The sequence below is a fragment of the Melanostigma gelatinosum genome (assembly GCF_949748355.1).
Source record: "Melanostigma gelatinosum genome assembly, chromosome: 11".
NCBI lineage: Eukaryota > Metazoa > Chordata > Actinopteri > Perciformes > Zoarcidae > Melanostigma > Melanostigma gelatinosum.
This window is the reverse complement of record NC_136644.1, coordinates 6,919,149-6,991,237: the sequence shown is the minus strand read 5'-3', so window position 1 is coordinate 6,991,237 and position 72,089 is coordinate 6,919,149. Positions and strand designations below refer to the sequence as shown.

Below are 72,089 nucleotides of genomic sequence, written 5' to 3'. Positions count from 1 at the left end.
TAAGTCGAGGGATGCACCACGTGACGAGCACTCAAATGGGATGCGCTCGTGCGGCGGGGTGTGCACAAACTACATCCGCCGCACCTAGCAGATGCACACATCCACCTAGAACGGGCTAAATATGTACACACACACACAACTGTGTGACACATGTGCATCACGCAGGATATGCATGCATGATTAACTGCACTGGATGCAGAGGCACACACACACACACACGCATACAGACACACTTATCTTGGACTCCAAAGCCCATGATGGACCGAACTCTGTCCCATAATCTACACTGGCCACATGCTTAGGAGATCAATGCCGTGATTACACCAGAATGGCTCCAGCTCCGTGCAGCGCTCAGCTCTGCTCTGCTCTCCTGTGCGACCTTATCTCCCAGGCTTAATCAAATTGCCAGTTAGAGGTAGAGGCCGGTGCTGAAGGTTGTGGATGGGAGATAGCCCAGAAGAGAGAGTGTGTGTGTGTGTGTGTGTGTGTGTGTGTGTGTGTGTGTGTGTGTGTGTGTGTGTGTGTGTGTGTGTGTGTGTGTGTGTGTGTGTGTGTGTGTGTGTGTGTGTGAGAGACAGAGCGAGAGAAAGAGAGGAATAATGAACACCAGCGCGCTGCTCCGCTCCGCCTCAGAAAGGGAAAGGTGTTATAATAGATGTGGACAGACATTCTGTCTGCAGCCGGTGCTCAATTCAGCCTCTCATCTCCTGCATTAACACCCTCGTGCCATCCCTTCCCTTGCCCCCCCCCCCCCCCCTCACCGCTCCGACAGTCCTCTGTAACCTCTTGCGGTATTCGGCCGTGAACCTCCCTCCCTCCCTCCCTCTTCCCCATCTCTTCCCTGCTGCAGTCTGACACCCCATCTCTTTTTATTTGGTCCCCCCCCCCCGCTTCAATCCCTCTTCCTCTTTTCCCTCTTCTCCTCATCCTCTTCCCCTGCTCCCTCCCTCTCTCTATCTGCAGTCTCTCACTCAGATCTACATATCTTCAGCAGTAATTGACATTTTCCATTTGCCAGCCTCTTTCCCTATCGGCTGCCAGCCAGCGTCACCAAGGCAACTGCGATAGGCCCCTGTGCTTGGCAAGAGTGAAACACTGGGAGGAGGAGGAGGAGGGGGGGGGGGGTATAGGTCTGCCTCTGCACTGGCTTCTCCTCTCCCCTGGCACACACACACGCACCCCCACACACGCACACACTCCTTTGACCTGACAGGACCCTCGGCAGCCCGCAAATGGGATAATTATTAAGCAAAAGAAAAATCATGAAGGTGGCGTCCAATAAAGGCATTTAAGCTAATTTAAGGAATTAATGAGCATTTTATGATACCCCAGGGCAGAAAGGGTTGGCGAGAATGGCCATGTGCTCTATGTACACATATATAATCCCCCAGTATGTTTTGTCCATATGGATTATGATATAAAGAGCTGTTAAATATAATCGGCATTTCATGTCTTTGTTGGAAACATAAGAGCAGTGTAGCTGGTTGATGTGTGCATGTGTGCGTTCGGATGGACAGATGGTCCGATCTTTTGATTGGTCTGTGCCTCCGTTTTTTTTCCAATCTCCTCTTCGTCTTTTTTCTCTCAGTTCTCACTTTATCTCACTTTTTCTCCCAGATATGTAAAGTGTCTGATTGAGTTCATTTGTGACTTTAATTACCCGAGTGAGTCTGAAAGGCAACTTTGTTTGCCAAATAACGAGGCAACGCTTCAGTCTGCTTCCCTCCAGCCACATTCCAGCTTCAGTCATTTTGAACCAAAGCACATGATACATGGGCATCATTCTAAAGACATTAAGATGAACAACTCTCACTTACCAGGATTTCTTCTGTACTCACTTTATTCATGAGATTCGGCTGTAGTGTCTGCTTGCCTTTTTCTGTCGCCAATTGCATGCTACTGGAAATGGAAATGCTTAATATTACCGTTTGCCTGGGTGGATGTTGGCAAATGAGATAAAAGAAAAGAAAATGAAACTATAACATGGTTGACAAAGGAACAAAAGTAGAGTCAAAGGTTTGCCTTAATTGATGACAAAAATGTCCCTTTATAACACAACCAAAAACCCTGCCCTTCCTGTCTCTTATTCTAATGATCTGCCAGCCATTAATGCCAGACAGTTTTCCAAAATCTGCACTGAATGTGCAGACAACCCAGAAGAAAGATGAAGCTCAATGTCAGCAGTGCGGGATAAAAACGTGCTATTGTACATTTGTGTTTTTGTGTGAAAGAATGTGCTGTCATCTCACCGCGTGTCCTGGGGCCGAGTAATGAGAGAGTATCGTCGAGAGATCTGTCACCGTTCTCTGTCGTTCAATACTTTTCCTTTTCTTTTACTCATTGTTTTATTTTTCTTTCTCCGGTTATTCTCGGTTCATGTGGCGTCTTTCAAGATGGGTTTTGTTTTTTTAAGTGTAATAATCTTTCTTTAAATTGTGCACAGGTTTAAGTTCACTCGAGATCAATCTTAAGGTTACAAATAAATGTTCACATTTCATCGAAATAAAAAGAAGAAGCTCGTAATCGTGGACATATTATGAGAACTGTGTTTACTGTGTTTCAATATGGCGCCCACCCATGGAAGTTGCAGTGTGAACGCCAAAACGCATGAAAAAGCTTTCATCTCTTCCTGGTTTGATTCCGCATTGTCTGGCCCACCATTACTGGCGTTTCAGCACTATTTAGTACATATTGTCTCTGTAAAGGTAACCCATGGAAAAAATGCTTTTGCACTGCATAGCTTCTTGTAGTACCACTACTGAGCTATCGCTATCGCTCCAACAGACTTGTTAAGTTGCGAGACATTTCAGTTGTCGATTGACGGGATGGTACAACCACCTATTGAATCCAAATTCATTGTAGTTACATAACAAGATGTAAGCAAGAACTGTTGATTGAAAGCTGATCCAAATCACTGCAATGGCAGGTGTTACGTATATGCATTGCAATACAAATGCAATACAAAAATAACAAGCTGGTCTCAGCACCCGTGTTTGTAGGATGCTGTGAAAGGAGGCTTATTGCGTGCTCCATTTATTAATAAATTCAATAAATGGCTGAAATGGCTTTAGTTTCAGGGTCCTGGTTTAATGGTATAGTGCATGTGCATGCTTGTCTGTGCACAGACGAGCATTGTTTAGGCGCGCGCACACACACACCAGGAAAAGACATAATTACGGCTGGCTCGTGGGCCGTAAGTGGTCATGGCGCTTGGTTGTACGCCTCTGGATTTATGTAACTCGGCGCGCAATTACGTGACTAACACGAATAGTTCACTTATAAAAGCACGAGTCACATGTCGAGGGATTATACAAAGAAGGACAATTTGATTTTAGATTCTTTAGAAACAGGAGGTCTTAAAAATCTTCAGTTGAGCATATTTATTATATATCAGCCAAATCAAATTGTTTACAGGATATTCAAATGTTTGTATTACTTCATTTCTTCCTTTACAGGGCTTGTACAAAGGCTATAAAGTAGTCCATGAATATGATATATGACTTTACAGACAATTAAGATCCCTCCTCAGCATTGTGGAGGTTGGTTTATGGCTTTTGGCCGGTTACCCCTACAGTCTATGGGTTACACTCATTGTCTTTTTGATTCTTCACAGTTCATTTTGTTTGTACGCTCTATGGCGCTTTGGACAAACAATGCAACATTGAGCATAAACACCTCGTACATGCTCGAAGCTTGCGCGCCATCTGCGGAGGCTATAGCGCTATACTGTGCCAAGCGTGAGCATCAACAAAGCTTCAGGAGGTCAGCAAAAGGCTGAGCTTGGCTATTAGCAGCATTTTCTCTCCATCGCTGAAATGTTTTGCCGATATTTGTAGCTCGCTAGTGCGTCTTTTATCATCTCAAATAAATGCAATGTTGATTCTGGCACCCAACAACACAGCAAGATGTCTTTCCTTTGTTTTGAATCAAGCTAACGCTGTGACATAATCATGACGTCGGCTGAAAGGGTCAACGTTGTTGTTGATTGCAAAATAAGATGATTCATGTGCAGAGACATAAAAAACAGCCCTCATGTCTGAATCATAGAAATGTTCCATTGCAACCTCTGTAGCAGGCTAACTTCAGCATAAACTGAGTTCTTGCAGTTTTGCAGTGACGACCAAACGAGCAGTGGAGTTGCTGAGAGGCGTGTTTTGTGCATTATTGCCTTGCTGCTGGAGAGGATTTTGAGGATGATGAGACAAGGGACAGACAAAAGGTAAATGCCGGGTTAATGTGGTCCGTAGGCTAGACAACAATCTGCATTTCCTTTTGACCTGTAGTCAAATAACCGTGTCAAACAGATCAACGTTCACTCTCCTCTATCTCTATGGTCTGAACAACGATAGTGTCCGGACCATTACGGGGACTTGGATTCTAAGACTTAACTTTGACTTTTAAACATCTCTGACACACACACACACACACACGAGTCTTGATTGTCCATATCCATTGTAGTGAGAAGCTGCTATGGGTTCTCCTGCCTCTCACACACGCAGTCCTTATCAGACTCATCTCACACAGTGTGCCTTGCCATTAAAAATGCATCAATTTGCTCACTGTGGAATGCAATCCCACAAATAGGCCGTTGGCATGGCGAGGGCAAAGCTCCGAATTACTTTCTCTTCTCCCATTCTGTGTAATAAGAAGCTCTGTCAGTTTTTACTTGCATCTGTGGGGCACTGAGAAAAAGGCTCCTTCCAGGTAAATTGCTCCATTACTCTCTTTGTCTGTGTGCCTGTTTTCACGCACTCCCTTTCTCATCTCTCTCCTGCTCCCCCACGTCAAGGCCTAGTCTTTCTTCCTTAATGAGCCACAGAATATTTCAATTAAAGTGTCACCTGTCAGTCAGACAGCTCCAGGTGATGTTTTGTACTGTTGAGCCAACATCAGAGAACTCAAACTGCCAGCGGAATTGATTTCAATCATCCTCGCCCGTGCGCGGCTGAACCCGGGGACTGAGACAATCCCCCAGCCTCCACGGATACACGCATCTCCCACAGCCTCCTGTCTTACCTCCTCCACCACCACCACCACCACCCATCTCACTTGTCTCCTCACTTTAATTAGCGCCGGATTAAATTAAAAGCTATATGTTGGCGTTAATTGATTTATCATGAGACAGGGTCTATAATTACCGGTTCTCAATGGAGAGATCTACTCTGTGACGCTAGAGGCTTCCCTCATTTCATTGTCTGGCACTGTGCGTGTGTGTGTGTGTGTGTGTGTGAGTGTGTGAGTGAGTCCTCATTTACATGTTTGCGGTGTTTGTGTGTGATCACCGCCATAAGCATTGTTTGAGCCAGTCAGAGGTTAGCGTGCAGGCACCACTGGATGAGCGAGGGAATAAAAGATGATGCAAATGGATGTCGTCTCGCCATAATGAAACACAATTACAGCTTTATTAGAAGATGTAATTGCTTTGTTAGAGCATCCCAATTTGTCGTTGTTGTGCGCCGTTTACTTCTGCCATTACACAATGCACACGCTCATCCACACTTGACCTGCCTGTGTAATACGTGACACCACCCCCTTCAGTTATTATTCCGCAAGCACGGCGAGTTGTCTTTATTGTTTTTATAGAGAGAAGTGGGCTTTCACCGGTGACGGGTGGTTTGTTGTGAAGTACAAAGAGGGAGCCTGAAGGCTTCGGCTGTATCGCTGGCAATTGGTATTCTGTGGCGCAACACGCGCATCGCACACACTGAAATGTGCAAGACACCTCCTGTAGCACACTGCTATCAGCGTGGATACACGCAATTTAAATGCACTTTAAACGCATACAAGCACGCAGGCCGCCACAAAACTATAATGCACACTTTTTTTATTTCTTTTTTTCTCCATCTCTCTCTTCCCAAACTCGTCTCACCGTGGCTCATCTAAACGGGGGGAGACAATGAACCTGCCTCGCTTCAGCGTTTTCTTTCGCCTCCCATTCTTACTTCCAGTCCACCGTATGCATCCTAATCAGGGACCAGCAGAAGGCCGAGTGCTGCATGTCTGTCAGTTGTAACACCACGCGTCGGCAGACTGGCTGGCATCGGGCCTGGAGGTGTGAAATGAGCCCACTGGGGGCTGTAGTCTGGCTTGAGCACGAGTCAAACAGCTCTGGACATCATGAGTGAGGGAGAGAGTTGGGTAGGGGGGGGGCGAAAAAAAGAAACGGACGATATAAAAGATTGTGAGTGAGAGGAGAGAGAACAAAGGAAGGAGAAAGTAAAAAAAGAAAGAAAAAAATAGATAGAGGCCAACTCATCTGGAGAATGAGGGAGGGAGGAAGATGGATAGAGAGAGGGGATGAGGGGTGGAGAGACATGGCTCATCTGCTGCTGCTTTCTGGCCGCTGCAAGATTGCAGGATTTCCTAGATCAGCCAACTGTAGAAGTGAATTTTTCCACCACTTGTCTCCCCGCACTCCCCCCCCCCCGTCTTCCGCCACCTCTCTCTCGTGCACTTCCTCCCTCTCCCTCATCTTCTCTGTCCCTCACGTCTCCTCCCTGTGACTGAGCAACGGATTATATTCCTATTTCCTTTCCAATGCTGTTGTGACGTCAGATAATACTCTCTTATCCTCCGTCTGTGGTACCTGTCTGTCTTCTTAGGGTCTCCATCAATCTATTCCCTGTTTTTACAGTTCAAGCCTTTTGTAAATTGAAGGCTTGTTAATAGATATGTTGTAAAATACATGTAACGTGGGGGTGAGTTAGATGGTCTGTTCTGTGGTTGGTTGATCCTTCTGCCCATCAAATACTTTGGGACAGATGACAATAACCAGAATGACTGGAAGTTTGATCGCGGACAAGTATTTAGTTTACCTCCACTTTTTCACAAATGTATTTCTTTGGCAAACACATTTCTGACTTTTTTGTGCGTTTTTTTTTCCAGGTTTAATGTGTTTATTGTTTTGTCGTAATATGTTTGTGTTTTTCATACGAATGGACAACATCAGGTGTTACAAAACAAACTGCAAACTTGGATATGCAGGTCTGTAAGATACTGGCATTAAAACAAGGATCTCTCCAAAAATACCGAGAATTCAGCAGCTTTAATTTCATCCAGTGTCCATACATAAATACATACATACAACTCTATCATAAGCTGGCATACTGATCACAACCCTATTGGTTCCAAACACATGAAATATGGATGTGTCTGGGACGAGGGCCTCTCGGCGGTTACATGTTTCTGCATCCATATTGAGCTGCCATCCTGCGTGAAATCCATCAGCTCAGCTCCATTAGAGGGCACCGCCTGGGTAATAAAAGTCCCTCCAAAACTCTCTCCCCCCTTTTTCCTCTGAGAGCATGTGCTTCAGACAAGAATGACAATAATCGGGTCTCTCTCTCTCTCTCTCTCTCTCTGGATGTTGAAGTCGCCTGTACAAAGAACTGTCTGTAAATTCCTGCAGGTTGTACCGTGCGTTTTTGGGGAAAGTATCGTCTTCTGCTTTTGACACGTTTGATTTAGGAACAGCAGATCACGGCTCAGCATCAAGGGGCCTTTAACCCTAAAGCCAATGGCAGGAGCATTGCTAATACCCAACATGTTTTGAAACCAGAGGGCCCATGAGCAAAGTATGCAAACTCCACAAGCAAAGGCCCCATTCACATTTGATCCTCGGACCTTCCTTCTGCGAGGTGATAATGCTGCTTCTCTCCCTATGACACCCAATAGAACTGTATATGTTGGTAATGACATAAAAAAAACAACAATCTCGCTTTAAATTTCATGACAAATGCTATTATTATCTGTCCCCATAATGGGATGTTCTCCAAGGGCCTGCTGGGTAAAGCTGTAAGCTAGCGATAAGTGGTTAGCCTCAGCCATTCCATATCTGGGGAACTGTCAGAAACCAAAGCCAGCTCCCCATCTAGATTACAGTTTGCCAGCCAGCCTCCATCCATCTCTCTCTCTCGTCCTCCTGACGGATTGACAGACGATTAGGCCTGCTTCCACTGCCCCATACTGCGCTAAGTGACCGATGATTAATTGCACATTATTAACTTAACAGAGATTGTTCTCCAGATACGTAGGCGTCGATAATGTCTGATTCCTCTTTAATGGGCCACTTCTGACAGTGTTCATAATGTGCCATTTTCCCCTGATCCCTCCCTAATGTATTCCCGCTTTGTGAAAATTTCACTCATTTAGGGGGGGAGGGAATGGGCCAAAGGGAGCGGCGGATCGGGAGTGGGATGATTCTCCCATCGGCTAGTTAGCTCACGGGCACACGGGGGGGGGGACGCCTTTGGGGGATGAGGAGCAAAAGAAGCAAAGTTTGTTCACGTGTGAAGTCCCCATCCTGGGCTTTTTTCGCAGGAAGAAGATAAACAGAGTTCAGTTACCCTTTAGGTATACAGCATACAATCTCACCAGATATTTGAGAGGTATTTGTAGGTAATTAATGCATCACATTGCCCATTTTTGTTCTCTTGTTTATTGCTATACCTGGATGGGGGCTTTTATGCTGTTCATGACTCGGAGTGAAGCAGAACAGGAGAGAACTGCGTCTGTCATTTAAATGTCCAGCACACTCTTAATTAAAATCAAATTGAAACCATGTCCCTTTTAATATAATGCATACTAATGGTATCTGTTGAGCAGTTGCTGTGTGCTGGTACTTGCATTTTTGAAGAAAAAAAACCTGCTGGCACTTGTGTGTATTTCACAACTTGTCGGATTCTTTCTCACCTTCTCAGTGACCAACCTTCCTCTCTCACATCTCCAATCTCAGCCCAACCACCTGTGTCTCCAAATTGATGTGCTCGCTGCTGTCACACACACACACACACACACACACACACACACACACACACACACACACACACACACACACACACACACACACACACACACACACACACACATTTGAGTTCCCATCTGTCCACCACTAGCTCTCTAATCCTACTTCTCTCTCTGTCAGGTGTGTTTGTGTGTCTCTGTGGGTCTGCCTGCGGATTTTGGTGTGTCTGTGTGTGACGTGAAAGGCAGCAGGGCTTATCAAAGGTGACGTCCACACGGCCCCAGCCCGCACTGCAGCGGGACTTTAAACAATCTGTTACTAAAAAGGGAAAACCCTCACTGCCTGCCCACCTGTGTAAATCCCACTGCTTTCCCCAATTAACACCAGGCAGGAAACTCACCGTTCTGTGTGCAGTCTGCTGCTGTTTACAGTAGAGAAGAGTGGGAGAGCCGGGAAACATATTGCTCAGTTGTATAGCAACTGTGGTACAATATGCTGGAGCTGACGTTTATGGTGTTTAGATAGCCATAGCCACAGCAGGCGGTGATGGTAATAAGGCTGTGTTGACATGAGCCCAGGTGGGAACATGTCGGCGTTGCGTCGCACTTCTATTGTTGGGTAATTAATGCTTAATTAGGAAGCTTGCTTCAATCAGCGGCAGGGTCGTTAAGAGAGGTGTCGCACGCGCCATAAACAAATGTTACCTTTACGAATGCAAATCGAGCTGCTGTTTTTTTTTTCTCCCTCTGCCCTCCTTTTGTCCTTGCGCCGCCAAGCGTAAGGAGCGAGGCATCCATCTTGAGCTGGATGTGGGTGCTAAAGGATTGAACGGGGACACAAGGTTTCTTCTCTCTGTCGCGGCTGCTGCTGGGTTACTTATTTTGTCTCTTTGTCTCTCTTCTTTTCGTTTTTTTTCTTCACAACGCAGCTCCGATCTGGTTTACTATGTGCTCTGGGTTGTTATTTGGAGATGGATCTCCCATGCCTCTGTGCTGTCACACTCCAACCTATGGATGGAGAGGCTGGGAGGGGCGAGGAGTGAGGGATGGGGGTGGAGGTGTGGGGGGGGGTACAGTCATTGGAGAAAGGGTTGTGTGTGTGCGTGTGTGTCTGTGTAGAGGGGGGGGGGGTAAAGCTTAGTTGGGGGAGGAGAGCCAGGGAGAAGAGGAGAGCGTGCAGCGTGCAGCTGGAAGAGGCAGAGATGAGCGGAGGCGTGAAATTGGCAATGCACCGTCCATAAACCCACAGCCCCCTCTCAATCTCAGCCTAGTGCCTGCTTGCCCCCTCCGGTCCGTTCCACCGAGGAAGGGACCACGCTCCATGTGTACGTGAGTGTGTGTGTGTGTGTGTGTGTGTGTGTCTGTACCCCAGTAAGCCAGATATGACACATCTGCTTTCTATGCCCAAGTGATACATTCTCTTGCTCCCTCCCATTGCACGTCCGTCTTCATTGACATGCACACACACACACACCCACACACATCACCTCCAACCTGCCTGCCTGCCCCTCCTATAGAGTGGTCATAACTCACCTTAATTGTATTTCGTAGGTGGTGCTCAGACGTAGAGTGCATGGTGAAATGTAGCTGGGACGGTGAGAGAGCAGTAATGGGAGTGAGGGCAGGACGCTGGAAGGAGGGAAACGACCGACCTACTGGCCCCTGAAAATACACATTATGCATTTAGGGTGGACACACACACACACACACTCACATAAACACGCACAGTGTAAGGGTGGCACATGTACAAAAACACAGTATGGGAAAGTCTGCACTCTCGCAAAGTCAAACGCACACACATGGAGCATTTGCCCATTTTACGTATATCTGCATAAATTATTAGTTGTGCGTGAATGAACTTGTGTACCTCTTCTCCTTTATACCTGTGCTATTTCTGTATGCTGGGGACCTTGAGACGTCCCAGTCTTGGCCGCACAATCAAAATACTGCACCTCGCATGTATTCATACTGCGTTTGTCTGCACACGCGGGCACTCCCACCTTTTTCCTCACAGCCAGCCTTGTTAATCAGTGTCATAGTAAATCAGAGGCTTGGGGTGTGAGGTTGGGTGGCATAATACGCTCATCTGGCCAGTGACAAGGATTTCTCTGTTGACTGGTCTCAGGTAATTAAAGCAGCAGCCACAACTGTGCTGGTCCATGTCCCAGTGAGTCCTCCATTGTCACTCCATTAGCAGCTAACCTGGACAACCTGCACTTGGGTTGACGTGCGCCGAAGAAAGTCAGTATGACGCTAATCAACTTCGTTGGGGAGGAACTGTTCTGTGGTATTTAACTGGACATGTCCAAGGGAGGAGGATGAGAAACAAGAAGAAGTCCTCCTCATGAAACACCTCAATGAGAGCAGATTGATGCAAAGGCAGAATACTTGAACTGTCCGTCGTCCCGTTTGTTGAGGTAAACAAATTGTACATGCATAGTGTTGTTTGTTTCGCTTTCATCGAAACAGAGTTAAGCCATTAAGTCCCGCCCACACCGGAGGGGGAAACCATCCATTGACTTTTTATTGTGTGAAGGTGCCTCCTTGTCTAAAAGCTGCTGTGTGGTGGGATGCACACCGACAAGGTAAAGATCCCAGAACTTAGCTCCTTTAAACCAATTCATTCCTTGTTTGTAAATAAAAAAAGTTGAAACATTTGCAAAAAACTATTAAATCTAAAAGAGACACAAAAACTCAGGAACACAATGATATCACAGCTTAAGGCCTGCATACAAATACAACTAATGAATGAACTGACAATAAAGTTGTGCAGGGATGCTGTATTGTTGTAGGCCAACAGGAAGTTAGCGTCACACTGGTTCCTTCCACAAAAATCCAATGCGATTTTTGGAAACAAATTTCCCCTTGCGGGATGAACAAAGTATATATCTATTTATCTATCTGTCTTAATTATAAGTTGGATTATTGCATCACAATACCAACGGCAACAAACTACTTTGTGTTTGTTAAATCATTTGGGGAAATATGCTTATTGCCCCCACAATCGCAGTGGCAGCGCATACCGCTTACGTAACTACTTCCGTTCTTACCTTTCACAATAAAAGCCCGAGACATAAATGATGCATTAATGCTTACCAGGGGAACATTAGTTAATTCAGAGCACTTAGCTAAACAAAATACTTTACAATATGTAATTATTACAAAAAATGATGTCTGTATTTACAATGCATGGTTCACCAACTGACTGTTAATCTGGCATGTTTTAATTGTGTGACAGCAGTGATTTATTTAACTGCATAGTGAGCAGGGAGTGGTGAATGAGTGATTTTCGATGCAACCCAAGTCTTTAGCTACAGTTCAATTGTTTCAGCGAACTTCAAGCAAATACTGAAATCTTCCTGAAATGTTCAATTTGTGCCATGTGTCTCGATCAAAGAAATCTGAGGGCATATCAAAAGTTAGAAAACTTGCATGCAGGCTATGTATATATATGGTTATAAATGTACGTATATGCAGTCTAATATGCATGACTATAATGAAGGCAGTTAAAAGGGCATACTTTAGATTTGTCTTCCCCCTATTTCCCCGTCACTAATGGGGGGGGGGGGGGGGGGGGGGCTTCCATCAGACAAGGTCCAGTAATGAGAAGCCAATTGACTTTCCACTGCAGCCTTCAGCCGCCACAAAGAAAAAGAACAAACCTCTCCACTGTTATCTCTTGTTCCACCCTCTTTCATCCCTCCCTCGATGGTCAAAAGGAGGAATGTAATTTCAGCCAGGTCCTACTTCACACCTTCAATTTGTCTTTTTGCTGCTCACACCCGCGCCCACCCTCCTTGCCTGCCCCTCCCTTCTTCATTGCCTCCCCCTCCTTCCCTTTGCATGTCTCCCTCTCTCCATCCATCTTTCTGGCTGTCACTCTCTCTCTCTCTCTCTCTCTCTCTCCCAGTGCAAGGTGATGGAGGCGGGTGTGTGTGGGTCTCAGAGAGCACACCTCAGGGATTATACAGCCCGCTCGCATGAAAGATTCATGATGCTCGGGATTGTGTGTGTGTGTGTGTGTGTGTACGTGTATCCCTCATGCTCAGGCACTGACTGGAAAAAGGGAACAGAGAGAGACAGAGAGAAAAGGAACGAGGGTGGGGGGGGAGTACAGAGTGTGAGACAATTTGACAAATTGACAAATTGACAGTGCACAGCAGGGCTAACTCTAGGCTGCGATTATACTGGCTTATATTTTTCACTTTCAGACGCCATCTTGGTTTGGCCCAGAAATAACCAATTGCAAACGTTTGGAACACAAGTTTCTGAATGTTTAAAACAAACTGAAGCCTTGGCGTTTTGGAGATAAATGGTCTTGAGGTGATTTGGAAATTTGGAAATCATTCTAAATTGACAGGCGTGTGCCCGCTATTCGCTATCAGCATACTGCCGCGCACCCATTTCTCTAAAGAAAGACGTCGTCCTCAAGGTTTTTCATGGAGAAAGTGGTTAAGTTGTTGTAAAAGACAAACGTGGCCCCTAAAGCAAAAAACAACAAAAAACTGAAGAAATCGAGACAATAGTGTCCGAGGTAGAGGACAGAAAGCACGCTTTTTCCAAAGTGCCTCCACAGGAGCGATGATGAGAAAAAATAAGAGGCTTGTGCTGCAATAACCGAGGCGGTGAATGTTGTGTCCCCTGAGATAAGCACTGTGGCTCAAATAAAAAAGAAAGACTTTGATATTAAAGTTTTGGGGAAAAAAAGGAATGACACACCAAAAGAACAAGAAGGAGACAGGTGGCTGAGAAGGACAAGGACGATCTGATTTGTCAGCCCCGAGATAATTGGACAAAAATTCATAAGTGGGCTATGGCCAAGAAATAAGGGTGAAAGTGATGACATCAAGCAAGGACTTTCACCCAGAAACTAATTCATTTCATAACTGTATTTGGGCTGCACCGAATAAAAACCGGGTTTTTATCCAACGAAATAATCTGCTTCAATCCATATTTGGGGGCGTTAATCCTTTCAAATACATCATTTTTACTGCGGTGAAAAAGCTGGATGAATTCCAAAAAACCTCAATATGTGCTTTGACATTATGCATTTTAATTGACAATAATAGTTTTTTAATATTGTCGACATAAAGACAGTCAGGCGGGCCTATATGTGCACACGCGTGGTTTAAGGCAATTCTAAATTTGTTTGCAGAGTAAGAACAAATTCATGTTCGGAATTATGAATGGCAGATTTGTGTGTTTAAGTTTAAGTGTGTGAATGAGGCTCATTTGAAATTCCAAAAGCTATTTGTTGCAGTTTGGTGGCCATATTCATTTCCTGCACCATGAACAAATCATTCTGTCAACAGCGCTGTTGATCGAACAGAATCATTTTCTTACCAATTTAACATGTGAATTCATAAAAAGTCATTCAAAAGCATAAATCCTTTACATAGCCGAATGATTTCCTTAAATATTTCCCCCCCCCCGCAGTGATCATGACAGGATCAAAGCTGATGCTGGGTACTCACACACACATTTGAATCTGTAAAACTGTGAAACAAGACACGACCCCATTTACACGGTCCAACCAAAGGTCCCATGTCAGTTCCCAGTTCCACAGAATAGAGTGGACTCGTGAAAAACCTCCCTAATATGTATTTTTACAGGACTGCGACAATGCCGTTGCCATGCTGTGCAAACACACAAGTAAACCAACCGGTGTAAATCCAACCTCGAGTTGCTTTCCAAAGAACGAAGTGAACTCAGACCAAAAATAGCACCGGGACCAAAACTGCAAGAGGCTGCGTTGGTGCGTGGGCGTATCGCTGCAGGTGCTGGTGAGATGAGATACCAATTCAGGAGTTCCGTTTGAGTGATGCGGCCGTGAGTTTGAGCGCTAATCAGACACGGGAACGCCACACAGCGGTTTATGATGCTATGAATCGGCACCCCCACTGTGCCAACTCACCGCCGACATCAATGAGGGGGGCTGTGTGTGTGTGCTTTGAAATGCAGTTATGTTTGTCTGGACACGGCTTAGAGATACACAACACAACGACTCTGTTTATCTGTTTGTCTATCCCTCTCTCTCTGTAACTAGCACTCTTGTGCCGTCAGTTACCGTTCATGAACCCGTTCCTGTTCCTGTGCGCTGTGCAGCTCGCCTCGGACAGATGTGAGCCTTTAATTGTTGGCGATGTGCAGGAGATGTCAACACAAAAGCACAGCCGGTGTGATGCTACAGCAAACATAATACCGTCTCAACTAAATGGTTTGTAGTTCGGAAAGGTTGTTGGTCATCAATACACAACTCGATTTAGTGAGGTTGGCACACTTCAACCCCCCCCCCCCCCTCCCTTTCTCTCTCGCTCTCTCTCCCTCTCTGTCTGTATTTAACTCCCTTCTCATCAGATCCATGCCAGGAAAGACCGGCTGGCACAAGACTTTGCTGCGAGCTTGCTCAGCCAGAGGAAGTGTGTCATTGCCAAGTATCTATTGGTGTAGGACAACTCCATTCATGTGCCTTCACCTTGGCTGTCTGTCTGCGAACAAAGGGAGAGGAGTGGGAGGAGGAGGAGGAGGAGGAGGAGGAGCGGTGGCGGTTGTGGTTGTGGTTGTGCGCGTGTTTGTCATGTGTTTATCCAAACCTCGCTGGGTGCTCGAAAAGCCCCTCGCAGGCCTGTTACCCCCCTTTCTCTCTCCAGCATCTTCAAACACATTACATTATTGCCGCTTTTGATTGCATTTCAGATTAGAGAGCGCTGGTGGGAAGAGAGCAGAAGAGTCAGATAGACAGGGATAGAGAGAGAGAGAGAAAGAGAGAGAGAGAAGTGATGGCCGAGGGAGAGGGATGGATGAGGATGAGAGATATAGAACCCTAGGGAAGAGAGGGAAGGGCAGACCAAGGGGAGACATTTGCGGCGGATGAGAGAGAGAGAGACAGAGAGAAGAGGGGAAACGGAAAAGAAAGAAGAAGAAAAAAGCAGAGAGGAAGAGCCTCTGGGGGAGCGTATTATACCCCCCCCCCCTCCGGTGCAGCAGAGAATGGGAGAGGCTGAGTACCCACTATTCCAGTGACCTTGGAGGTCAGTCGGAGGAAAGCAGAATTAATCAAACTGACGCCCAGGCTGAGGCGGATGATAGCAGCAATGCTCACAACAACTCCCCCCCCACCTTCACCCACACCAAACACTCACCCACCCACCCATCAACACCAGCAAACCCTCTGCCACATTTATTTGCATTCTTCGTCTACCCGCTTAAATGTTTCGTCTCTCAGTTGTCTCGCTTTTCACACATCACCCTCTTCCCTTTTTATTTCTCATTCTTTCCGCCTCTCTTTTTTATCCCATCATCCATCTCCCTCCTCCCCTCTTCTTTCGCGTGCCCTGAACCCTCTCCGGATCTCCGGCTACAAACAGTGAATTAACCCATCTCCACCCTGTGTTAATGCACTTCTAAATATCAGCCAGTGCCTGTGGATATGCCACCAACGTTTACATTGGATGTGGGATTGAGTCAGTTGCCTCCCGGCCACTAGCAGACGCGTATAGCTGTCGATTCGGCTCGTTTTGCTCTCTGAGTTTGTGCATATTTTTGCGAAAATGGCTGATGGGGAGGCAGATTGTCATGTTTGTCTGAATGCATGTAATGAATGCGCAGAGACATGTGAAAAAAAAAATGCAGGGCCAGACCTAAGATATTGATGGCATTCATATGGCCTTTATCGTGCCCTTTTTTCTAATGTCAAACACGCATGTAAATGCAGAAGCAATCATTACTTTCACAGCATTGCACAGTTTTGACCTTGAGTCGGATGTAAGTATAGAAGTAACTCATTTTGAAACTTCTTATTAAAACAATTGCTGAAAATAAATCCCATTCATATACAGATGAGGATCCATATATACAGACACGATAGGACTTCCTCGGCCCCAAATATAGAGCTTTAACCCGCCACCCTCCCCACTGTTCAATGCCAGCCAGCCAGCCAGTGAAAAATACAGTCTACAAGCAAGTACATGTGGTACTTCTGTGTGTCAGTCAATACAAACCAATCAATACACCCAGGGCCTCTACTGAATCAGGTGTGTGAGAGGGAGAGAGAGAGAGAGAGAGAGTGTGTGTGTGTGTGTGTGTGGGTTGGGGGGTTGTTAAAAGAGGCCCGGTTAATCTGTGACTGCTCGTCTGCGCTGATGACAGTATTGATCTGGTGAAGAGCATCTGTAGGTCAGGATATGTGGTCTCTGTTTGGACCGCCTTGATCTTAATGCACCTGTCTGTCCTTTCACTGCCGGTATACAGCAGCATATGCGACTTCATTTCGAATAGAAACATCAAGTGTGACAGCGGAGGGCCCGTGAAGAGCAAACGGACAGAAAAATGAATCTCTGGCTTTGGGTTTTAGAGTTCAAAGCTCAGGTGAAACAATGTGTGAGCGATGGGCCAGTAGAAGGATTCATGCGCGGCATTATTATAAGCAGCTGCTTCTGTAGCAAGCAGAGGACCGAGGCCAAACGGTGGTTCCTGCGTTTTTTTTGATTGACACTTCCACTACCTTCACTCTCTGTGGGTCATTATCATCATTTCAGAATGATGAAACAGAAACTAGGCTTGTTAGCACTTAATTATTCATTTGAATCCATAAAGGCAATCAATTAAGCTTAAGTGTGCAATAAATCTGATTAACCAGTCAGTTCCCAAAACACCATAAAATCCACGCAGGTCTTATACCCTGGTAATGAGTTTGCAAGTGGGGAGGGGGAAGGGGGCTAATAAGTGTGGGTGCTCACCCACAAACACACACACACACACATACAAACCACTATTGTGTTTTTCTTTTTTTTCAGGTGATAATTTGACGTATTAGCATTTGGGGATGAAAGATAAGCAGGGCTTAATGTATGCTAATATTAAAGTCTGCAGCCTGCAACAAAATAAAGCAAGGTCATCAGGAAAAAGGCGCAGCTGTAATTAATAGATGAATTCATTACAAAAACAATGACTCAGTTGAAAAAAAAACACTCATTAACAAGATAAGGGGTCTGAAATGAAAACAGGAACGTTAATGTGTTGACAATGAGAGTGACTGCGTTCAACCTTGGGATGCTGTGAATGCAGTGTGTCTGCCGGCCTCTTTTTTTCCCCCAGCCACCGCTGTATCATTCCTCATTGTTCTCTGACACACTCGCTCGCTGACTCTCTGCCTCCCTCCCTCTCTTTCCAGCCTCCTTCTATCCCTCCCTCCCTCCCTCGCTGGCCTTTTACCTGCTCGCTCGCCTCGGGGGAAATTACCACAGCTCTGAAACGCTGTCCTATACTGCACTGCAACGCCCCGCTCGGCCCTGCCTCCCTCCACCGCACACACAAATGGACACACGTACAAACTGTGGACATGTGCTCGCTGTTTCTTCTCACTATTGTCCTCCCCCCCCCCCCCCCCCGCAATATATTATCTACAACGGAGGCCCAGCAGTATGGAGGATTAGAAGCATCTTGTTGCCAAGGTCTGCTCCTCATTTGTATGCAAGACTCTAAAAGTGCGTCCGTGTTTGTATGCACACGCACGCATGTGTGTTTTAGTGCAGTGTGCATTCATTTCCCGAATGGCTTTTATGTGTCAGACCTCTTCTGTTCAGGGTAATTCACTCTTTATTCTTAATGCATGTTAATAAAAAGGATCCCTTCGCCTCTCAAGGACTACCATGCCTTCAGCTACTTGCACTTTGTCCTCATCTCTCGATGCAACGCTACAGACCTTGGAGATGAGCAGCTTGATGTTTAATTCCACACGATTAAACATCAAGCATTTGGATAGGGGCTTTGTATTGGGGAGTAAGGCCAAGAAAGCGCTAAAAATTCATTTGATGATCCCATAAATTCTGCTCGTCTGTCATAAACTATGGAATCTATTTTGACTGCTGAAGCAAAAAAGATAAAAAAAAATACAGCCTGTTGGGATTATTTTTATGTAATTCATCTGATGACTCGTCATCCTTTTATGAATCTGTGTGATTGTTAATGATTCTGGATAGACTTGCTTTCATTAATGCATTTAATATATACATTAAATATGCATGTAGCCACGTAGCACACACGTGTGCGAGTGTGTCTTCGCGACGTGAGACTGAAGCCAGTGTGTATAGCTTTGCACAAAAATCTGCGGTTTCCGTGTGTGCACATGCGTTCTTGTGTGAATGTGTGCACGTGTGAGTGCGTGTCAGTCTGGCAGACTCCGGCGGCAGGCGTTTGAAATGAAAACCTTATGCGTAACGCGGCTCATGATTGGACTGGATTTAAAACAAAAGGCAGAGGAGCGCACTGAAAGGAGCAAAGGAAAAAAAAGGAGAGAGGAGAAAGGGAGGATGGCGAGAGCAAGAAGAGGAGGAGGAGAAGTGTATTGTCTGAGAGGGGAAGGAGTGAGCGATTACCTCTGCTGCAGTCCTACGGCTTGTGTCTGGGCTGCTTCCGATCAGAATGTCAGAGCGGACCTTTCCCATTGGCCCGCTTCTGTCAGCAGGCTGCTTAAATGTGAAAGCAATTGGGGAAATTGGTCAAAGAAACATCTCAGAATAAGCCGTGAAGAGCCGGAGAGTGGATGTGTAGAAGGAAGCGTACACACACACACACACACACCAACATTAACACGCACACAGGCACCTGAGGAGCCTTTTGATGGCTAAGATCATGTCAAACCACGTACCGTTTCAAGTCTCAGCTGTCCTTTTTCCATCTTCATCTTTGATAACTCATGCGAGACCATGAAGGAGAGTTTAAGCTACGAGTAAATGAAGGTACTTTAGCTCGCAAATCACTGGACTGATGCTTCAAGTATATGGCACATTCGCTCGAGACCCACATGGAACACAATTAATTTAGGTGGCATGAATGAACAGCAAATATCTGCATTCAATTTAATAGTCTGTGATCTGCATCAGGCGTTTCTGAAGGCATTCCCCTCTCCTCTCACCTCTTTTAACCCTGAGTATGGAACATCTGCTTTCTCCATTCAGTCGGAGCTTGCTATTTCAATAGCTCTGGGCATCTTGCCTTGAAAAGGAGAGAGAGAGAGAGAGAGAAAAACAAGTTGTGAGCGGGGCCCCTGGCTTTCTCATTAGTAGTCTCTCCCAGTTGATGTATAGTAGCCCAGAGCTTTGCTGAGAGAGTTCTCACTGGTCAGACTTCCCCTTTGTGGACTGCAGCCTTGACCCCACCTCACTGTGTGTGGGTGTGTGTGTGTGAGAGAGAGAGTGTGTGTTTGTCTGTGCACAGAGCCGACATTTCCATAAGAAAAGAGCGCAGAGAATGGACAGGGGCCACACATTTTCTTTCTCCGACACGGCTGCAGACGCGGTTCAGGGGGTGCGAGGGCGACCTCATCCATCATGTTGTGAACAGCCTGGAATGATCGCCACATGTTTCTGGGCATCATGTGATCCAGAGATTCTTGACAAAGGTCATCTTGGGTAGAGAAAACGTGGCGTGGGCCCTTTAAGAGACATTTGAGTCTGCTCAGTAAAGGACACGATGTAAAACTGCTTGTAGACTTTTTAAAAACTATTTCTGTGTCTCTTTTGCACTATATTGGTCGTGAATTATGGTGTCTTATTTCTATACTGGATAGTATTTTGTGTCACTAGGAGAAAGTGTTGAAGTAACTATTTGTAGGTATACTTTCTTTCCCTGAAACATCATCCTCCCAAAATCCATAGCAGGATTATGAATAAATCACGTTTGTTTCTTTTTTGAAGCTCACAGTATTCGCTGCATGCTTTCAGCCACTACATTGGAAATAAGAGCCGCCTGTCTGCTCATCCTCTGTGGACTGCTGTGGAGGTCTGGCAAGCGGAGGAGGGCGGGCCGGAGGGCGGCGGGCGGAGTCAGCGTCCTCCGTTTTGGTTGGTCGTGAGTGACGTATCTGGAGGCACTTCCTGGTCTGCGTGCTCCCTGGGAGGAGGAGAGCGAGACTGCGGTGTTGTTAGTTTGAACAAAATGGCTGCGAGACCACTGTCAACGAGAGCTCACTGAACGCCTACCATGACCGTCCGCTCCGCTGTCTGGATCCACACAGAATGTATTTCCCTGGAGTCGTTTCTCACTTTGCATTCGCGGTGGCCAGCCCGTCGCTAGTCGTCCAGCCGGCGACCTAAACAACAACAACAAAACATTTATTTTGCACTTTAAAACAAGTTGACTGGCTGACGGCCGTCGGCTCGCTCTTTTACGCCGATAACCGCCTGATTTTTCTCCGCTTTTGCAAAACCTCGCAGCGAGTTCCAGCGTCAAGCAGCTGACGCGCTATTTCGCTGCTTTTGAAAGTCATTTTTATTCGTGTTTTGGGTTTTTCGTTGTTGTTGTCAGTGGCGTTTCCTTCGCATCCCCGCCCCCTCCCCCCATTATAGCGTGACGTTTTAACGAACTGTTTTTCGACGATTTTTCTGTGTTGGTTTTGGTCAAAGCGTGAATTACCGTACCTGCTGTGTGTGTGTGTGGCTGAGTAGCCGCTGTTTACCTCGCTATCTTGTCACCAGTCGGCTTATCTTGCCAAGTCCGACTTTAACTGCGACTGAATCTCTGCTCCATCTCTTCACGGGTAACTTGAGAAAGACATTGGAGAATGCTTTTCTGCATATTTTTTTTTTCCTGCCATGAACCAACTCTACACTGAAAGCTGCCAAAACTGTGGTTTAAACGCAAGGTAAGTGTCCAATTCATAGCTTTTCTCTCGTGCGATAACTTGATGAATGCCACTAATCGGTGCTTTTTTTTATTTATTTTTTAAAACGTGTTCATAAGCTAGTTGCAATGTCTCATAAATAACGCTAATCAAACTAATGTCATATCGCGACATTGGTTTGCAGAGCATTGGCTAACCCGCGGCTCTATGATGCAGCCTGTCTCCGTTACAACCACTTACGACGTTAACACTACAGCAATCAATGTCAAGTGTCGCGTAATTAAAACACCCATTAACACCGACCTGGGGTTATTTGTGGTGTCACCGATAAGCGATTTCTTCACAATATTCGGGTTGTATATCCCCCCAGGAAGTAGCATGGGGCTCACTGTGTGTGGATATGAGACAGTCTGATTCAAGGTGTTTTTGAGAGGAGTCCCCTGTCAAAAAAAAGAGAAGAGGAACAGTGCTTTTATGTTTGATCGATGAGAAAAGACTGATTTGATCCGTGGTATTCTCCCATGTGCTGCTTTTGGGACATTCGTTATGGTCCATGACTGAAATGTTTATTTGAACGTTGGTAACTTTTCTGTTATATCACAGCTCTTTCGTGATTGGCCGAGTGGACAGGGAACACACTCGGCACATGTGAGCGTGTGATATGATGGTTTCTCCAACCGACTGAGAGAATTGCATTGCCCCCTCCCATGTCGCTATAGTAATCAGGTTAAAGGTAATGGTGATTGGCTTTAATCACACACGGTTATCTATAGCGTGATCGTTACTGTGTTATGACAGCAGGACATCTCGTAGAGGCTGCAGTGTTTCCTCAGTGTGACACATTTTCACCCGATCGTTCCGATATCACTCCTCTTCAGTCTTTGGTTCATTCTGTAGCGTTATCGCGTCCTGCATCTTGCACACTACATTCCACTATACTAATTCCAAGTAATATTAAACATAACTCTTCTGTCTTCCCCCCCCCCCAACTTGGTGAGAAAGTCGGAGATACTGATTGAACTGTCTCCTTCCATTGCATCCCCCCCCCCCCCTTCCTGCATCATGCCCTCAGGCACTGGAGTATAGCTTTTAATATCTCCTCTGCATGTCTTAATTGAAGTACATAATTTCCTGTTCATTTGCAGTCTGCTCAGCAGACTGTTGGGGCATTTATTTGAGCGTAGGGGTACATTCACATGTGTGGATGCAGTCGTGCCTGCTCGTGTACATGTCTTGGAATGTATAGTCGCAAGTGTTGCGTGTTTGTGTCTGAATCGGCCAACGAATGCGCACGTGGAATGTTCTTTTTGCCATGGGAGCGCACGGCCATTTAGGTCAAGCTCACAGACAACCGCAGTTGGTGAATGCCCTGCAGTTGCTCAGGTTGTGAGCCGCCTCATGCATACCCTAAAGTACCCAGCTGACTCCCAGACACACACACATACAGAGCCCTGTTCTTACCCAGGGTCGGGGGTCCTCCTCCCTGCCATGTACATGCCCATCTGTCCAAAAGTCTGAAGAGCACGCAGTAAGGGGGTGGCCATGAAAAGATGTTGCAGGGGCCCCTCTGCGTAAAATGAGTGAATAGGGAGAAAAGAGAGATTTAAAGCCTGGTAAGAGGAAGGAGGGAGTCTGCTAGTTTTCTGAAATACCACACAGTCAGACTCACCCCTTCCCAGATGTGACTGCTTTAGCACCATAGCTACCACTGCAGCCACAGCAGGTGGCTTATCTGGACGGCACCAGGTCAAATACAGTGTTTGTGTGTGTGTGTGTGTGTGTGTGTGTGTGTATAGGCCTTAGGTCACTGGCACTTGGAGGCACGACATGTTGCGTTTTGCAATGAAGATTTTTGAACCTTCTTTCAAATGTTTTGTCTACAGAGCAGTATGGAAGGTTTTGGTTCTGAGGGGAATGCATAAATTACCCACCGGGAGAACATGGGTAGCGCTGATGGAGGGCATGGAATGTCTATGAACGCACGCCAACATCTGCAAATCCACGCACAGAAATTGCACAGAGCTCTATAAATTATATCCATCTATAATTGGTTCTTTCTCAGTGCATCAAGACTCAAAATGAGAAATGCAGTCTCTCGCTGGGGCCCAGACTCCATGAATTACATTACTACTTGTGCCATTTTGGCAGGGAAAAACCCATAACCCACGGTGGCTCTGGATCCAACCAGGCTGTAGGCTGTTGGCATCCAGACATTGTTTTGATTAGAGTGTATTATTACAAAGCCACGAGGACAAACCCTCCATCCCCAGCTCCTTGTCACAGAGGAGGCGGGGTCGTTTGTTTGAAGGGAAACTGAAAGCCGGCCCGTCTGACCCTTTGCAGACAAAACATGGCCGGTCCAGTCCTCGGGTTGCTATCATTAGCCTGGTTTTCACTACTGGGCTAAATGTAACTGGAGTGAGCCTGCTTGTCTCATGTCACTGTATCCCCCATAAACAGTGTTTCGTCAGTTTAGAATTTTAATTTCTGCACAGTCGTGTATTTCCCCCCCGGGGACTGCAAAATCAAACAAACAAAGTTCTTTCCATTGCTGTCAGACATTTTGTGTTTGCTCTGGTAAATCCCACTTAGTTGTGCTTTGGAAAAGTGGTTTGTGTCGTCGATCCCATCTCGCCGTCATTGACCTTAGCCCAGGTCTGTCCGCGATAGTCACTGGCTTTTCAAACCACTGGCACAGTGCTGATAGATAACTCGCTTAACACTGCCGCAGGGTGCTGCTGCAGTAGGGAGGGGAGGGGATGGGCGGCTGTAGAATCAGCTGGATTCAATGGGAGGCTGCCAAAAGCTGTTGCCTTCTTCCTCTACTCTGTGGATGACTATTTTGAAGTCAAAGGGGGGGGGGGGGGATATAAGGACTTGCCAGCCAGTTGTGTTTGGTGCGGCTGTTGTTATGTACATGTTTCATCTACGCCATTAGTGACCGGGTCTACACGGTTTACGCATCCTGGGTTCTGACGCTAATCAGCTTTGGAATGAGACGGGGATCTCGTGTTATGATAGTCATGAAGTTATCTGCCAAAGTAGACTCTTCCAAGTGTGTCAAGAGTGTGAGCTGCATTCACTTGTTTTTATTAAGATGGTAAAACAATGCATAGTTCTTCAGAGGAAAGGTTTAAAGTATAGCTTCAGTCCCATGTGAAGGGCAGCCACTGGGTATGTTGTGGTGTCCAGTAGTACTCGGGTTCACCTCCTGCTCCAGTACATTAGTATGTCATATACTTTTAGTATGTCATATACATGTAGTAGTTCATATACAGGGCTTTTGCACGGAAAAGGTATCTGAGCGTTATAACCAAAGAGTCCAATGTGAGTTGCGGGGTCTGTGTAGCCCCCCCCCCCCCCCCCCCCCCCCCGCCACCTTCTTGTCCGACTTGTGTGCCACCGGAGGGGGCAGAGCTTAAGGGGGCCCCACTAAGGGGAAGCCAGGCCTGGGGTTGCAGGCAGTAGGGAGGTTGGGGGATGCCAAGCTGGAACTGTCGAGCCGCTGCCTGTGAGTCTTGGCAGGGGTCCAGGGGAATGTTCAATGTGCCCGTCCCAACCCCCTGCTCCGCGTCGGCTAATTGGAGGGACGTGGGGAGAAGGAGAGGGCCCGTCACATGGAGGATAACGGAGAATATGCAGGACTACAGTGTTCCTTTTTTTACCCTCCTCCAAACCGACATTAGACGGCCTAGCTGGTTATGTAAAAGGACTTAGGCCCCACAGCGCTTCCAAAGCCTTCTGTTACGTCTGTGTGAATAGCACCAGCATGCTCTGCTCGCCCCTATGATGATGCCATGGCTAGTAAGCTCAGGTTTTCTTTTTTCTTTTTGCTGTCTTGGGAATGTTTGTTTTATTGCCATAATCAACTCGAGTGCAATCGATGAAGTTCACGTGTTTTCATTCAGTGTGTTTTAAGGACTTAGCTGGAAATGACCAACAAGACACATCTTGTGATGTTGGAGTTGTGACCTCGTTAAATTGCGGGCAGATTAAGTTTTAACGACAGCCAGAGTTTGACATAGGCTATTTTTAGTTGATTAAGACACTGAGTATCTGAGGATACAAAATAATTTGTCAAGTCAGCTTTTTTGCCTGATTCATAGTCTTTTGCTCCCAAAATTGCAGAGGTAGTATTATCTGTTTTGTAAGAACTATGTCATGAGCTATTATTCACATCTACAGGATATAAGATATTGAGAGGGTTGATCTCTGGATGCTCACTCTCAGTAGTACAATAAAGCAAACCTAGATCATTTGTTGCTCAACATGGAAACGTGTCCACGCTAGCTTTCCCTGGTATTTCTACATCTCTACCATCACCTCTGCTGCTTTACAGAGGCGGCCGTTACTTCCATCCGTCTCCCCGCTTTTTCATGTCCTCACCTCTCCTCCTAGGCTATTTCCGAGTCTGTGTTGTTGCTTACGCTGTTGACTGACGTGTAGATAAACCTGTACGGTTAGCTGCAGACTGATATACTGCAGGCTGAATGGTGATCAAACTGCAGTTTGGATCGCAAACAGCCAACCAAAGCTCTTATGTGCCCTCTTCGGGACAGATTTCGAGGAATTTAAGGTTAATCATTGTATTAACGCAAATAGCACGTCATAACTATCCAGACCTTCTTTTTGACAGGGAGTCACCTCACAGCTTCTACGCTGCCTGGCGGCTGCACAGATTGAAACAAATAAGCAAAAGATGCAGCCGTATGCAGTACGAAGTACAGAGAAACGCACGCACCGACGCTCTCGGCTTGACAACTTCTCCTTGAATTCAATAAGCTTTGGCTGCGGTGCTGGCGGGGAGCAGGCCTGCTTGGTCTTGTGCATTGTGCTGTTTTTCCTATTTAATGAGCTGCCATCGTGTTAAAGTTTCATATCGACTTGGCAGAGGAAGCAGGCAAGACACAGAGAGCTAATTTTCTGGAGGCAAACCTCAAAGCTGTTATTTATACCGCAGGTCTGCCTCTCTCGCCGTCTGATTCTTTGACTCTCCTACGGATTCTAACAACCAAGAATATTTATGCCACAGTCCATTGAACCGGTACGGCCTACTAGCAAAGGCGTGCGCTGCATGTATCTCCATGAGGCGCTCTCTCCACCTGCTGAAAGTGTAGCTGGTGTGCACCGACAGCTCGCTAACCAAGCTGTCGGCGTGACCGCGGGATGGAAACGCACACAACAACGTTGTTATAGCTCGCTTATCAACTGTAGAATTTACAGGCCTAACACAAATGCACACCCACACACATTTTGTGGGGAGCGGTTGAGGTCGGTAGCGGGTTTTGAGGGATTATTCCCCAGGTAAGGATGATAATGTTCCAAGTAATAAGGCTCTGGAGAGCCCTGTGGCTTCCCCTAACACCACAGGAATAGGTGGCTGGCTGAATGGTGGTGTTGGTGGAGAGTGGATTTACCACATTCCGTGGCCACGGACCTAACCATATTACTTTTCTTTTCTTTTTTTTTGCTGAGTGAGGAAATTCTCTCCTTCCTCCTCTCCCCCGTGCTCCAGTGAGGATGCTCTCGCTCTCTCTCTCGCTCTCTCGCTCGCTCTCTCGCTCGCTCTCTGTGTGTGTGTGTCCTGTCTGGTTCTCCGGCGGCTGTCGTTCTTAATTGGTGTTGCTCTGCGTCTGCTTTCATCCTCCGCCTGTTTTTTCCCGTCTTCATCCCTCCCCCCCCCCTCCCCCATTCCCATCTCTCCTCCTCCCACCTCCCTCTACATCCTTGGCAGAAAAAGGGACAGGCATCAGACAGACTGCCTCCTGTTTGTGTACATCAAGCTTCCCTGTGTTTTAATGCGACTGGGTTTGTGCGTTTGTGATGTGAGTTTCTAGCCCCCGCGTTCCCGTACAGTGTGTTGCTGTTGTCATGCCTCCTCCTCTATAGCTTAAGCCCTGTAGTCCCGGGGTATGGAGCTGTTTTTGTGCAGAACAGGATGAGAGGATACTGCAGTTTCTTCACAATGTCCCAGCGGCCCCAGTTTTGGGATGTTTTTCCTACTCACGTCTGTATTCTTAAGAAAAACCAGTAAAGCCCGGCTCAGACTACAGGAGTTTTGGAACGACCCTCCATTCACCCCTCCCAACATTCAGTAAAGAACTCTGGTCTGGGACCTTGGGCGTTACCGTGTTCGACCCACATTATCTGATAATGTGAGGGGGTTACAGATCCAACCTTAAACCTCAAGTTTTCGCGGACTCATCAGGTTTAAAGCAACTGCCAGCTTTGCAAACAGTTGCTACTTAAGTCTTGGGACAACACACTGCTGCATCTTGGACATGTCGATGAGCTAGCTAACATGATCCATGTTAAAAAAAACAACAATGCATTTAGCATATCATTCTTACTTTTAATTGAGGCTAGCCTACGGTTTTAGTATTTGTGCTAAGTTAAGCTAGATGTACCACAGAGCTAGCTTTGCATTCATTTGTCTCTCCGTTGGCTGTGTTGATCGAAGCCTCTTTAATATAAGGAAGAGGCTGAACAACACGCTGTTGCTGTGTAGGTCAGTAAGCCTCAAGACGGGACATATTTTTGCCTAACTGCAGTGGCAGACTGCCAGTGAGGGTGAACCTGATGCCGGGCGGCAGCACAGGAGCACCCCGGAGTCATTGCGGAGGACGTGCTGGTGTCGGCAGCACTGAGTGAGGGGGAGGTTCGGTTATATGTGGGGCAAAGGAGGTCAGGGGGGAAGCTAAGTTTGGCACTGGCTACGTCAGCTCAAAAGACAACTGTTGTCTACCAGGCTGCTGCCACCGTGACAGTAAAAAGGCCGAAGGCCTTCAATATTGCATTGACTGGAACGAGATAGATAACAAATATAAAGTTGTGCACATCTGGTTGTATTGTTGTAGTATTTGTACCCCTTGGGGGATAAAAGGTGAGACTATAAACATGCCTCTGTCACTAGCAACTGATGGTGACATTAAAAATAAATCTAGCACACAGTGTTAATGGCAAAAGCCAGTTTCTTCCCGCTTGTACCCCCCCCCCCTCTCTCTCTCTCTCTCTCGCTCTCTCTCTCTCGCTCTCTCTTTCTCTCTTTCTCTGCCTCTCTGCCCCACACATAATTTGAGCTCCTATTTATTACCTGAGGGCGGCCTTCCCCTAGCTGCTGAGATAGCACAATGACACGCACACACAGACGCCTCGGTATGAAAAATAGGACTGTGTGAATGTAAGAGAGAGAGAGGGCGAGAGAAAGAAAGCGTATTAGAGAAGCAATGAAAAGGGGAACAGGGAATGAAGAAGTGCAAATCCAGATTGGGCAAAATAACCAACTTTCTTTCATTTCACCCTGCTGCCATGGCCACTCGTCTGGTCTTCCCCAGGGTTTGGCTCTAAACTCACTGTTGAGAAGTGTTGAATGTCCGTCTTCCTTCGTCTCTGTCTCTCTGCCCATCTGTATAGTCCAGCCCATAGCAAGAGAATAGGAGTATCGCCAGATGAGTGACATCTTTGTTCAGCGCATTTTGTGTAACCAGTGCAGCATTAAAGCATGGCGGAACTAGCCTACAGCTGGTGCGTTAGCGAGCTACGTTGCTAATTCCAATGGAAAACAGCTCGGTGTCCGTTCTCCTCCTATTCTGTCTGTGTGGTCGAACGCTTGTATACGTTCTCTCGTTCTTTCTCTCCCTTACGGCCATAGAGACATAACGCTACCACCGGGGAGTCTCTGCGAGGCTTGTCCTGTCTTCCTGATGGACAGCTCCATCCCCCTGCCAGTGGGCAGCACAGTGGGAGGCGGGCCTTTCATTAATCTTCTGTTATGAATGTAATGGTTCATTCATACATTCAGGATTTGATTCATATCCAGGCCCTGTGTTGGCACATATGAATCAACGTAAGGGCTTCAACTAAGGATTTCCATTATTGATTAATCTCTCAGCTTTTTGCTTTGCTTGTTTTGTCTGATCAGCACTTTAAAATCTTAATGATATCAAACTTGAACCAGTAAATATTTGTCATTTTTACTTGATAAATTGCTGTTAATTGTCAGACCACATTTGGATATCATACTTTAGCTATTACGCTAACAAAGTCCGTTATTAGGTGAGCTGATCAACCAACAACTGTTAAGAGGACACACACATTAGAAGCGGAAATTCAGTCCAAATTTTAAGAGAAAGTCATGTTCTTTCAGTTCACAAGGAAGAAGTATAATGGCTTATTGTACTGTGTGTGTGTATACACACTTAGCAGGATGGCTAACAAATAGGAATTGACCATTATTTCAGACTGGCATGAAGATGATTGATTGTATTTGCACGTTTTGGAGAGTGGTATCATTGATTTGATATGGCACAGTCCGGTTTCATAGATTAGTGTCCATTGCACTTCGTGAAGAGTCAACACACACACATTCAGTCCCTCTGGCCCAGCTCATGCCTCTTAATAGTTTCCTGGAGCTGTCACTAAAGCTGAGCCAAAGGAAAGACGGGCTGAAAAGAAGCACTTAGTTTCCGTGGCCCCCCGGGCTAGCTATCTAGCTTGTTTGACTCGTGCCCACTGGGAACAGATTTTTTTCTTTTTTAAAGACCTTGTTTCCTATTCTGTCAGTCTGTTGGCCTTTACATTGTCGTCCTTTTAATCCCTTCACTTTTTATCTTCTTGCCATTTCCTGCTGTCTGTAAACCAGCTCTTTACACTCTGACTGTTCTCTCTTTCTCTGTATTTATCTCTCTCTCTCTCTAACTCATGTGTGCCTTTTTTCCCTTTTGTCTTTATAACCCCTCCATTCCACATTTTACAGTTTTTGACCATGAGGGAAAGTGTTTCTCAGAAGCACCTGACATGATATTTGTTTGAGGTTGAGGATTGTGACTTGGCTTACACTTAAATCAAAAGGGAAGTGGTTGAAAGTTAACATGCACGCCGTGCGTTTGCGAACACAATTTTTGTGCGGGATATTCCTCACCAATACCAGCCCTTCATGTTTTATTCATTGTTCCCTCTCTTCTTCTCTTTGGGCAGCTGAGAGAAGCTAGCGACAGAAGAAAGAGAACCATTTGATGGAAGAAAAGAAAAAGAAAAAACAAGAAGAAAAGACCAAGACGGACGTCGCTCAGAAAAAGGTGACGATGGACTTTTATTACAATCAACTGACTTCAGCAGCTGAAACGCGATAGGATCACTTTACTCAGCAACACTCGTCCTTTTCCTGTCCAATAAAGTCTAGAATTTGGCACGACTCTCTTGATTTTAGTCACAGATTTGAATGTAGTTCCTAATTCCTTTTCCTCTCTTCTCTCCCTGCAGGCTGCCGATCAGAAACCCAAAGGTGAGTGTCACGGTCACGTAAACTGCCCCTTCTCATTTAAAACTACATTCCAACCACTGATCTGCATTAATCAGCTCTGATTAACAGCACACTGACCCGTAAAGACACACACACACACACACACACATTATGGTGTGTGTGGGACAGAGGAAGAGTGGAATAAAAGAAGGGCACGGCGTTGCGCTGAAAGGCACAGCGAGTGAATCTGAAAGAACGGTGTCCTCGCGTGCCCTCGGTGTCGTCTTAAGATGCCGAAATAGCTCTTAAAGGAACACCGCTGTGAAATGTATCTTTTTAGATGTTTACAAAACACCTGGAGTTGCCGCTGCTGTCCTCAGTTGCTTCAAGAAATATAAATGGTTGTACCTATGATCTTTCTTAAGAAATCTACATCAATGCCCCCGTGCCCACCCTCCAGCAGTGCGAGTAACAGCTTGGCCATCTGGGTGTAGCTGTTGGGCCTTTAACAAAAGGTCACCACGGCTCGCCTCGAACTCTGACCCGTCTATTTAATTGCCCTCCGTGTATGTGTGTGTGTGTGTTTCACTAGCCTAGACTGTGAGCTCGGCCTATTATCCAGGTTTCAAAGCCTCCACTCAAAGCTAGCTGCTTCTGATTTGAATACGCATTTAATGCCACTGTTCTTGTGCTTGAGTGATTTTAGATGGAAGTAAATTCAGACTTCTCCAGGCGTCATTATAATTCAGTTCAAAATGTGTGCGCGCTCTCTCTCTGTATGTACAATACTCTGTCACAAATAGTATTTAAAGAGAACTTAAGGAGAGAACAAGAATGTTTTATTGTGCAGAGCTTCTGTTTTTATTTTATTTTACACAGGGCAGAGTTGCTTTTCCAGGAACACCCTGCTTCATAGTTTACATTCACACCTGGAAGCTGTCTTTTACAACCACATTCCTATCTTTACTTGGAGCAGTTGGGCTTTAAAGGCCTTGCTCAACGGTGTGATGGTGGTGGTGGTTCGTCGAGACTGTTGACTGAGAAATGGCTGGTGATTGATTTGTGGGTGTCAGACGGTGGAGAACCTCGTATTTAAACATTCACTTGTAGCAACAGGGCAGTATTACAGTGTTTAAAAAAATGTTCTATTTGGTTTGGCTCTGTGTTGCAGCACGTTGGAACTGAAATGAAGTGAGCAGACGTTTGGTGTCTTCCCCTGTGGTGCTCGTATTGCTTGGTTCAGGGACTTTAATTTGGGTGGAGGTCAGGTTGCTGGCTTTGGTTCTAGCTTGCCCGTTGAACATCGCGTTGACCGTTTCATTTCAAACCCAATGTGCCTCAGATTAGAGCCGAAGCAATGAAAAGCGTTATCGCAGCCAGATGGAAAGGGACATAGAATAAGAAACTAATTGTGTATGTTAGCGGGCGCTCATGTAGACCGAAAGATAAAGAAAATAGGGGGGAAGCCTGTTTGAAGACTTATCGTTCAGTGAGCCATCAGGACCTCTGAGTTTGCTCACTACCTCCCATCGGCAATATCTTTCACAAGGAAGGTGGCATCAACCGGAGTGAGTTTTCATCCGTGACACTAAATAATAGAGGTGTGTGTGTGTGTGTATGCAGGCAGGGAGAAAATCAGTATGCGGTTGTGATTTGTGTCTCTCCATCCATATCGGAGAATTTTGCCTTCCTTATACGCTCTCTCAGAAATTCATAGACACATGCACATTGCACGGCACCTCCCCCACCTTTCAACGCCTTTCTGTGCTTTCCTCTCCGCGGGCCCTCCTTGGTCCCAGGCATTTCAATTTGTTTGCGGTAATCGATCTCGGCCTGGCGCGCGTTCATATGTATGAAAATGAGATAAAGCTTCGGCGCAGCGGAATTAACTCCTCTGCCCCCCATTAGGCATGGAGCTTCTCCGAACGCAAGGGTTCCAGGAGGCAGGGTCTCGCTGCCTCAGCCCACCTCCCCCATACACACACAAACACACAGACTGGATCTCTGATGCAGGGCCCTCCCTCCCGATCCCATTACCTCAGAGGGATGCTGATTATTCACCCCCAGCACACGCGCAGCTTCATCACAATCTCTGCTGCCACTGCAATCACAATCAGTCAGTTTGACTGCGACACATACCTGACAAAAAGCATGCGCGTGCCAAGACACATGCGCATGCTCCCACACACAGAGGAGTGCACGAGGGGTATCTGAAAAGCGAGTGTCTGCCGAGCAATATTAAAAGACGTGCGCATTCCTCCCGACAGCGACTCGGAGCCTTTCAATCTGCTCTGCGACAGAAGGAAAAGCTCACATCTTGGAATCGTAAAGCAGCAAGGGCCCCATAACAAGCCCGTGAGCGCTCACAAATATTATTCAGGTTAGCAGGAAAGTTACACAAACAGGCACAGGAAGTCACAATTAAATCACAGTGCTTCCGTCGCGTCCCTGCACCACGATAATCAGAAAATCTCCCACTGCTGAATGGTTGGAGAACAAATGCGATGCCCGTCTCTGCCTCGTCCCCCCCCCCGACTTTCCTCCTCACCCAGCGGCTTCTTCTTCCGCCGCGATGTGCTCGGCCCCGGCGACCACATCCGAGGAGAAGCCCCGTTTGCACGGTGTCACGTTGGCGATAACGCCATTATGGGTTTTTTCAAAGCAAACACGAGTGCGTCATATAATGCGGCGTTGGATTAATTCGCAATTTCACATGCGATTAATTGCGTCAACACTTTTGAAAAGGCTATTTCACGAATCACAATCTAATTAGAGGCTAATTTGCTTTAGCATTCGGGCTGCTTCTCCCTTCTGTTAACCACAATTTACAAACACTCCATGAATTAATAGTGAATAGCTTGCGAATTACATCCTGTGAATTTATGACTGCCAAGCATAATTTCTTTCTCTCACCCCCCCTGTGTGCTCACCCAGTGTGCATGTCAAGTGGGAGAGGCGAGTGAAGGATGGAGGGGAGAGACTGGGCCGAGAGAGAGAGAGGAGAAACAAGAGGGGAGCACAAACTCAAACAATGCTTCCCTCTCTGCGCATTCGTTGTTGTATGATCACTCACAAGCTGCTGACAAGCGAGCCCATTCGGGGCCTCTGGCCCCTCCCCCAACCGTGAGCCGCTTCATGTCAAATATCAGGGAAGATTAATAGGATGTAGCTCGACGGATATGAATGGCGGTTTAGCCTGCGCTTTGAAGCAAAGGTGTTCACATAAAGGTTGAATTTGACTCTGTGAAGTTATTTCAGTGGATGGTTATAATGCTATATATTATATACACGGTGCTCCCGTTTGCCCACTGTGTTCTCGATGCTCTTTGTCCCCGGGGCTCTGACTTTTGGGAGAGCACATCTTCAGCTTTAACAGGTTTAAGATAGCACACTTCATATCTATCAAGTTCAAAAGACCTCTCTCTCCTCAGGCAGTGGTTGCCCTCAGGCATTGACCTCGGACGGAGGTGTAGTATGATCCTGTTAAGTTAGCTACTATTAGCTAAGCTACTATTAGGGCTAAAAAGCCCCCCCCCCCCCCCCCCAATAAAAGGGGGGGATGGGGTTTGTCGGGGCAACTCATAATCTTAACAGGCCGGAGAAGCACAGCTGAGATGAGCAACCGAGAAAAGAGCTTGGCATTGAGAAAGAGGGGGGGGGGGGGTCACTAATTAGAGAGAGAGGGTGAAAGAGGCGTGTTATGGGAAGAGGTCACTGGAGGCACAGGCGGGGGGTCATGAGTCAAATGGAGGTGCGTAAGGCAACTGTCAGTCCCTATAGCAACGGACGCCCGTTATAGGAAGGGTGAGGGGTGAGACATGTTTGCCTTTTACGTCGTGTGTGAGTGAGGGTGTTTCTGTTCCTCTCCGCTAATACTGACAGATGGGACCTCATAGAGACGCACCCACTTGACCCTCCGTTGCCTTCTGTGACCAAAAAATGAAATAAAAAAAATCTCGGTTACAGAGCCAAACGTGTCATTGTGAAAGAGAATATAGTCACGTATTGAGTAATGTGAGGACTTCCATAGGAGGCGAGGCAAAAATGAGCAATGGGCCCTAAATGTGCTTTGCAGAAGGAAATGAGGAAGCGTGGTCTGGAGAAGGTCGTGCATTTAAACTCGTGTTATCCATTTGTGCCTCTGGCTCCATGTTGTTGTGATGCGATTTCGCCGACCAAAACCTGGTGGACCTTGTCTCACTACTTTTTTAAACTAAGGCACAGAAACGCTTCTTTTCTCAAAAGCTAAAAAGAAAAACATTGCTCCACACGAGCGCGCGCCTCTTTAAAAGCCCTCCAGCAGCATGTATACAATTGTTGTACACAAACGACAAGCTGTATATCCTCCTCCACCTCGTAGCTTTTATTGGATCAAGAAGTGCACCATTGTGTGGGGCATACAGGCCCGTGTGTGGCTACATCCCTCCCCCCCCTGCTATAAACATGGCTGCATAATAAAGTGGCTCTGCAGACAATAGACAGAGGAGATGTGGGAACCTGCGCCGCCTGGCACTGGGCTCAGGGAACCAATCACAGTTGTTCTCATGCGACAGTTGTTCTTGTTCGACAACAGATGCCCGCTATGCCTCCATATGGATTATTAACTCTATATCTGATTTCTTTATGCATTTCCCTCTGTCGTGCATGCCCCCCACCCCTCTCTTCATCTATGCTCACTTGCTCTCTATCCGTACGCAGTTGCTCTTTCCGTCTCTCTCTTATTGTGTGTAATTAACCATTTAGTGTGAAGAAGGGCTATAATTAAAAGTTTGGTGCAAGGTTGCAGAGAGCACCTCAGCTGGAGGGTTCAATGGAATTTACAGTGCACTTGATCCAAAATGCTAATTTAATTGGCTCTCCTTTTCAACTACAATTAGCGGTACCAAGGCCACAACCGCATTAAAGTCTAAATTTGGTTTTCGCTCGCACCGCTGGAACTTAAATATGTCTGCACTTACCTCTAACAGTGGAGTTGGTAAAATGATTATTTTTAGCAGTCTGTTTTTGTCACTCCGCATCATGTGTAGGTTTCTTACCAAGATGATATCTAACAGTTAGAAATGTCTAATGTAGTTGGAGAGATTGCTCATAGTCCAACTTCTTTCTTCTTCTCTCTCTTCATCACTTTTGTGGTCGGAGGATGATTACGGATCACTTGTGAGCCCCTGATCTGTAGATATAGATGTGAATAGAAATGTATGAAATATGTTTTTGGTATGAGAGTTAATAGTTCTAGAAATGAAATTCAGCCCCACACAGGACGGGCTCAATAAGCAGAGAAACCCCGTTAGTCATCCAGTTGAAATGCAATAAGCTTGCAGCTTCACTAATTCACTGTGTGGATGATTTTTCGTTGCCTCTCACTGACGGCGTACTCTTCACTTTCCTCATTTAATCTTTTACAGACACACTCTCTCATCTGAGGGGTTTCCCCACGTTTCTCCAATTCGTTCCTTGGTAGTCTTTTTCGACAAACCCCCCCTCCCCCCCTCCTCTTCAAAAGCACTTACCTACATCCATCATGGATTAAGAAAAGATCTCTCCTCAAAATAATAAAGGCGTCTCAGTAAATGTGTTTACGTTTGTTCAGGGCAGAGGGGAGCTGTGTGTCTCTCACACATACTGCTGTCCTCCAGTTTTGCCATCTCATTTGAGTGTGTGTGTGTGTGTGTGTGTGTGTGTGTGTGTGTGTGTGTGTGTTAGTGTTGGTGTTTGTGTGCATACACACACTGCTTCCTTCTCAGGAGAACATTCATTCTCACTGATCCACTTGTTAAATACAGATGACACCATAGATGGCTACACGTTACCCAGCTGGATCGTGTTACAGCAGCACTTCTCATGAAGAATGACAGATCATTTTAGTTTCATTGTTTTTGTTGCGAGCACAAATTAATGCATTTGAACAGGTTGGGGTTAGATTGTTATTCATAATCATTATTATGATTGTGGTCGAGACGGATGCCATTACTTGTGCAGGAGAAACATGCTACATGAGGGAGTTGCAGCATGGATACATGTAGTGTCTGTGTCGTTACTACAACAGCACAGACGCAGTATGAAGCTGCAGGGTGTGTGTGAGCTAAGGGACTTCTGGGTTCATCTGCCTCCACTAAGTCTCAGGAGCTCTGGAAGATCCTTTGGCCCATTTGTGTGTATGAGAATATCAAGGATTTGGCTAATTAGACTGGTACCAGATTAAATAGGAATCCCTTTTGTTTGAGACAGATAAACTATTATTTGACTGTTTGTCAGAGATGAGAACAAAAGTGGAAGAAGACAAAGAGCTCATCTTTGAATTAGGCCACCTGCTAAATGATTTCTATTTGCTTTATTTTCTGCTCATGAACATAACCACCCCTCTCAATTGAGTTTCTTGCTTGTCATCTAGTCGGCACATTGGTACATTAACTGTCATTTGAATCTCAAAATAGATTAAATACAAATTCCTCTAATCTAAAAGAGTTCTGCACACAATTTTGCAGTCGGCAGGCTTTCTGTTTGAGCAGCGTGCAACAACCCAATAGTGCAAACTGCATCCCGGTAGTTCCTGGGCCATTGGAAAGGACAGTGAGGAAAGGGGGCAGGGCATTCACCATCCAGCTGTCTGATTGGTCGAGGCAGCGTCAGGCGGGCCAAGATGGATTTAATCAGAGATGTGCGTCACCAGCTGCAGTCCCAAGCCAACAGCCAGCCAGATACTGCTGGAGGGGGCAGTCTTTCTCTCTCGTATTTTTATGTTTTTGGGGAAAAAGTAGAGGCGCATGTGGTTGTGCCCGTGTGGAAGTGCGTGCGTCTGTGAAGGGCGTGCCTTCAAATACTGCACTACATATGTAGTTCCCTCTACGCAGGGGGCTCTTATTTTGGAAGTTTATCTGTGTTGCCGCATATTGCAGTTTGATACACATCACTGCCTGTTCTGTGTGTCAGCAGGTCGGCAGCCTTCTGGATTAGTGTTGTGCTCACTGAGAGGGCCTCTGTTTTCAGCTTTCAGACGAGCTCTTGGCAGGCACACTGAATACCTTTGGCACTCTGAATGCACTTCCTCGTGTGTGTGTGTGTCGCGTTGTGGTTAATTGCCAGCACTGCAGTACAGCACTACTGTAGGAAATAGTTCTCACACTGGACAAAGTTAGGCTTTAATGAACTAATTATTTCCATTGCATTAATTTCCCACTATTTCATGCTTTCTCTCTCCTCCTACCTTGAGTGAAGGCAGCCTCAGCTGTTGTGTAGAGCAGCCATTTCTATAGGGAGTATAGAAGACAACATCATCAACGCATTTACCCATGGACCAAGAAATTCACAGCAGCTCTCAGGTCACCAGCAATTGGCAGCCATGATGAAAGCGTTTCTGAGCAACAGGGAATAAAAGCATTGCAATACTGGATCTAGTTAAGGTTCCTCATGGGGGCATACAGCCACAGACACACACCGACATCCTCTTCAGCTTCCTCACTAGGAATTATTCGGTGTCAGACAGTATTTTTTTTCCCTCAGCACCCCGGAGAGGGAACTTTAGCCAAGCCAATCTGTTTGGTTGCTAGCTGTCCAGGTCCTGCTAATAATACCACCACTCGGGCTAACGCGCAATTAGATGGCTGGCCGGTCACCGCAACCACAGGGAAAGGGTCAGGCTGAGGCCGTGTGCGTGTGCGTGTGCGTGTGTGGGTGTGGGTGTGGGGGAAGAGGAAAGGAGGTGTCTCCATGTGTTTGTTCAGTCAGCAGAAAAAAATTATGACCTTTTCATAGAGTGCGTAACATATGTTCGACAAGAGGCTGCATGAGGCAGTTAATTTAAAGGGACACTCCACACCAACGTGCAGTGCATACTGACAGATTCAATTGTACACACCTGCCGAGTACTATACACATAATAGAATGCACAAACTTACATTTCTGGAGACGTGATGAACGTTTGTCCGTTGCACATTCTTCCCGGCAAATTGGGCCGTTCCATCACACACTGCTGTAACATAACTGGGCAATACACAGATATGATGTCGATATCGTGACGGAGACTAGATATCGTCTTAGATTTTGTGCATCGTAACATGTCATAAGTGTTGTCTTTTCCTGGTTTTAAAGGCTGCATTACAGTAAAGTGATGTCATTTTCTGAACTTACCAGACTGTTGAAGCTGCTGTATTATTTGCCTTATTCAACTTAGTCATTATATCCACGTTACTTATGATTATTTATCAAAAATCTGATTGTCTCAATATTTTGTGAAAGCACCATTAGTTAACCCTACAATATCCTATTATGAAGTAATAATATAACATAAAAAACATGATTTGGGCTACCAAGGAATTGATTAAACCACACTAGTCAGTACTACCCAGCAAATATATTTTTGGTGATATAAAGGTCTAATAATGAGTTAACCCAGACATTAATACCTTGCTACCTGCATGTGTCTTTCTGTGTGCCCGTGTGCTGTGTCCATCCAGTGCCAGAGCCTGCTCCCACTAAGCCCATTCCCGGCCCGCCCCACCACCTCCACCCCACCAGCCCTACGCTGCCCCTCTCTTCTTCCTCCTCTTCTTCTTCTGGCAATGGCAAGCGCGCCTCCTCCAGTAGCCAACTCCCGACCCAGACTCCCCCTCAGCAGCAGTGCCAGTTGTCCTCTGCCAGTGCTCGCTACCCGCCCAGAGAGGTGCCCCCGCGCTTCCGCCAGCAGGAGCACAAGCAGCTACTGAAGAGAGGCCAGCCACTGCCTGCAGGAGCCCTCAGCGCTCTCACCCTCTCCTGTTCCTCTCCCTCCTCCTCTTCGCCCTCATCATCTTACTCTTCTTCTACGACTACCAGCAGCACTTCCCCAAACTCTGCCACGTCCACTGCGAGCAAACGCCACCCAGGTTTGTGTAAATACAGTAAACAAATTAAAATCGCCCTCGGTTTGATTCCTGATTTTGTTTTTTCATTTTAACGCTTTTTCGGGGGCTGTGTACAAATTGTTTCACCTTTTTAAACTGCGGTCTGATTTTGTTTTCATTTTAGTATATTTTGGCTGCGTGTTTAGATGAGCTAATTAAGTCGTCCTTTAAATCTAACACTCTGCTTCCACCTTTGTTACATTCACTTTGATATTCCCCAATTTTGAGACAAATGCAGTAACATGCAGGTTTTTTTTAGGATCCCACATTAAGCTATATTTCAGGGTTTGTTTTCAGTTTGTTTTGGCACAGATACGGCAGTGTGCAAAGCAGCATTGACAGATTTACTGCACTTTAAGCACAATAAATTACGGTGATAATAATTGTAGTTTAACGGCGCACCTTCACTTCCTGTTGGTGTTAAATAATGTCCAGATACAGCTCTTGGTTATGCTCTGGATATGCAAGTGCTTCTAACATTGGCAATAATAAGGCCAAATTCTTTCCAAGCCTTGGAAAAATCCTGGTTGGAGGTTTTAGCCTAAGTCAGAAAAACACGGTTAAGTTCTTCAAGCCTCTGCATGCTCTTTAGCTCGACTCACAAGACCACACGCACACTCATCTCATCTCAGACCTCCATAGCCAGCGGTAATCTTTTAATGAAGTCACCGGTGGCCCCTAAGATCACTAATACTGAACCTGCCTCAAGGTGCTCATTGTGCGGCTGCTCGTGTGTATTTCTATATGATAATAAAGGATGGCCATGATTTATTTATATTATGGCAATTATATCTTTTTTTTTCTCTCTCTCACTTTATGGACATCACAGTGAATGCGCACTCAAGATTGTTATTTTTTTTTAGATTGCTGTCATTATTTCTGCGTGCGTTTGTCCAAAGGTTGTTTGTTTTTCCTTCGTAAAGCAATCACAACCATCTGCTTAATGATGTGCACACACAGTGGAGAACATAGATTTAAGGATGTCTCTGTAGCACATCACGCAATGTCTTCATGTCCAGGTTAGCAGGAACGCACATGAGTGTCTGCTTGCCTCTCTTTTTTTATTTTTTTCAGCAATGCTGCTTTGCCGCCTTTAAATTACCGACTCAACATTCGCTGGGACAAACGTAAACAAATGTGCAGCAGCTCTGGTGCAAGTTCTCGCACGTCGGCAAACGACAGCGCTCTGCATCACAGAGGCAACTGGTCCTTGTATGCTCTGTCGCCGATATCCTCGTACTCGGGCCACCAATCGCAGCATCAGACTAAAGGAGAGGCTTGATGTTTTTGTTTGCAAGTTGTGCCTTATTTAGTGGCTCATTCAATGAAGACTTTTTGTTCGGTGCAGGGATTCCCCAGCTGTGGTTCAGGCACTCATTTGTCTGCAGGCTTAACTCATTCAAGAGAAGCAATACCTCTCAGCCCTTAGCCATTTCAAAAGAATATATCTCTCATTTTACCTTCGAGTTGAGCCTGGTTGAGAGTATTAACCTATAATGTCATTATTATTGACCGAGTCCAGCGGTTGTCCTGTCTGGCCTTCACCTGGCCCCAGTTTTCCCAAGGGCGTCTCAGTACAACACAGCCCGTGGCGTAGTAGCCATTGGCTGGGTTTCCACCTCCTTCCCCCCTCGTGTTTTTTTTTTTTTTGTCTCGAGGGCTTCCCCCTCACAGCCAGTTCTATCCCGCCTGCCTCGCTAATAGCCTCAAGCTAGTGGCCCTGTTGACGCAAAGGTTGTGGCATACATAATTTAGAGAGAGGGGATCAACTTACTACCCTGCACTTCTGCACTGCCTCTGCTATATTTACACAAACCATTACTACTTTAGTAGAAGCAAAGCTTGGTAAATAACTTAAAATTGACACAAATGGAACTAAACCAGGTCTTTCTCTTGTTCGGCTGTGGTGGTTTTTGTATCATTATGAAGGATCTGAAATGGAGTTACAACAGAACACCTTATTTCTGCTCTGTATCAATGTTTGCCAGGCTACATATTTGCAACTCTGTGCCTACTCTACCATGTAAGCATATTACATGGAATCACGTTATTCATAAAGTCAAGAGTTATATGCATCATTATCATAGATAAGATAATAATGTAGCACGGATGGAAAGTTTTCAGTGTAACTGTTGGTAAGGGATGAACCCTGTTTTGAGGACACTTTTTTTTTTCGTGACCTCTCTGGTGAGGTTACGGTGGCCCAGAGGGATGCGACTTCACACACTTGCAAGAACACGTGTACATAGATGTAGTGGCTGTGCAGCAGCAAGAGCACACTAGTCTGACCTAGTTGTGTCCTCTCAGATCTGTGTCTGCCTTGCAGGCCAGCTGGCTGAGTTTAAAGGGTATGCAAGCAAGCACACACACACACACACACACACACACACACACACACACACAATCACACATTTTTAGTTTATAAGCCACTGCAGTAATATTGGCGAGATATCCTAAGGTGGTTTAATGTGCTTCCTTTGACCCATTTTCTGGTTACTTTCCTCATATTTTGATAAGAAAAAAAACGTACTGCATTCATTCAGAAGCCATATTGAATTTAAGTGTGTGTGATTTATAACATTCCCGCTGGCTATCCGCACACACTGCCCCCATCCCCAAAGTCTGAAAAGGTAACCCCCCTCTTAATTCAAGGGGCATTCACACCACTCCCATGTAACCTCGGCTCTCCGAACCCCATTTAATTGTCCCAAACACCAGACAGACACCCCCTGTCCCCTCTCCCGCCCTCCCGTCCCACACCCACCATCCCAGTCTCTCCAGCTGACTGGGGACCATTAAGTAGTCCGGAGCAGCCAGCAGCCATCCAGACAGGCTCCCCAGTAGCAGGTGCTGGAGTGGGGGGGGGGGGGGGGGGGGGGGGGGGGGGGGTTCTCAAGACTGTGGGAACTGCGGCCCAACAGCTGTTTGTTGGTCCCCCAGACAGAGCATGCAGCCAGAAGGCACTCTGCTGGGCGCTGTTAAAACACATGGCTCTTTCATTTGGGCCCTTTTGATCTGCAGGTAAAGCAGTTTTTTTTGTTTTTGTATCTCTTATTTAAGTTAAATGCTCAGTGTGGATGTGGAACAGAGTGTTGCGTTTCCTAAAAAAAACAAAAACGTGTAATGTTCTTCAAGTACCCTCTCACGGGCATGTAGGCCTGCCTCTTCAAACATGGTGCCATTAAGATGTAAAAATAACTCCCACTTAGATCTTGTATGTTTTAAAATCATAATCACAAGAGCACTTGGCCCTAATGAAGCCAGGGAGGTTTAGATTGCCCCATGTGCACACACACACACACACACGCGCACACACACACACACACACACACACAAGTGAGAGAACCCCCTAGTGGCTTAATTAATCCAGCCTCTGTCAGGGAAACCGGAGAAGTCACCATGGTCTCGCTCTCCTGGTTTTCCTCTTCTCTCGGCAGAGGTAAACAGACATGAATAATGAGCTTTTTAAAGCCTCCTGTGACCATTTCCTCAGTCTTTCTATTCCTCCCCGCTTCCGGAAAAACATGTACGCCGTCTTTGATACGAGGGGGGCGTAAAGCGCCCCTCAAAGGGAGACGGAGAGGGTCTATTTGAGGACAAAAGGCTCCTAAACGTCCCCTCCTGCTCTCGTTCTGGTCTTACGTCACCCGGCGGTTTGTGCCGAGGAAACCGAGCGAAGCCTTCGACTCACCGTCGAACGGAGGATTCCACTTTATTGCCACACTGTATCTCGTAGTATGTTCTGGTTTCCCCAGAATATCCCTCGATCTCTCCCTACCGCCCTCTCTCTTCATGTCACCTTGCCTCTCATTTCATTCGGAGGGGAGGCATTTAATTATTGGCTACCTGCCCGTTTCTATGATGACAGCGAGTCTCATTATCAGAAGCTCATCTTCTTGCTTATTTATGTTATTTAGCTGCAGTCCAGGTTCTCTGAAGAGAACAAGCCTGTATCTGAGCAGCCTTGCTCCCTGTTGGAAGCATGAGGGCCCAGTTTTTACCCTTTTTTCATTCACAAAGCTTAACAGGAGACTGCCCTCCTAATTGCTACCAGAGTGAAAGCAGCAACACATTACTGACACATGGTTGCAAATGGTCGATGGAAATAATTGTCTCCTTTTTTTTCTTCTTTTTTTTTCAAAAGCCTGCACACACCGCACATGCTATTAATACAAGCTCGGCCTGCCAGTAGCAGCAGTGGGTAGTTAGCTCTCAGACGGACTAAGAGGATATCTGTGTGAGCACTCTGAGAGTGGCACTGGTGCACCTCTCCTTATTTTTCCACTCTTCCACACGCTCTCTCGCTTTCTCCCCGACTGACCCCTTTTTGTCCATGCGCTCCCTTTTTCTATCCTTTTTGTTTGATGTGAGTTTTACTGCTTGGAATTTGGCTCGTTCACAGTGTCTGTGACATGCGTGATAAAAGTGTGGCTGCTTTCCAGGCTTTGATTAACTTATCATGTAACCTATTTTTCAACTCTTCAGGAAACAAAATGTGCAAATGAGACAGAGACAAAGGGAGAGAGAGAGAGAAAGAGATGCACCGGGTGGGTGAGGGGTCTACCGAACAAAATGTTCCTGAGGCTGCAGTCTCTGAGCTCCCTGGCGATGTATGTTTCAGGTCTGATCAAATGGCGCTTCTTTTTGCTTGCAAAGATAGCATTGACAGAGCTGGGACTAAAATGGAAAGAGGGGTAACGTCAGTGGCTTTTTAATGATGCTGTCATAAACAAAACACCTACAAGCCACTGACAGTTTGAAGTGGTAACTGAAAGGACCGGCTGTTTTGGTTTTGTTCCTCTCTTTACAAATTCATTGGGTGGCAAGCATGCACGCGCTAACTATGAAAATTGTAGAGAAAGAATATTATTCACAGCATGACTATCCCTCCATGTCAAAACACCTAATCAACAATTGGAATGTCTTTAACCCATCTGTTCAATGAATACAATAGTTCAGTTGTTTCCAACCCTTGAATATCTCCCAAAATGAGTCCTTAATTCACTTCGGCTTGCTGTATTTTGGGCACCGGGCAGTTTCTGCCTGACTATTTTTTTTCTCTCTCCACTTTTTAAGAATGAAAGTTTGATTGGGAATGTTTGTGTGAAAGCATTACTTGGACATTTGTCGTGCAAACTGAAATTAGGCCGTCGCCTTGACTCTCAAACCCAAATTATTGTCGGATGGCAGAAAGAACTGATTAAAAAGTCCAGTTGAAGCTTCCTCGTTGAAGGCTCACATCTGTCTTGTTTTTAAGTTCAAACTGCTCCTAAATTTCCTCCAAACCAATTGGCACGGTCACAACAGTTGTGAGGGATCACTTTGTGGTGGTGTTTCAATTGTTGTTTTTTCTGTGTCTAACTGATTGTTAATGGAGTGCAGACTCGTGTGTGCGGCATCAGTCTGACGACCCTGAGCGATAAGGCTGCCTGGGGAGTGGAGATAAGCGTGTTCAGGGGAAAATTGCATTCGCAGCCACTCTGTGGCATGTTGCGCAGTGTCTTAAAGCCACATATCGGCCAGTGTTTTTCAAACCGACTCTTCCCTCACTCGCTTACTGCAGCTGCTCAGGAGGGTAGCCAGAGACGGATTATTGTCTAGTAGGCTTCTAATGCTTATTAAAAATGACTGCTTTCGTTGGATATGGTTTGGCATCACCTCTTTGTTCATTGCTTGGATGTATTTCTCCCTTCATACCCTTGCCTTGGCATGTTCACTTTTCAGATTTCTAGCAGTTGAGGCCTAGTGGTTAGGCTGTTTTCATGCAGGATCGATACCCTCCCTGCTCTCACCCACTAGCATTAATAAGATCATTGATTAGCTGCCTCCCACTGATTGATTACCCCTTTACAGCATTGAATCAGTCTATTGTTACTCCCCCCTCTAATGAGATGCTTTTGTGCCTAATGAAAGTGCTTGTGTGCGATACCATGTTGATAAGAGAATTGTTGGAAATGCTCTGTTTTTTGGGAGTGTGGTATTGAATTTCTTAATCGTGCTTAAAGCCTTTAAGTAGTAGAACAAGATTTAGATGCAGTCCTTACTTCCCTGATTGTGATCAAATATTTATCCACACGCATACGCATTATTATGTATTTGCTGGTAGTGAGAAGCTGGCAGACGAGCACACAAATCCAGTATTCACACAGGCTTGGAGGAAGTGTTTTGTGGTGTCTTAGTGCTGTGCGGCTGGAGGAGTAGGCCCGGCGGGGCGTAGGGAGTGATGGATGAGAAGCCGTCCTGGTTTCATTCCGATAAATGAGCGGCGTTCCACTTGGGCTTCCCTTCACATCCCCAGCCAGTGAAGCCACGATGGAGACGGATGGGCCTCTCACTGCTGGGTGTTAGAGCGCAGGGGGGAGAGAGGGAGGAATTAAAGGGTGAGGTAAGAGAGGGGAGACATGGACAGAGAGAGAAAAGTGGGGAAGAGAAGGAATAAGGGCAGCTTGCTAGTGAGAGGGATGTAAGGGGCATAGACAAGACAGCTAGGGAAGAGGAAAGGAGTTGGAGAGAGAGAGAGAGAGATCGCGATCGATCCCTGTTTGGCCGACTGCACCAGGGCAAGGATATATGGATATGCCATAGCTAATGACATGTGGCACGCTTGGCTGTGCATTTTGATTATGTGTTGGATTGTGGAACGTGCAAGTGTGACCATTTCCTGCCAAGGAGTCTGATTGCTAGCATTAACCAACCTAGAAGATAAAATTGGTCCGGGGGACTTACGGCGGCAGTATTACATGATGTTCTTTAGTCTAACTTCATGTATTTTTTCGTTCCCCATCCCCTTTTTGAATCCCTTTTTATTTTCTCTGCCCTTTGTCTCTATTCCTGTTATCAATCTCTTCTTTCTTTTTTTGCATTGCTGCATCTTCCTCTTGAATTCTCTCTGACTGACTCACCATCTACACCTACTTTCTGTGTTGTATTTCTTTGTTTCACTCCACCATTGTTTTTTGTCTCCCTTCTCTCTTTAGACATATCCCTCCAGAGTGGCTCTGTTGCCCAGTATGAGACCTCTCATTGGGGAGACGCTTTGCAAGTTGACAGCTCCTCCAGTGCCAACAGCTGGGACAAAGTGATTACTGACACACGAAGTGACACAAAAGCTTGGCCCTCCATCAGCCGCAGTAGTGACCCCGGCCACCTAGCAGCACCAGAATGCTCCTTGGGCTCAGCTAGCTCTAACAAAGACACAAGTGCTGTCACTACCACCAGTAGTAATAGTTTTCTGAGAATGGCCACAGGTGCCGCAGGCCAGCAGGCCCACTACTCCTCTCTTAAAGCTAACAATAACATGACGGGACCTGGGTCAGCCAACACATGCGGTAGTAGAGGCTGGGGCTCAGATGGAAAACAAGATGGTATGAATGCCGGTCGAGTAGGGGCTCCCAATAACTGGGGCTCTACCAATTTTAACTTGAACCTCAATCCCAATGCCAACCCATCAGCTTGGCCTGTTCTGGGCCAGGAGGGTGTTGGAGGTTGTGGTATTGGCCCCAATGCAGTGTCAAACTCAAATGGGAGTGTGGGAGGTGCCGATAATGGCGGGGGAGGCTGGGGTGGCATGATAAGTGCGAATGAAAATGATCAACAGCACCCTTCAACTAACACAAGCATGTCCTTCAAAATGGAACCTTCTAACCTTAACACTGATGGACCAAACCACACTAAGCAGCAGCAGCAGCAAGCTCAGGAGCCTATGAGCCCTATCCATGGGATAACTGGCTGGGGAGGCCAGTCACCCACTGAATCATCCCAGCTCAATGGGGACACAACAGGCAGCTCTGTATGGGGTAGTGGAGAAAGCAAGGCAGCTGACTCTCCCAAGGACTCAGGCTGGGACTCAACTCCCTCTGGAGGCCAGTCTGCTTGGGGCCGGCAAGGCAGTGGCGGTGGGAGTAGTGGAAGTGGTGGCTGGCACGACTGGGGGAAATCCTCTGGCGGCGGAGATGCATCTAAAGGCTGGGACTCAGTAGATGCTGGTAGCTCTGGTTCAGGCCAAGAGCAACAACCTAGCTCATGGGGCCAGCAGCCCAGAACAGCCCCAGCGAGCGACGGTAGTGGGGAAAGCAGCGAAAATCAATCTGGCTGCAGAGACAGGTCCTCCAGTACCGATTCTACCCCTCTGCTACCCCGGCAGGACCTGGACCCTAGGGTGCTTAGTAACACGGGTTGGGGACAGACCCCGATCCGACAGCACACTGTATGGGAGATGGAAGAAGCCAACTGTGATCAAGGGAAGAGCAAAAGCACCTCAGCTGCTACAGGAGGCCCCAGCTCTCATGTTGGACCCTCATCCATCAATGGAGGTACCATCAACCCGAAAATTAGCCCCAGTCAGAGGCCTGGGTCTGGAGAAAAAAGTGACAGTGAAGGATCATCATCCTCTGGCTGGAGAGCCCCTCCGCCTCAGTCTATCCAAACTGGATCAGGATGGGGGGACCCCCCACAGTCACGCAGCAAAGCGCCGAATGGCACCACCAGTGGCTGGGGTGACCCTTTGCCTCAAAATGGTCCCAGAAATGGAGGCACACCATCCTGGGGTTCTGAGGAAAAGTCATCCAGTTGGAACGATGGCCCGACGAAAAGTCAGCCGACTAACTGGGGAGAGGGCCCCAAAAGCTCCCATGGATGGGGCAACGGTAACGGCGGCAACGGTAACGGCGGCAACAGTAACGCCGGCTCCAATGGCCCGAGCACAGGGGAGTGGGGAGAGGCGGAGGTCAAGAATAATGGATCGTCCAGCAGCATGTGGGAAGGAGAAGGAGGTAATGGAGGAAGTGGTGGATGGAAGGAGAGCCCCAGGGGAGGAAATAGAGGAGGAGGCTGGAGTAAGCCTGCTCCTGCTGCGAGTAATAGCAGCTGGGGGGAGATCCCTCGTGCAAACGGCCCAGTGCAGGGGAGCTGGGGCTCTTCCAAGCCCCAGGAAAGCAGCAGCAGCAGCAGCAGCACTGGCAGCGGAGGAGGTGGCGGCATGGGTTCATGGGGTGGTCCTGGTACTGTGAAGCAGAACTCATCGAGCTGGGAAAATGGCAGTAAACCGGACCAAGGCATGGATCCCACTGGCTGGGAAGAGCCCTCCCCTCCCTCTATCCGCAGGAAGGTTGAGATTGACGATGGAACGTCCACCTGGGGCAATCCTGGCACAAACTCCAAGACTGTCAACATGTGGGATCGCACCAGTCCCAATAACAACCCAGGCAACAGCGGCCCATCGCCCAGTAAGAGTGGTGGAGGGATTATCCCCAACAATAACAACAATCACTCTGTCGGCCTTGGCAACAACAATCACCATCACACTCACCACATGCACCACCATCCCCATCATGGCCAGCCCCATCATGGCCAGCCCCATCATGGCCAGCCCCATCATGGCCAGCCCCCAGCTCACCTGCAACACCATGGAAACAACAATGGGTCATCCAACAATGGCCCCCCACATCCAGGTGCGGGCCCCCATGGTAGACCCCCCCTCGCCAACCCAGGTAACACAGCATGACAGTGCTGTTGTGTTAAAAATCTAAATTAAAGTAATGATTGATATTCAGAAAATGTTACAGCCAATGTTTATGTTTAGAAGAAAAGCCAAAGAGACGGGAATGTTTAAAAATGCAGTATGTATCAAGGAGATTTTCTTGAAAACAAACTCCAACAACCTAAAAACCTCATGCTTCAGGGATCCAAAGTGTTTATATGACAGCATGCGTATGTTTTACTTGATCGTATTACGCCTCAGTCTGTCTTGATCAGGAGTTGAAATATGGGGAGAGACGATTGCATAAACAGTTGTTTTCACTCATTGACACACAAAGTGATACAATTACTAATTAAAAGGATCAGTGGTTATTCCATTCAAAGATTATTCCTTAAAATAATTCTCTCAGTGATTACTAAGCAGATACTGTTTGAGGTATTTAAGGCCTCTTAATGGCCACGCATACATAATTAAGACTCTGCAGCCAGTTCAAATAAGTCTGTTTGAAGACAAAGGCCATGCGTATAGGCACAGCTCCAACACCCAACATTCTCCTCTCCTTTTGATTGCGAATGAAAGCATTGCCCCCTGCTGTTTACCGATTGCAGTGCAGCTACCAAAAGGCATCATGGCCACCTTAAGACACATTTGTGCTGATCAGTTTTTACCTAATCACCTAATCAGACTGTGCTTGTCAAGGGCTTGCTGTGGTCAGGAGGAGACAGGACGGCACTATCTTAACTGCAAAGCTTACTGTTGGTCTTGCGTGCCACTACAGTGCAGTGGTTTTCAGTTGCTTGGATTATCATAATATAGTTTTTGGTAAAAGAGATCTGATTTATGCGTGAATATAATGTAGATTTTCAAGGTCTTACTACTTGGGATCTTCCTTCCATTGTTAAATACTCAAGGAAGGACTTTGGAGAAATGACGTATAATTGCAAGTTCAGTAAAAATTGCTATTTCCTAATCCACCTCCTTTTTTTTTTTTTCAGGTTGGGGAGAACTTCCCAGTGTTCAACCCAAGTCGGAGCCTCCTTGGGGAGAGCCAGCCGCTCCGGCTCCGGCTCCGGCTCCGGCTCCGGCTCCGGCATCATCTGTGGACAATGGCACCTCTGCCTGGGGCAAGCCCTCAGCAGGATGGGGAGACGGTGGCCACGAGTCCTCTGGACCCTATGGCAGGGCCAACGGACCCACAGGTTCTTCAGCCTGCAAGCCAGGTAACACCCACACACGATTTACATGGACAGTGGTGTGTTATGTCAAACATGGGAAGTAAACATATACCAGGAGGCAGGACTACGGCACCACCTGTTATTGATTATACTCACACACCCTTTCTGGCTGCTATACTACTATAGCACACTGTTACACAGAATATATTATATATATATATATATATATATATATATATGAATGATACAGTTTTAGATGTGCTGGTGTACAAGACAAGTCTATCTAGACAATACCACACATTGATTCCTTGACAATTATGGCATTTGAGATTTGGGTTGGGAATGCAGCATGTCAAATGGCAACACTGGCACCAAGTGGTCAGGTTGAAAATGACCCTTTTCTCACCCGCAGAAATAGCTCCTCTATTCTCAACGTGCATGTAGGACACGTCACAAATGCTAAAACACCCTGACAGATAACCAACTAAATGCTTATCGCTGTTATTAATATGTCATTTCACAGGTCCCAAACCTATGCAAGATGGCTGGGGAAATGGAGGAGAGGAGATGGGCATGTCTAACAGCCAATGGGATGCTGAGGATGGGGACATGTGGAACAGCCCCACCTCCCAGGAGAGCAGCTCTTCTTGCAACTCCTGGGGCAACGGACCCAAGAAGGGCCCGAGCAAGGTCAGAGAACACGCGTCTCTCTTGTCATAAAGATACGAGCAGATGTTAATGGTAGGAATTAATGTCATTTAAATGATAATTTAATATTTTTTATGTTTTGCTTGTGTGCTGTCAGGGTAAGATGGGCAAGCCAGATGAAGCTTGGATCATGAACCGTCTCATCAAACAGCTCACTGACATGGGCTTTCCGGTAAGTTCAAGTTTTTCTTTTTCTTTTTTCTTTTTTCTTTTTTTCCCCCAACCAAGCCAAAAATGTGCCACCTTTTTGAAGTTCTAAAATATGGATTAGATACAGGATCCTCTAATTAACGGTGCAGAAACACCTGAGAACATACAAAATCAATTAAGGAGGGGATTATACCATAATAATGGTTACAATAATAAATACAGCCATCTAAACTCATGAAGGCTGTTAAAAAGGGAAAACTCCATTAAACCATGGTCAGCTCATGTTATCCTTGTGTTACAGAGAGACCCTGCTGAGGAGGCTTTGAAGAGCAACAACATGAACCTTGACCAGGCCATGAGTAAGTCCACAACATATTTGTGTCCTTGTGTGTATTGCAAAATGCTAACATGATATGCTTTTACTCAACGTTTCGTGGAATTAAGATCAGAATTATATTAATTAGCCATATTTCCACCTCAATTCATTTAAATGACGTCTCTTCCAATCAAATGCAAAACAACATTATCAGTGCATTTTTTTGACGCTGTATATTTGCTTGACGATACTTAAGTCCGATCTACTCTTTTCTGCTCCCAGGCGCCCTGTTGGAGAAGAAGACGGACCTGGACAAGCGGGGCATGGGCATGTCTGATTACAGCAACGGCATGAACAAACCCATGATGTGTCGGCCCTCTGCTCTCTCCAAAGACCCCTCCGACCGCACTTCCTTTCTTGACAAGGTCAGACATTAAGCAACTGACCAGCAATCGGGCCCTTTCCAAAAATCAGTTGGAAAGGATGAGTGTAGTAAAAACAAAAAGCGGTTTTACATTTAATCTTTTGGGGTATTTACCTTTTTTTACCTTTACATTGTAACTATTCTGAGGTGCTTTATTGTCCCAACTAACCATTTATTTTGCTCTGGTCCAGGATTGTGTTCTGTCAGATGATGCCCCCCCATCACCGTTTCTGCCTTCCCCCAGCCTGAAGCTCCCCCTGGCCAACAGTAGCCTTCCTGGGCAGGGTCTGGGACAGAGCAACCCGGGGCTGGCCATGCAAAACTTGAACAACAGACAGGTAACAAATTGAAAAATAACACAAACACAAATGTTTAAGCACACAACCTACACAATCCAAATGATATACCTGCAGTAAAAACTGAACTGCATGTGCATATTACAAAGTTGAGATTGTGGGAATTTTATGATAATATATAGAACAGTATATATATTTTGTGAAATGGTTATTTTCCCTCTCTTTTAATGTATAGTATAAATCAGTTTATATCGTTCCAAAATGGATAGCAAATTTGCGCCAGCAACATTCACACACAGCATTTGCGGTCCACAATTTAAGACGAATAAAAAAGCATTTCAGTACATTTAGACATCTATTTTATTAACAAGGGAACATACTGACAGATTGTGCTACCAGAACATATGCAGTGCAAAACAGTCTGTTTATCACACTGCAAATACATAAGCATTATTTTGAAATTCAGCAGCGTGGCAGGATTTCACTGTATATGATGCAGGGATAGTAACAACTGATGAATTTAAATAGTGTTACACACATCCTACCTCTCTACCGACATGCACTCCAAAATCTCCACTTTTCTATTGCTCACTTATTTGTCTGTGACCTTGCCTAAAGTGCCTTTTGAAATCAGATTTTTTTTCACCCCCAGAGGCAGTCATGGCCCAGAATAACAGTATGTCCTTGAAGCCCAAACAAAGGCACTATAAGGGGGCCCTTTTTTTTTTTTTTTTTTTGCACTGAATATAAAGACCTTTTTAACAACATGGAATCCGAAATATGGATGAGGCCATTTGATAAATGGTAAAATAGATCAAATAGTAACAATTTCATGGTCTACGACTCGCTGCTCTGTGACTCTTCAGTATGCTTTGGTGAACAAGTAGTAGTGTGAAGTTAGACTTTGAAGGAAAATGCTTTAAAATATGTTTTTAACATTGCTATGTTGGGGATATATCATAGACTCATGCTGTAGGTGCTTTGTGTCCCCAAACGTTTTATTTCCATCCAATTCAAGCGCTCTCATTCATGTATTGAATGAACTCATTCAATTCACAAAGGCTTGACAGTTGGATGGTCAACTCTTATCCTTCCTCTTGAGGTATTCTGTTTGCTGGAGTGACCAAGGATGCACACATGTCTTCCCACCTCGGTGGCTCAGCTCTTCAGTTCAGAAATGGCCACAGTGGTTTGAATAAACGGGAAGGTTTTGAAGAGGTTTCAGTGTACCTTTTATGCCTCCTGCTTATAGATACCCAGTGGAATGTTTGGCAGTAGTGGAGCAGCACAAACCCGGGCGATGCAGCAGCCTCCTCAGCCACCAGTGCCACCTCTCAGCTCCTCCCAGCCTAGTCTACGTGCTCAAGTGCCTCAGTTTCTCTCCCCTCAGGTAGGTACACACACTTAACCATGTACCTATTTAATGTGTGACATTGTGGTTCGTAACACAAGACCAAATAAAAGATGTCTGGCAGATCTTATTGTTAATAAAAATGTGTTCTTAAGGACTTGCCTGGTACTTTCGAAATCTTGCTGTGATATTTTAATACCAGCTGAGGAGGACTGTAGGTGGGGCTGTTGTTCTCTCTCGCTCTCTCTGTGTGTGTGTGTGTGTGTGTCATTCTGTCTGTGTAGCCTACATTCTGTATAGCCTCATATAATTATTTTACACTATACAAACTAACTGGATATAGTTGATGATGATAATACATACTTAAGTTCATTAGCTATATTAAAAAATATTCAGATTAATAATCATGAAAGATGTTAAATTGATAATTTGTATATTATGACATCTCTACGTCATACTCGTTGACAATTTTGAATTTTCATCAAAAAATATATTTTGTCTGGCACGCATCAACACCACCACCCAAACAAATGGGAACCACATACCATGCCTGTCAAAACCTCTTTGCTTTACACGACTCCTCCGGCGGACCCTTCCTCCTCTTTTCCTCCTTGTGTGCATGTAGCAGTGACTAGTTTTACCTTGTCAGAAGCTGCTTTTGTACAGTGGTTATGATTTGCAATGACTAACTTATCATCTTTCTATGCCCCCCCCCCCCAGGTCCAAGCACAGCTCTTGCAGTTTGCAGCAAAAAACATTGGTCTGAACCCTGCACTTTTAGCCTCACCAATAAACCCTCAACAAATGACCCTCTTGTACCAACTTCAGCAACTGCAAATGGTGAGTCAGAGTCCCTCCTTCCATCTGTATTAGCAGCTGTATTTAGGTCTGAGGCAGAGAACGTGTGTTGGGGACCTAAATCTAAAGGAGATAAAACCAGGCAAACAATTTTAAAATATGATTTATTTTGACTGTATTGACGAACTAACATACTATGAAGAATTAAGAATGCGTCTAGTTGATCGTTATCACTGTATTTTTTCAATCATTGTGTTGTACTTTTGGTTCCCTTCATTTAGACGTACCAGCGTTTACAAATCCAGCACCAGATGATGCAGGCGCAACGCAATGTTTCCGGCCCCATTAGACAACAAGAACAGCAAGTGAGTCCACAAATGCATCATTACACAAATATGATTCTCACATGATAACATTACGGCAACAGAAGAAAAACATCCTGCCTCGTTACAAGAGGAGTTACGCAAATTGTAAGAGAACGGCATGAGAACCGGTTACTTCTCGTTTAACATGAGCCGGCAAGTCTTTCTCCTTTTGTTCTCCTTTTTCTTTGAGAATGTTAGTTGCTTTTGTTCGACAGATATCAGCAGCGTGCTGCAAGAAAACAGCCTGTTGAAAGAGGCGGTGCTTTTGTGCTTCCTTCTCACCGTTTCCTCCGCTTTCCATAACGCATTGTTCGATACCCTCCGATCATCATTTTTCCTTATTTTTACAATCTTCTTGTTTTCCTGCCCCCTCACTGCTCAAAGCTTCTTCTATGACACATTGTTGTGACAACGCCTCTCCTCTCTGCCAGGTTGCACGTACAATCACCAACATGCAGCAGCAGATCCAGAAGCACCAGCGTCAGCTGTACCAAGCGCTGCTGATGAAGCAGCAGCAAATTCCCTCTCACTCCTCCTCCTCCTCCTCCTCTTCCTCCTCCTCCACTGGTCTGCATCCCCCCGGTGGCCCCTCCGGAGGCCATGGTTCCGGCAAATCAACCCACGACCCCTACGCAGGCCCACACCAGGCTCAGGGCCTAGCCGACACATTGCACACCAAAGAGCCGCCGTCTTCGCCCAACGCCCACAGCACCTACTCTCTCTGTGAGTTTTGTTCAAACTATTTGAAACGTACTAATAGTAGCTGGCTTGTTGAGAATAGTCATTTTCCTCTGCAGCCCTTGAGGTGGTAACCTTGTCATGCAGTCCACAGTCCATAGAAATACATGCAAATTCACATTTAGGGTACTCAATCTGGACATCTGACAACATATTATTGTGTATTTTCCTGTTTTGTTTTGAGCTACTAGAGTTTTAAACAGAAATCTTCTACCACTGACTTTTATAGATATATGATGGATACATTTAAAAGATTCCTTTTCTGTGTGCGCAGCTGGATTAAATCCAAACATGAATGTAAACTGCATGGAGGTTGGGGGTATGTCCCTGAAGGAGCCCCCCCAGCCCCAATCCCGCCTGTCCCAGTGGACACACTCTAACTCCATGGACGGCCTCTCTTGCAACTCCTCAAACATGGAGAACAACCTCAATAAGCACGGTATGTCGAAGAACAACACGTTATTCTGGACGGCCCCCACTGCACATATGTTGCATTGTAAACTACCACTAGGCAGCCGATGTCGTACAATAGCAGCGATCCTTCAGCATTGATTTGAATTTCAAGAAAAATGTAATTCATATCAGTAGATTCAATAGTTCTTTCCTGTACAGGAGAGATAGATGGACTTTGAAACTTTGTTCGTGGTTCATAGCTTATTCAAGACTTATTTTGAATACAGCTTTGATGGAAACGTTTGGGTAACTCGATAATGACAGTAACTTTCGTAAGTACCGTAAACCTTTGCCAATCGTAATCGGTCAGCCACCCGCCCTCCCACACGTGAGCTTCTCAGACTGGTTTGCTGACACTAGCTCGTTTGCACTCGCATTTCCCATCAGCCTTTTTCTCTGTGCATTTCTTGTTTTCACACATTCTGACTGAAAGCTCATTCTCGCTAAGACAAAAGCCGCTCAAGCTCTTTCAGTTTTTTTGCTCAACAATAACTGAGGTGCGTGACCTGCTAAACCCCTCCTCCCCTGAATGGGAGCGCTGACACCACAAATTGTCTAAGCTGGGAACAGGGAAATGTTAAGTCCTTGAATATAATATAACATAATATAATATAAACAATTCTTATATTTGGGGCAGTGTGGTACCAAAGTGCATTCATACGTAGAACACAAAGGCATGGTGTTAAGCATCTGCCAAACCACATTTGGCTTGTATGTTGTTCTGAGTAGAGAAACTAGCTAACACTAACTGACACCAACTTGTTGACCCCTACACTTTGAGATATCATCAGCCATTTCTTTCCACACGTTCTGTCTTCAAACCTGTGCTGAGATAAGACTCATCTTAAAGTGACATCCTTTTTTGCCTTCCATGTATTATGTATTGACGTCCAGAGCATCGCTACACACGCAGATAATCTTACAGTAGACATCACAACCAATGAAATGTTATTCTGAAAAGACCTTCTATGCAAATGTGAATATTGATGTTGAAGGTGATTATAGGATGAGCTGGGGATAAGTTTATTTGGGTCTTTGCATATCCTAGGTGCCATATCTGCTGCCTCTACCCTGGGCCCCCCCGGGAAGCCCCCCCATCTGGAGGACTCATACAGCCCTTACAATCTAATGTCCAGCTCTGAGTCCCCCACCAGCCCCATGGTGCCCCCAGACAGCTGGGGCCAGGGCAAGAGCCCTAATGAAAAGATCTCCAATGGGACCAACATTAACTGGCCCCCAGGTGAGGACAACATCCAAATGGATTGCTACTAAAGCTGCTACACATGAATGAATGAATGAAATTTATTTATAGAGCGCTTTTCACAGACATATGTCAATAAATTACATCCACCCACACAGGTGTTTTCACCTACGTTTCCTGATTAGAGCTCTTCTTAGTTAGTTTAGTCACACCCATTAGGGCGGGACAACATACCGTGTTGTCATTCTTATTGATAAATATATATAGTTTTGTGACATATAATTCCCACAAAAGCTTCACCCAGCTAGAGGTTGAATGGGCTTGAGTAATTGAAAACTTCTCTGTAGTTGTACAGGGCCTTTTGATGCTTTACGTTTTCAGTGGTGATACTGAAAACAAAAGTAAGTCAAGTGTGACTGTGAGCCAGCATGTACAATACCTGGGCCCTGAGAATGAAGCAGCTAAAATGGAATTCAGACATTATTCATTTGATTATTTAGACTTTTCCTACGGTGACGTGTGAAAATGTCCTCCGTGAAAACAGTCTGTGGTCAACTGCAACTCCACTGGGACATTTGAAAACCTAGTTCATGGTCCTCAGCAAGAACTGCAGCGACTGTAATACCGTATCAGCTAATGGGGATCCAAATGAAATAAAGGAGGAAGACATAAATGCACAAAAAGGTTACTATTTTAGTTTTATACGCCACCCACATAGATTTTAGATACAGCCTGAAAATCTGCACAAGTTCAAAAAACAATGCTAAAGCTGCCACAACAATGGGGGGGAAAAAGGAACTGACTACCGGTAATCAATTTACATCTACACCAGTTGCATCAGAATAAGTATGAAGAAAGCAGTGGCTCAGAGGCCTCTGTGTATTGCTCAAACTGTGGGGAAGTTATGAGATGGCAAAAAAGTTCCTCAAGATCTAATGTTCTTGCTTTCATAACCCTTAATCGAGCGCCTCGCTTTGCTCCGGTAGAGTTCTGCCCAGGTGTGCCATGGAAGGGCCTCCAGAACATCGACCCCGAGAATGATCCCAACATGACCCCTGGCAGCGTCCCCAGCGGTCCCACCATCAACACCAACATCCACGACGTCAACCGATACCTGCTGCGGGACAGGAATGGAGGTATGAACAGAAGCAAGGACAACAAATATGCATTTAAGACAAGCAGGAGTCGAATCGGATGTTAGTTACTTACCTTTAGACGTGCTGACCCATGTTACTATCTACACCTCGTGCCCCATTATCATGTGCTTTGTTCGGATGCATACGTGAAGTTACTTCTTTTTTTCTTTTTCTTTTCTCACTGTCTCTGGTCACAACACTGTTGCCTATATGACAACATAGCCACTTCCCCAGCTCTGCCACTTCAGAATGACTCTCTGCCGCCAAGCAGCAACGACTGGCCAGTCAGTGGCTACTCTAGCTCCTTTCAGTCCCTTTCGTCCTCTGATGGAGACAGCTCAGGTACACGTCCAGAGTATCTTCCCTCAATGTGTGGACCTGCCAAAACCTCTTCCCATCCAAACTGGAGCCCTGATACAACACTGTCTTAGGCTCCCTACTTACCCTAAACCTTACCCAACCCCTGACCCGTGTTTATCACCCTTCTTTTACTCTAAGTCAAACCAAAACTTGCACCCCCAGTACCTCAACTACACGTGACCTTTAACCATCTGTGCCTCTTTGACTCAACCCGCAAAAAACAAACAAGCCTCACCCCAACCGGTCATGACATCAGTACACACCCTGTGTTTCTGTGGGTGTTTTTGTGTGTGATTTTTCCAAAATCGCAAGAGTTCAGGTCTCTGCATAATGAGTATTTCACTTGAGATGTTTTTGTTAAAATGACTGTTGTCAGACACTATTCTTCTTGTTTTTTTGCATTTACTCTAATTGAGAAGGAAGTCAGGAAAGCGGTACTTGAAACTGAAAAATAAACTCATTTTGTTGGACGTACTTTCACTTCAGTGGGTATTTGCGTCTACCTGGTTACACTTTCACAGCAGAAAGCTTTCAGGTGGATGCAGTGCACATTGTTCGTGCACAAGTATCGAACTTTTTTTGCCGTGTTTTGGTGTCAAAAATATTTGAATTTAATTACATTAAGAAAACTTGAAACCCACTGAAGCTACCGTTAGCATTAGCCTAACCAGTAAGTGCCTTGTTGGAAGCCTTTTCGCCAACTTTGTTGTAACGTCACAGCGTCGTCTGTTACTGATTCGTTTCTGTCTTCGATGTCCCCACCCAGGCAAGCTGTCTGACATGAAGTCCACCTGGTCCCCAGGGCCCATCTCCCAGGGCCAGGCCTCTTTGTCCCACGAGCTGTGGAAAGTCCCTCAGGGGCCACGCAGCAACGTGGCCCCTTCTCGGCCCCCACCAGGCCTCGCCCACAACAAACCCTCCTCCACCTGGGGTGGCAACTCGCTGGGCCTGTCCCAGGGCTGGAGCGGCTCCTACGCCCCTGGTGAGCACTCTCGTAAACCAATAAGCACTTATTTCATTTCTATTAGCGCCACCTAACCGACTTAGATCTGTCTCCGTCACAAACTCATTCCCAGGTCCTCTTTTCAACCAACCTGCAACTTCAAAACATATAATTAAAATAAGAAAGAAAGAAAGATGTAGCATCTTTTTTATTTTTTGGCAACATAAATTCTATACACAGGAAGCATTGCTTCTATTGACACTCCTGAGTTCCTTACCAAGACTAGATCTCTTTAAAATATATGAACCTCATTACAAAAGAAACAAAACATCATGTTGCTGCTCAGCTTTTTTTGTCTTAGATTGCAGAATTTAAAGCCATTTACAAAATCAGTTATTTGCAATGACATTAAATAAAGACGTTTCAACATAGCCTTGAATTGAGGACACGCTTTCACCAAAATAAAAGCAACGGGTGTCGATCTCTTTGTATTTCACGCCCAGCAAACACCGAGCCCACTGAAGATGTGTAGGTGTGCTGAAGTTCACAGCTGCATTTGTGCACCAGCAGCACTCGCTATCTACGTTCTGGGGGAACACACCCTGTGAAACTGACATCTTGAGGTTTACCGGCACTGTGAGGAAGCCTCATTCAAGCATCGTATATGAGACCTTTTTTTTTTTTTTTGTCATAACATGTCTAAGTTCGTGCAGATTGAAGAGGAACTGCTTGTATTCGTGTCAGACAAGAATCATGTGTGTGGAAATGGATAACAGATGGCGTGTTCCTCTGTTTATTAAACCCTCTCACCTCGAGCCCTCTTGAAAAAAAACCATCACAGTGGCTGAAAAGTTTGAACAGTTTTCCTTTAAGAGCTCTATTATAAGGTCTAATAATAACTGATTTACTGACAACATTTTGTCTTGATAAGCTCTGCAGCTCTACGACCTTTCTTCTAACACATAACATTATATATGACATTTTTGTTACAGAGGGAACCACTTGGAGTACTGACAGCCCCAACAGGACCAGCAGCTGGCTGGTGCTGAGGAATCTCACCCCACAAGTACGTACTCTGTGCTGCTAATTCTTACTAGATTGAAGCCACAGTGTATTGGGGAGTAAAGCTGGCATGTTATTATTAATTAAGTAAATATCAGCAGTACTAAGAATAAACGATAAACTACAAAAATATAAAACATGTAAGGGAAATAAATGTTTGCTGAAGCCACCGTGTAATATTGATGAATCGACTCAAATATTAGCTGTAACTTGTGTGTTCTTGCTGTGCTCCAGATTGACGGTTCGACTCTGCGGACCCTGTGCATGCAACACGGCCCCCTGATCACATTCCACCTCAACCTGACCCAGGGGAATGCCGTGGTGCGCTACAGCTCCAAGGATGAGGCCGCAAAGGCCCAGAAGTCTCTGCACATGTAAGCCTCAGCAACGTCTTTGACGTCAGCCAAAGTGGGCTTCGCAACCAGAAATGAAGGAAGCGTTGCCCCTTTCTCCCCCAACTTCTCCTGCTTTATTCATATTACAGTAAAGCAGCTGTTACAGAGAATAGAAAATGAGTAACACTTGGGGAAATCCTAATGTTCCCGTTTTCTAATGGCGTTTTCCCATGCTGCAACAGCTCAGCTCCAGACGATGTTATTTTTGGGGGCTGTCACATGGGCGAGGAGGTGGTGATTCATGCTGGAGTCAGCTGTATTGTAATATAACAGTTGTTGTAATAATCAAATTGAAATGGGAGGAAACGCCAGCTCAGAGCCAGTCTGAGGTCACTTTGTTTTTTATCTCTAATTGCCGAAGGTTTGACCCCAATTTTGCTTTGCTAATATTGGCTGCCACTGCAGCTGGTTGTCATAGAAACAAAATGCAAATTGTGTGAACTACTTTTCAGCAGCACGAAATGTGGTTGTGGCAGGGTGCAAAAAAGCATAATAGCATGTTAAAGCTCTAAAAAACAGTACCGTGTGTTTAGAAAGTATGTCAGCTATATGCTGTCCCATTGTTACTTCAAGAATACCTTTTCATAACATGAAAACTATTGTTTCTGGTTGAGTAAGGCTAATGGTTTCCTCCTTTGTCCTCTGTAAAGGTGTGTGCTTGGAAACACAACCATCCTGGCGGAGTTTGCCGGCGAGGAGGAGGTGAACCGCTTCTTTGCACAAGGCCAGTCCCTGGGGGCTAACACCACTAGCTGGCAGGCCAACCAAGGAACCAATCAAAACCGGATGGGTGGGGCAGCACAGTCCCACTCGATTGGCCAGTGGAGCAGCGGTGGTGGCTGCGGAGGCAAGTCCAACGGGGGCGACCTGCTGTGGGGCAGCATGCCCCATTACTCCAGCCTGTGGGGTCCGCCGAGCGGAGACGACGGCCGTGTGATCGGGAGCCCCACCTCCATTAACACCCTGCTGCCTGGAGATCTGCTGAGTGGAGAGTCCATGTAGGATGATGCCACGATACACTAACCAACCAACCACCACCATGTCACGTAAGCCATTGGTGGTGGGTGGGAGGGGGGGGGGCGGAAATACAAAAAAAAAAAAAATTCAATATGAACAGGAGCAAAACCCAAGCAAATCATGTGGCGATAATCAGTATCAATTTGAACTGTTTTGAACTGTGAATTGTGAATCCGAAGGCTGGAGTCCCAACCACACAGACTGCAGACTCCAGTCCTTGTGATTTGCTTTTGTCCGTTTTTTGTTTGGTTTACCTTTTTTGGTATTTTTGAAATGCATCGTATAAAACAAACTGAAATGAGACACAATACAAAGAAACCTTTGAAGTGTTTTTAGTGTTTTTAGTTTTTCCATAAGTATACATGACATTCTGTGTGAAATTGTTTTGAAGACTGTTTTTAGGAGAAGCAATCAAAGCTGCCATCTGAGACTTTCCTTTTCCCTCCAAAATAACAAAACAAAAAAATCCCCAAATAAGACTTAAAACGACCATTCCCAGCATGTCCATGGCCAATGATGTGGTTCAAAGACCGTTACTAGTTGTGTTAACGTTTGTTTCTCAGCACTAATATTAGCCTTAAGTGCTCTCTGGCCCAGGTCCTTCCCAAGCAGCCTTTTTTTTTGTTGTTTTTTGTAACTGAAGAAATAGCTGAAATCTTGCACAGTTTCACCTCTGAACCAGCAAGTGGTACAGGACATGACTGGTGACCAACTCTGTCGCTGGGCAGTAAGAAGTCCTGGCCACGTGACTGGCCCTACCAATCATCAGCTTAATTATTTTGGTTTCTCAAAGGGATTGACACAGCTGTAAAAAAATTTTTTTGTAGGTCTAGACCCAAGCGCGTTGTTTTTTTTTTTTTTGAATATCTACAATATATAAGCTGAGAGAAGATTATTTGTCCAACCTCGCTGCGTGTCTCTGGTTCCGTACATGCCTATGTAGGTCCAGTGGCACCTAATCACTGCAAGCCCAGATCCTTCTGGTCACCTTCAACCCAGTCGCTTACTGGTGCGTTGTTGAATTTTCTATTGTCCGATTTGTTATGAAGCCCAGCGGTCTGTCTGTATGGGCAGCCAGTTTTTCGGAGGTAAACAAAAAAAAAAGAACACAATTTCACCTTACATTGTGCAATATACACCATAGACCTTTCTTCTGTCCATACTCTGTCCGCCGGAGCTGGCTTCTCTTTTGTTTTTCGTGATTGTTGCTGATCACAGCAAAAGACATTGGAACTTCACAAACCTTACCCCCGCCCTTTTTTTTCGAAACTTTGATTCCCTCCATTCCGCCAATCCCCCTGAAACTGTTGGGAAAAACTCTGCAAAGAGGAAGAAGCCGCTGTTGAACTGTGCATGCAGCAAACTGTACTAAAGAGTGACACAATAATGCACACTTCCTCTCTGCATGCCACATCCAACAGAGACTGAATCTCACAGTGGGATCGGATGGTTCTGGGTATCTGGCACAATACCAAATAAGAGGGGTTTCTCCTCATGCAGTAGACCTTCGAGTGTTCCTTGCGTTTGGTACTGTACAAACAGAAGAGACTGAGACTTTTATAAATTCAAAGGGTTTTATCATAGCACTTATGAAGAGCAAATCACTTCAACTGCAATCCAATGAATCAAAAAAAAAACTGCTCTTTTATGTACTATATCTAGTCCTTGGAAATGTGTCATTGTTCCTCTGGTAGCAGGATGAAGGGAAACAAAACTGAAATGTACCATTGGACATTGGTGAAAAACTGCAGTCTATGTTTAGTTTTTTCCTTCTTTGAACAACATCAAAGTGAATATCACTGTTACTCCAAATATTTAGCCTTGTTCTGTTTGGAGGCACGAGACTTTCAAATGTCAGCTGTCTCTGAAACCCGCCGGCCAGTCCATCGGTGGGGGAGTGGTGTGGGGAGGGGGGAGTGTCCACTGAGTGCCTCTCTGCTGTGGTCCTCTGGGTGTTAAGCGGTAGCCCCCCCCCCCCCCCCCACAGCGCAGCACTTCCTCCTGACCCTCCCCTCAGAAGAAATGCGGCTCCTCCAAGACCGGCAAATCACGGCTCTCTGCCGCACCCGGCATCTCCAGCGGGGGGGGGGGGGGGGGGCGCGCCACAACGACCACCACAACGACCACCACCCAACCCTGCTGCCGTCCTCTCCCCCAGCTCTCAGTTCTTTGACACACAGATCACTTTAGCTGGAAGATGTAATAGTCATATTTCTGGAATTTTTTGCCAGTGTTCTTTTTATTTTTATTCTTCGTGGAGATTTTTTTCTCAATGTGTTGTTTTTTTGTCTACATGCAGTGGTCTACAAAATGCTGGCTGCTGAAGTAGCCCTTCACTGTTGATATGCAGAAACACTTTGGTCAGAGGTGCCTCTGTATGTTCATCCTGTGTATTGAATGCAAAGCGAGGATCAATACTACAGAGCGTTATTGATTGTCTATTTGTTTTTGAGCTGATCATGCTTTTGTGTTTAACAGTATTCTGTAGTACGTCCAGGTAGTATCTTGAGATGTGTATAAAAAAAAGAAAGAAAAAAAATAGGGTTTCTCAGACGGGGGTGTGGGTGTTTGTTGCTCCAAGCTGCTCCGCCTGCCCGCAGGCTGTCCCCCCCTTGCCCTTTGCCCAGCTGCTACGCTATGACCTCCTCCACCTCAACCTGACCCAGTAGCCCTCCCCTGACCAGGCACCAACAGGCCCTCCTATCTGTTTCTATGCAAAAGACTAGAGGCTGGGGCCCTTTACAGCACGCCAAGCCTCACGCGGGAATGAGCACTCGTCCCCATGAGCTGGTCAAACCCGAACCCTCGTCACTTCAGAGTGGCCGCTGTTTCTGTAAAGTCTGGCTAAGCCACCAGAACACTGTCACGTACTGAAGTCACACTTTATCAAAGATCGGCCTTTGTCTCTGCGCTGAAGACACTTCTTCTGTCCACTTGATCTCAGGGTAGGGGAGTAGATGATACCAAGTAAGAGCTGCAGCTCTGCGTATCGGTCCTTTCTACTGTGAGAGCAAAGTCTTAAATGAAAAGGCCATCTTGCGCAACATGTACGGACCTCATGCCTCAAACTTAATCCTAATTGGAAGGGAAAATACTTGTATTGAATCTTTTTTTCTCAAAAAAGGTGGCCTATATTTACTGTTTCGGGGCCCATTGTTGCGTGTAAAACGTTGCCAACATAATGTGCCAATATAAATTTGCTGTGTCGTACTGTATCTTTATAGAGAGCACTTCTGTTCCCTGTTTGGAGGAGCTTTGATAACCTTTGCAGAGGGTGCAGCGGGGGACAGGAGGGATCAAACAAATGGGCAACAGCATCACACCCTTAAAAGGCTGAGATTTTTCTTTTTTTTTATGCTTTTGTGGGGAACGCCCCCATGCTATGGAGAAAATCTTTACTCAGTTGGATGTTCCAGTTTGCTACAGTGCACAGTTGATGATGGGTAATCCCGGGTACATATTTTTTTAAAACCAAAAATGAAATTGCATTTTAACGTCATTTTTATGAAGTTTGACATAAAAATCTTAAAAATGCAAAAAAAAATCTAAATGAAAAAAAAAAAAAAAAAAATCTATAATATGTTAAAGCTCTGCACTTCTAGCTGAAACGTCTCCTGTCGTCAGCCTCTACTACCACCATCTAAAGGAGTAGACTGGTGGCCGGGGTGCCTTTTTGTGGATGCTGTATTTGTCTCGATTTTATGTTTTGTGTCCCGCTCAAAGCGGGGCCGCTGAACTGTACATTTCCACAGACCCAGAATGGCGTGGGCCCAACTGTATCAGCCGCACTCTCCTCACTCTGCATCAGCAGGAGGGGAGGGGCACATTTCAAGAGGTACAAAGTCTTAAAAAAAGTTTTAAAAAACTAAACTTAAAAAAAAAAAAGAAGAAGAAGAAGAAAAAAAAAAAAAAAAAGAGAGCAAGGAAACGGGAAAAGGCTACCTTTCAGGACGTGCAGTCCTGCAGCACACAAGCAAAAATCACTATTGCCTGTTTCTGTAACTGCCTTGATCCAAGCTCAGACAGACCCGATAGCAGAGGACCTACTCGTCCCGCATCCTGCATAACCGGAGAACCCTGACGGTGAAGGGGGTTTCCCATGCTGCACCAGCATCGAGAGGTTCTCCTCTCTACAGTGTGTGTGTATATATGTATGTATATGTGTGTATGTATACATATATACACATATACATACTGTGAGTTTGGTGTGTGTGTGTGGTATCGCCTCTTCAGACTTCTTGGATCGTGACCTCTGAAACGTTTCATTTTTGTTTTAAAAGGTTTCACACAACTGAAAAAATGAGCAATATGTATTTTCCCCGCAAATAAGTGATACGAAGGAAAGAATTTGGGGTCGGGTGTAAACTGATGATTGATTGAAAGCGTCAGCTTTCTTACATGGAGTTGGATATGCACGTTCTGGTTTTGGTGACATATTACAGTACTTTGAAGTGCTTGTACTGTACATATGTGTTTGTTAGTTAGCCTGTCTAAAAGCCCAACACAACCAGTCCATTGAAAAAGAAAATCACAAACATATCAAAACTAGACAAAATATGAAACACAAATACTTGAATCATGGAGCGCCAATAATGTAATGTGAAGTCAGTAATTCTTTTTTTTGTTTGACAGGTACACCTAGGGGCTTTTAGAGAATATTAAAAAAATGTATTGCATTGAGTTACAAATACAAAATCTTTGAGAGAAAAAAATGCAAAAGTCATCTTTGACGTGTGCTTGAAATTCAGAAGTTTGTATGAATTTGTGCACAAGAAACTGTGTACCAGGCCCACGGCCCACTGTAATGTTCCACTCAGTATGCTCTATTTTGTGTCTTTTTTTTTAATTTTCTTCTGTTTTGTTCTGTCAACTATTCTGATAGACATTATTATCGTCTAACGTTGCACTGAGTGTCTTCTACCCCTCACTCAGCTAATCGTAGACAAACGAGTTTAAGTACTGAGGGGAGACTGTGACAATTCATGTGTACATGTTTACTCAAGGACTTAATGGATTTGTTTCATTCTATCTGTAAAAAGTGTATCTACCTTATAGTGGCTTTTATTGTGGGATAATCCAATACAAGGATTATCGTTGAGTATTGCACCATTTTGTTTCAATTATACAAAAAAAATGGAGAAAAAATTTTAAATAAGAAAACGACAAAAAAACTACAAAATAAAAAAGGGGGGGGGAACAAAGAACTGTGGCCATAGATAGCTGTAGAAGGACTAGTAATCCCGATGTTAACTTCATGGAGAAATAGAAAGGGATGACGTGTGGGAGGTGAGTTTGTTACAAGACTCATTTCAGAGGTGCCTATCTTTTCTGTTTGTTTGTTTTTTGCAAAAGCCACCTGTCGTTTACAAGCATTTCATTCGTCTGAAGTTCAAGGAAATAGGATTTTATAACAGGAATGTGAGAGAAAAAGAGACAAATTTCATCTTCCATCAAATATGGACATGGAAAATCTTGCAAAATGAAGATTTATGCTACTTTAAGAACTCTGGGATTGATCAGTGTTGCGTCATTTCAATTATTTTTTATCTTTCAGCGTCGACAGACTATCTCTGTATGTATTGAGTTGTGATTTTATATTTCCTGTAAGTGACAGTTTGCTCAACATCTTGCACACTCTTAAAAGATGTGGATTTTTGTCTCAGGAAGGCCAGGGTTCCAGATCGCAACTCCATCATTTCTAGATTTAATGTTTTTGTGAAAGCAACTGAAAACAATTAAACTCCAAGCAAGCACTGAAGGTCATGAGTTTAACAGAATATAGTGGGTACCAAGTAACACCAACAAAAAGTTTGTAGCAAGTTATATATTTACCAAATAAGACTAAGAATCACCTTTTGAAAAAAGAAAGTAGAGTGCTTTACATGTGAAATCTAAGTATAATTGCTTTACATTTAAACTGATCAATGGTTTGATTGTGAAACAGACAGTGACAGAAAATGCATTTGTATGTTTTGACTTTCAAGTTTCCATCCTGTAATCCAGGAGCATTGTGCAAGTATTTTTTTTGAATTTCTTGTTCATTTTTTATGTCATCTCTCCTGTCTGTTAGCATTTCTGTTCCTGTGACCGGTATTTCAATAGTTGAGAGATTTGATGAAACGGATGGTTTGAAGTGGAGGAGTAAAGCTGGTTTTTAAAGGATCATGATCTATGCACAAGTGGGAGGGAAGAGTCCAAACCAAGCTGCTGTACTGCTGGCGTTTGTCGACTCAGACTCTAGGGTTCAGGGTTTTATGTAGGGTTCTTCTTGTTTTCTTCTCTTGCTCAGATTTCCTCAAATCTACTTCCCCCTTTCCCCCTGCTTCTCATTATTGACATCTAATGTTTGAGTAAAACTTTACATTGCGTCACCATGCTGTGTAATCCTTAACCAATGAGCGCTTATCCTTCTGCTAAAGCACTGTGGGTTGTACTGAGAAAAAAAAAAAGCCCATGACTTTTACAGTTGTCATCTTCTTTTTTTTCAGTGGGTGGGCGAATGGGGGTACTTTGCCTTTGCCTTTCTCTTTACTTTGGAAAAAAAACATTTGGAAAAATGTCTAACTGAAATACAAAGTTGTGGCTTTTAATGTTGTTCATTTTTTCTCCTCATAGAATGTGATTGTTAACGACATGCACCGGAAAAAAATGTTTCCATGGATTATGGATGTTCTTTCGGACTATATTAATAAATTACAAATTTTCTTGGCTGTTACTGGGTGTCTTGTCCCTTTTTTTTAATGTTTTTTTTAGTTCCACCCATGATTCTATCAGTGATTTTAAAATGATTTTTTATTTTTAATCATTTTTATCCACACTGAATAAGTTAAGTAGAGAAACAAAAGTAAATATTGAACAGTTCTTTAGGGGTGGGAAATTCGACAATGAATACATTGAGACAGCATAAAATGGCATTTAAAAAAAGTCATAGTATTCCAGCATGACAAATGTCATGAAAAAAAATCATATAGTGTGTGATGAAGGAAATGCAATAACATAGCATGTGATGAAAACAAATCTTTATGAATATATCATGGTATGCCATAAAACAATGTCTTAAAGTCATAATATAGTGTAATGGATATGACATCAAGAATCATAATATATTATACAATAGTAACATGACAATATGGTATGTTATAAAGAAGTCATATTACGAAATAGTCATTAAAAAGTCATAGTATAGTATGTCGAAAAAAGTCACAGCATAGTATGTCGAAAAACGTCATAGTATAGTATGTCGAAAAAAGTCATAGTATAGTATATCGAAAAGAGTTGAAAAAAGTCATAGTATAGTATGTTGAAAAAAGTCATAGTATGGTATGTAGAAAAAAGTCATAGCATTGTATGTCGAAAAAGTCATAGTATAGTATGTCGAAAAGAGTTGAAAAAAGTCATAGTATGGTATGTCGAAAAAAGTCATAGCATTGTATGTCGAAAAAAGTCATAGTATAGTATGTCGAAAAGAGTTGAAAAAAGTCATAGCATAGTATGTCGAAAAAAGTCAGTATGGTATGTCGAAAAAAGTCATAGCATTGTATGTCGAAAAAAGTCATAGTATAGTATGTCGAAAAAAGTCATAGTATTGTATGTCGAAAAAAGTCAAAGTATAGTAAGTCGAAAAGAGTTGAAAAAAGTCATAGCATAGTATGTTGAAAAAAGTCATAGTATAGTATGTCGAAAAAAGTCATAGTATAGTATGTCGAAAAAAGTCAAAGTAAAGTAAGTCGAAAAGAGTTGAAAAAAGTCATCGTATGGTATGTCGAAAAAAGTCATAGCATTGTATGTCGAAAAAAGTCATAGTATAGTATGTCGAAAAGAGTTGAAAAAAGTCATAGCATAGTATGTCGAAATAAGTCAGTATGGTATGTCGAAAAAAGTCATAGCATTGTATGTCGAAAAAAGTCATAGTATAGTATGTCGAAAAAAGTCATAGTATTGTATGTCGAAAAAAGTCAAAGTTTAGTAAGTCGAAAAGAGTTGAAAAAAGTCATAGCATAGTATGTTGAAAAAAGTCATAGTATAGTATGTCGAAAAAAGTCATAGTATAGTATGTCGAAAAAAGTCAAAGTATAGTAAGTCGAAAAGAGTTGAAAAAAGTCATCGTATGGTATGTCGAAAAAAGTCATAGTATTGTATGTCGAAAAAAGTCAAAGTATAGTAAGTCGAAAAGAGTTGAAAAAAGTCATAGCATAGTATGTTGAAAAAAGTCATAGCATAGTATGTCGAAAACGGTCATAGTGTAGTATGTTGAAAAAGTCACAGTATAGTATGTCGAAAACGGTCATAGTATAGTATGTTGAAAAAAGTCACAGTATAGTGTGTCGAAAACGGTCATAGTGTAGTATGTTGAAAAAAGTCACAGTATACTATGTCGAAAACGGTCATAGTATAGTATGTTGAAAAAAGTCATAGTATAGTGTCGAAAAAAGTCATAGTATAGTATGTCGAAAAAAGTCATAGTATAGTATGTTGAAAAGAGTTGAAAAAAGTCATAGTATAGTATGTTGAAAAAAGTCAGTATGGTATGTCGAAAAAGTCATAGTGTAGTATGTCGAAAAAATTATAGTATGTCGAAAAAAGTCACAGTATAGTATGTCGAAAAAAGTCACAGTATAGTATATCGAAAAGAGTTGATAAAAGTCATAGCATAGTATGTCGAAAAAAGTCATTGTATAGTATATCGAAAAGAGTTGAAAAAAGTCATAGTATAGTATGTCGAAAAAAGTCACAGTATAGTATATCGAAAAGAGTTGAAAAAAGTCATAGTATAGTATGTTGAAAAAGTCATAGTATGGTATGTCGAAAAAAGTCATAGCATTGTATGTCGAAAAAAGTCATAGTATAGTATGTCGAAAAGAGTTGAAAAAAGTCATAGTATGATATGTTGAAAACGGTCATAGTATAGTGTGTCGACAAAATCATAGTATAGTATGTCGAAAAAAGTCATAGTATAGTATGTCGAAAAAAGTCATAGTATAGCATGTCGAAAAAAGTCATAGTATAGTATGTCGAAAAGAGTTGAAAAAAGTCATAGTATAGTATGTCGAAAAAAGTCATAGTATAGCATGTCTAAAAAAGTCATAGTATAGTATATCGAAAAGAGTTGAAAAAGGTCATAGTATAGTATGTTGAAAAAAGTCATAGTATAGTATGTCGAAAAAGTCATAGTATAGTATGTCGAAAAAAGTCATAGTATAGTATATCGAAAAGAGTTGAAAAAGTCATAGTATAGTATGTTGAAAAAGTCATAGTATGGTATGTCGAAAAAAGTCATAGCATTGTATGTCGAAAAAAGTCATAGTATAGTATGTCGAAAAGAGTTGAAAAAAGTCATAGTATGGTATGTTGAAAACGGTCATAGTATAGTGTGTCGAAAAAAGTCATAGTATAGTATGTCGAAAAAAGTCATAGTATAGTATGTCGAAAAAAGTCATAGTATAGTGTGTCGAAAAAAGTCATAGTATAGTATGTCGAAAAAAGTCATAGTATAGTATGTCGAAAAAAGTCATAGTATAGTATGTCGAAAAAAGTCATAGTATAGTATGTCGAAAAAAGTCATAGTCTAGTATATCGAAAAGAGTTGAAAAAAGTCATAGTATAGTATGTTGAAAAAAGTCATAGTATGGTATGTCGAAAAAAGTCATAGCATTGTATGTCGAAAAAAGTCATAATATAGTATGTCGAAAAGAGTTGAAAAAAGTCATAGCATAGTATGTTGAAAAAAGTCATAGTATGGTATGTCGAAAAAAGTCATAGCATTGTATGTCGAAAAAAGTCATAATATAGTATGTCGAAAAGAGTTGAAAAAAGTCATAGCATAGTATGTTGAAAAAAGTCATAGTATGGTATGACGAAAAAAGTCATAGCATTGTATGTCGAAAAAAGTCATAGTATAGTAAGTCGAAAAGAGTTGAAAAAAGTCATAGTATAGTAAGTCGAAAAGAGTTGAAAAAAGTCATAGTATGGTATGTTGAAAACGGTCATAGTATAGTGTGTCGAAAAAAGTCATAGCATGGTATGTTGAAAAAAGTCATTGGATAGTATGTTGAAAAAAGTCATCATACAGTATGTCGAAAAAAGTCATAGCATAGTATGTCGAAAAGAGTTGAAAAAAGTCATAGTATAGTATGTCGAAAACGGTCATAGTATAGTATGTTGAAAAAAGTCATAGTATAGTATGTCGAAAAAAGTCAAAGTATAGTATGTTGAAAAGAGTTGAAAAAAGTCATAGTATAG

The 72,089-nt window shown here is 44.7% G+C and overlaps 1 protein-coding gene across 3 annotated transcripts; it reads left to right on the top strand.

Annotated features, from left to right (window-relative positions):
* The first annotated feature begins 20,782 nt into the window (after window positions 1-20,782).
* On the top strand, window positions 20,783-61,945 carry tnrc6c2 (trinucleotide repeat containing adaptor 6C2). 3 transcript variants are annotated; one of them, XM_079278966.1, is made up of 23 exons: window positions 20,783-21,385; window positions 30,341-30,441; window positions 30,626-30,647; window positions 39,059-39,466; window positions 46,462-48,972; window positions 49,958-50,182; window positions 50,661-50,827; window positions 50,943-51,017; window positions 51,297-51,354; window positions 51,594-51,736; window positions 51,927-52,073; window positions 53,284-53,421; window positions 54,103-54,222; window positions 54,462-54,545; window positions 54,977-55,268; window positions 55,558-55,722; window positions 56,785-56,976; window positions 57,924-58,073; window positions 58,296-58,415; window positions 59,200-59,415; window positions 60,369-60,442; window positions 60,673-60,812; window positions 61,484-61,945. In XM_079278966.1, the coding sequence occupies exons 2-23, from the start codon at window positions 30,379-30,381 to the stop codon at window positions 61,833-61,835; spliced, it is 5,862 nt and encodes a 1,953-aa protein (XP_079135092.1). In that variant the 5' UTR covers window positions 20,783-21,385; window positions 30,341-30,378; the 3' UTR covers window positions 61,836-61,945. The 3 variants fall into 3 exon arrangements, with proteins under 3 accessions (XP_079135092.1, XP_079135094.1, XP_079135093.1); XM_079278968.1 differs by lacking the exon at window positions 39,059-39,466; XM_079278967.1 differs by lacking the exon at window positions 58,296-58,415.
* Window positions 61,946-72,089: the final 10,144 nt, after the last annotated feature.

Coding starts and splice junctions, on each gene's coding strand:
- tnrc6c2 (XM_079278966.1), top strand. CDS start 30,379: ATGGAAGAAAAGAAAAAGAAAAAACAAGAAGAAAAGACCAAGACGGAC. Junction 51,355..51,593: donor GAACCTTGACCAGGCCATGA/GTAAGTCCACAA, acceptor TTCTGCTCCCAG/GCGCCCTGTTGGAGAAGAAG. Junction 60,443..60,672: donor TGAGGAATCTCACCCCACAA/GTACGTACTCTG, acceptor GCTGTGCTCCAG/ATTGACGGTTCGACTCTGCG.